General features: G+C 47.2%; 1 protein-coding gene and 1 non-coding gene across 2 annotated transcripts; one reads left to right on the top strand and one right to left on the bottom strand.

The window, feature by feature from the left end:
• Nucleotides 1-41,251: 41,251 nt before the first annotated feature.
• LOC121159475 lies at nt 41,252-69,739 on the top strand. The gene is made up of 12 exons (XM_040984637.1): nt 41,252-41,464; nt 48,388-48,496; nt 50,049-50,317; nt 52,628-52,739; nt 53,731-53,999; nt 57,029-57,137; nt 57,965-58,248; nt 60,235-60,346; nt 61,340-61,608; nt 65,007-65,115; nt 68,251-68,501; nt 69,341-69,739. Exons 1-12 carry the CDS (start codon nt 41,252-41,254, stop codon nt 69,416-69,418), a joined length of 2,184 nt encoding a protein of 727 aa, XP_040840571.1. The 3' UTR covers nt 69,419-69,739.
• On the bottom strand, nt 43,336-43,453 carry LOC121159476. Its single transcript, XR_005884382.1, has one exon. It is a non-coding gene; the product is annotated as a U5 spliceosomal RNA (small nuclear RNA).
• Nucleotides 69,740-71,584: the final 1,845 nt, after the last annotated feature.

Here is a 71,584-nt window from a genome sequence, read left to right as displayed (position 1 = left end):
AAGCACTACGTGGTGTCTACAAGTTTTGTTTGTTGCCTTGTTTCTGTTCATCAAACACAGAATGTGACTTTACTCTGGCAATACTCTCAGTCTCTGGTTTGTCTAAGAAGTTGTGTCTGTGGTTTTTTACCTGCACCTTGTCGACTGGAACTGAGCTGAAACCTCATCAGTTCTTTGGGAACACACAAGGTTACGAGGCCTCAGGTGGGTTTTATTTGCTAGAACTGTGTAGGTCTTAGAAATACAGGTGATGAAAATGGGTATTTATAAGGTAAATATAGGATGTAGAATATTTTGGTTCTAGGCCAGCTCTTCACACACCTGTTGTGTAAGTCGAAGTGCTGCTGCAGCAAGCTCTCTGATAGGGCCGTTATGTGCACCGTCTCTGAGCAGAGGAGGGTAGGGTCAGTCTGCCCTTCTCCATGCCTCTTGCATGACAGCTGCATCTCAACTACTGCACCAACTCTACAGGCTCTCATTCAGTCAGACTCTGATCCTCCACCCATACCCGTTACGCTGTGCCCAAAGTACCCTTCCTGACCACTCCAAGCTAGGGATAACTCTGACACTAGAGAAACACTGTGGGCCATCTAACTAAAGGCACTTAATGGCCCAGCATGTTAGCCTAACTGCTGGGGTCCTCGCCTTGCAAATGTGGGGACCCATATGGCCACAAGCTCAAACCCCAGCGGCCCAGCTTCCCATCCAGCTCCCTGCTTGTAGCCTGGGAAGGCAGTCAAAGATGGCCCAAAGCTTTGGGGCCATATACCCGCATGGAAGACCTGGAAGAGGCCCCTGACTCCTTGCCTAGGATCAGCTCAGCTCAGCTGTTGTGGCCACTTTTGGAGGGAATCAGCAGATGAAGAACTTCCTCTCTGTCTCTCCTCCTTTGTGTATATCTGACTTTCCTTAATAAATAAAATGTTTTTAAAAATAAAATAAATAACACAGGAAAAGGTTCTGAAAATTTATGTTTTTCTAAAGGCAGATTCACAGAGAGAAAAAGATACAGGGAGAAATATCTTCCATCACTCTCTAAGAGGCTGCAGGGCTGGAGCTGAGCCAATCTAAAGCCTGGAACCAGGGGCTTCTGCAGGTCTCCCATGTTGGTGCAGGGTCCAAAGCTTTGCGCCATCCTCCACTGTTCTCTCAGGCCACAGAGCTGGATGGGAAGTGGAGCAGCCAGGGCAAGAACCAGTGCCCATATGAGATCCCAGTTCCTGCAAGGCAAGGATTTTGCCACTGGGATATTGTGCCTGGCTCAGAAAAGCCACTTTCTAACACAACTGATTCTCTTCCAGGTGTACAACAGCTGAGAATGACACATGCCCTACTGAAATTACCACTCTGCTTGTAGTGTCATAGTTCCCCCTCCCAGCCTATAACGCAAGTTATGAGTTTTCTATTCCAGGCTCTCATCCCAGCAAACCTATACACAACACCAGACTTCAGTCACAGTTCATTGTCTCCTGTGGGCTATGAACTTTTGTGCTTTGTCTGCACCATCTCAAAAGGCACCCATCTGCAAAATTCCACCTACTCCACAGCACCCCTCCAGAACAACTGAGCAAAAGAATAAAGAGGCCTTGGAGATCCTGCTCTTCTGAATGCTGCCTTTCAAATAAAAGTGAGTCTTTAAGTTAAAGGTTATATTCTGAGAACTATAAAAGATGAGCAACAATAAATAAATAATAATATTGGATCGTGACAAAATATAATAGAAGGTATCTGACTGTGGTTGATCTTTCTAAAAATCTCTTACTGTGCTGTATATACTAATGGGTGCATAGCATATACAGATCACATACACAAAGAGATGATTTTCTGTGTTGCAATGATGCGGAAAACCATCTAAGATTTCATCCACTGTCCCCAATTAAAGCTTATGAACGGTGCATTTCTGGAATTTTCCATTTACGGGTTTTAAAACTTGATTCAATGTGAGGAGCCAAAGCTGCTGTCGACAGCACAGGACTGCACTCTAGACAGCCAAACTCAACCACTCAACAGCAGTCACTGAGTGCTGGTCAAGATCTGCTGCTGAGGGCAGTGGAGTCAGCTATCCCATGGTGAGCTCCATCCCAAAATACAGGTTAGAGGTGTAAAACCAGCCATGGTTTTATGGTGGGTGTCTGCAGGTGGCCAGCAGCCACAACATTTATAGCACCCACAAAGTTGACAGTCCATAGGAGGGTGACTGAGATCTGTAGCAGCCCCAGAGTCTGGACCTTGTGATTGAGCTTATGACTTCAGTACAACAAAAATGAGCATTTAGGCATTGCCTGCAGGCCTGAACACACATGCCTGAGTGCTTGGGCACAGTGTCTTGAGCGGCAGGATCTGTCTTGTGCTGTTCTGTGATGGAGTGCAGCAGTTGATGGCTAGAACTGTTCCATAAGCTGATTGACAGCGTGGAACCAGTTTCCGCACTCTACCCTTCCTACCTTCTGTCCCGCTGTTCAAGTTAATTGAAGACACAAATTCAGCTTTGCAGGCACCCTGCCTCTCCTGCCTTCCACACCTTTCAGGACAAGTTACAGTGCAGAAAACACTCCGGAGGCTCCCTGCACCTTGCCCTTCCTGTCTCCTACTATACTGGGTTAGTTTAATCAACTACAGGAACACGCTGGGCTCTGGTAACTCCCTGCCTCCTGCACAAGGAAACTTTGCACCACGTGGCTTTCAACGTGGTTGGAGGATGAGAACTTAAAAACCCCTGAATTTGAGAAACAACAAAAACAACAAAATCAAACCCTGACTTTGGCGGCTTGGGTGAAGAGGTTCCTGGAGTGGTGGCTTGAGGTTCTTATTAGAGGAGACTTCTGAATTTTCTTCAAAAAGCATTACAGTGACACAGAAAGAGGGCCAGGAGGAGCCAAGAACAGAAACTACTTCTGGATGCTATATGAGTGGCACTGGTCCCAACATGTGGGCCCTCCTCTGCTGTTTTCCCAAGTGCATTAGCAAGAAGCTAGATTGGAATCAGAATGGCCAGATTTGAAACCAATATGGGATGCCAACAACTGAAGTGGCAGTTTAGCTCCCTGTGCCACTACTCTGACCTTGATATTGATTTGAATGACAGTTACACACACACACTCAGAGATGGACATATAGAACGAGAGAAACATGTTCTGTCTGTTGGTTCATTCTACGAATGGTCACATCTGCTGTGGCTGGGGTGGGCTGAAACCATGGCCCAGGATATTCATCTGGATCTCCCAGTGTCTGTATAGTGTTCCACTGATGCTGGGAGTGCCTTAACTCACTATGCCACAGCAACAATCCCAATTCCTTTGAGTTTTATTTATTTGTTTGTTCGGTAAAGATTTACATATTTTCATTGGAAAGGCAAATTTACAGAGAAAAGAGGCAGAAAGATCCTCTTCTGTTGATTTGCTCCCTAAATGGCTACAAGGGCCTGAGCAGAGCCATTGTGAAGTCAGGATATTCTTCCAGATCGCCCACATGGGTACAGGGCCCCAAAGCCTTGGGCCATTTTATACTGCTTTCCCCTGCCACTGTTAGAGTCCAGTTTTGTCAATTTCCCATGATCGACAAAGAGCATTACAGGTAATGCAAAAGCAAGCAAAGTTTATTGTGCCAGTGTGCTGGTGTCAGACTGATCTTGGGGAATGCAGGCCAGACAAAGGAGGGGTCGGACCCTGAACAAGCAAAATGCTAGAGATTATGTAGGCCCCTTCAGTCGTTACATGCATCATAGCCTGCACAAATTCAAACACAGCAAACAGACACGTCATCTTTAGGGCTTCCAGGTGCAAACAGTCCACTTCGTTCCCAGACACATTATCTTTAAGGCTCCTGGTCTAGACAGCTCATTCCATTACCACACACATTACCTTTATGGCTCATCCTATTCCTGGGACCAGATGATTGTGCCGCTGTCCTCCTGCACCTGGGTGCATTCTATAGATAAGGCTTGTGACACTGTTCACAGGGTCACAGAGGAACAACATTTATCACTAAAGTGGAGTTTTCGCATGGTCTAGAGACATCCCGACCTAGCAAAGCAGCAGCTTCTTGGCACGAGAGGACCTAACGTTGCCTAACACTAACATTCTAACATTCTAACATACTAACATTATGCTAGCACTCTAACACCACAAGCTGGGAGCTGGATGGAAAGTAGAGCAGTAGGGACATAAACAGGGGCCCATATAAGGCAAGCTGATGATTAGCCAGTAGAACCATCCTGTCAACCTCCATATTGCATCATTTCACTAGCTAGACAATATCCTTACTAAACAGAGCAATGTTTTTTTTTTTTTATTTTGTTAATTTTTGTTTACTTGAAAGGCAGAAAAAGAGAGAGAAAAGTGAGTTTGAAGAGAGATAGAGTGAGGCAAAGAGAAAGAAAGTGCTTCCTTCCGCTGAATCATCCCCTCAAATTTCTGCAACGGTTGTGGCTTAGGTCAGGCCAAACCCAGAGCCCTGGAACTCCATCCAGGTCTCCCAGGTGGGTGGCAGCAACCCAGGAACTTGAGCTTCACATGCTGCTTCGTAGTGTCTGTGCTGACAGAGCACTGTAATATGTGCACAGTGGAGTTGGGACTCAAATGAAGGTCTAGTATGTGGGATAGTCATATCCTTAGCAACATCTTTATTGCACCTGCTTTTGCACTTTTGCTTTCTTTGAAATGCATGGTTATCTAAATTTCAAAAGGAAACAAAGTAGTTTCAGGCTTGGATATAAAGCTAGCCCAAAGCAGCTGAGCTGCAGACGAGCTGTAGACATCAAACTTCGGACACCATGTTGCTTCCAGATGGAGCTGGTAAGGCCCCCAGAATTTCCCAGAACTGAATCTGCAGTGGGAGTGGGCAGACCTCTCCTGGGCTTGGAAAGACTTTGCTCTGAACTTTACTTTTTGAAAAAATATTTTAACAAAAGTTTATTTATTTGAAAGAGTTAGAGAAAGATCTCCCATAACTCAATTCACCTCCCATATAGCCCCCACGGCCAATGCTGGAGAGGCTTAAGGTGGACTCTTGCCATTACTTAAGTTCAAGCACTGACAAGGGTTTACACAATGGGGACGGGGTGATAGTTCAGCAGCAGGGCATGACCAGCCCCTATCCCATAAGAGGGTTGCGCAGTTTCTCTAGATGGTAGATGGTTCTTCAGGTACCCACAGTCCCTTAATCACAGAGCCCTGGCTGTGGGATTAGACGTTTTGGGATAAAAACCATCTCCTCGGGTGCTCTAGGTGAAGACCCAGATCTGCTGCTGAAAATACTTTGACCCTGGTTGAAGACACTGAACTTTATTCTGCTTCCAGTCTGGTCCTCACTTAGTTCCAAGTTTGGATCCCTACTCTCTCTTGCAATGACCACCAGGGTCGCTTGCTAGGTAGAACACAAAGATTAGTTACTCCTCACTAAGGTATTGAGGATTTCTCTGCACATCCCTCCTAAAATTGTTCTGCACCTCAACTGTTGACATAAGCCTTATTAGAGTTATAAGCCAGCTTAGACTATCCGAAAATCTGCCAAGTTCAACAAAATTATGCTTCAACACTATAAACCACTAATTACTAAAACGAAAATAGACACGAGGACAGCTGAATAGTACCATATAACCACTTTAAGGTGTATAGCAGCCGGTTCTGTGTACCAACAAAAATTGAAGTGTCAATGAAGTAGTCACAGGATGTGGTTAAGAACTTGCATGTTATAACACATTGGTTACTCAATACCATGTCAAATAATTCCATAATGTTGTAAATTGTTTTTGATGTTATGTTGTGGTCTTTAATTGATTTGAATGATATTCTGCCAGCCCTGCCTTCAGACCAGAGATGGTCTCCTCAAGAAACCATTGAATTTATCTGGACAATAAGATGCTGGTCTCTGTGCTTGGTATATGCTTGCAATGAAAGAATCTTGACTGGGTTTGAACTATAATACTGCAACAAGGTGGAGGAATCCACCATTGGGGGAAGGGTACAGGGAGGGGCTGGGGGAATCCCAGAGCCTATGAAACGGCATCACATAATTCAATGTAATTAATATAAAATAAATAAATTTTAAAAATTCTGCTCCCAGGCTCTTCCAGGCCACCTGACATGCCCTGGCAGGGCCTGGTGTGGGAGTGGGCAGTTGCCTAAGGGTTGGGCATGCACAGTGCCACAAGACCCCACTGCCAAGATCAGGTCCCATTGTTGCTGCTAGTTCCTGTCTCCCAGGCCATGCTGTCCAAGGGACAGGTATCCTGATTGGGAGTTGAGAGTGGCAGGGTCTGAGGAGTAGGTGCACGACATAGCAATGGTTAGGCATGGTGTGTGGATGATGAGGGGCTTAGGGGTTTGCTCAGGGCAACAGGATGGACCGCCCCCTCCTTCCTGCTCAGTACTGCTCCCAGCCTTTCTGAAGGTGCTTGTCCTCTCCACCTTGGTGTTCATGCCCTTGGATGTACACACAACTCAACTTTCCCTGCCAACCTGCATCTTCCATATGTCTACACACACTCACATTCTCCCAGATCAGCAATCTCTCTTCCACATCCCATGGTCATTTCTTCCAGGCTGCTCAGCTCCACTTGCCACTATAGGAAGCTCACACAGTGACTGCAGGACTAGGTTACTCACAGAGGCACAGAAACTCTCTCTTTGCTGGTACTCATGAGGAGAACACTGCCAGGGTCCCCAGGATCAGCTGCTGCTACCCACCCAGGGTCTGTGCTGTGGCCCCATCTGCACTATGCTGATTTTTCCGTTGCAGTTTTCAGAGAAACCACAGCCTGGAGACATCATTGAGATCTTTTCCATTGGCTATAAGGATTGGGCCATCTACATGGGAGGTGGTGATGTGATCCACCTGACTCCTTGCCCAGGTAAGGTCAGCTGAAGGTGTGATTTTCCAAACATTTTTTAAGGGGTTGGCATTGTGCATAGCAAGAATAGGTGGTGTCTGCATTGCCAATATCCCATATGGGTACCAGTTCATATCTTGGCTCTTACACTTGCAATTCAGCTCCCTGCTAATGAACTGGGAAAAGCAGCAGAGGATGGTGCAAGTTGCCAGGTCCCTGCCACCAAACCTAGAGACTTTGATGAAATCTCTGGCTCCAGGTTTCAGCATGACCAAACTGTAACAGTTAAGGCCATTTAGGGAGTGAGACAGTGGATGGAACATCTGTCATTCTCTCTGCCTCTCTCCCTCTTCGTTTCTTTCTCTCTTTCTCTCTCTCTCTCTCTCTCTCTCTCTGTAACTTTGACTTTCAAATAAGAAATAATTTTTTAAAAATGTGTTCTGTTAAGGATGAGAATTGATTTCTGAGAAAGAAAATGAATGAAACTTGGCAAATTAGATGCAGATGCCTTGTGTCCTTGACTGTAGGGTTTTTTTTTAAGATTTATTTGTTTTTATTGGAATGGCACATATACAGAGATAAGGAAAGACCGAGAGAAAGATTTTCTGTCCATTGGTTCACTGCCCAAGAGGCCACAACAGCTGGAGCTGAACTGATTGTAAACTAGACATTAGAAGCTTCTTCCTGCTCTCCCCACGGGGACAAGGTCCCACAGCCTTAGGCCATTCTCTGCTACTCTCCCAGACCCCAAGCAGGGAGCAGGATAGGAAGTAGAACAACTGGGACACAAACTGACATGTATATGGGACCCTGGCAGATGTGAGGTGAGGATTGAACTACTAGACTATCATGTTAGGCCCTGTGATGGCATTTAACCAGCATGTTTGCCCACATTGGCAAAAAAAAAAAAATCACTGTCATCAATGTCACAACAACCCATTGGCATGTTCTCCTCTTCCCTTTTTTAGAACTTTATCTGAAGAGAGAGAGAGAGAGAGAAAGAAAGAAAGAACAAACAAACTTCAATCTGCTGGTATATTCCTCAATTGTCTGAAGCCCGGAATCTGTAACACCTTCTGGTTCCTTCTGGGTTGTCCATCTGGGTAGTTGGGGCCCAGGCAGCTGGATCATCTTGCACTGCTTTCTCGGGTGCATTTTCAGGGAGCTGGATCCTAAGTGGAGTAGCTAGATAGAAACCAGTGCTCTAATATGGGATGCCAGCATCAAAACCGTGCCTTAACCCATTCCACTACAATACCAGTCCTGGGATGACGTGTGTACACACTTAGAATGTACACACTTAACATCATCATACGATGTAGACATTGAAGTGTGCATGTACAACATGCCACATATTCACACATCATTAAGCATAAAAACCATCCGAGATTCCTCATCCGCCCTGTGAAAGCTCAGTCATAGGAACTTCTGTCTTTGTTCCTCATGCCTTCTATCTGCCTTCCTCCCTGTGTGTTGACTTCTCTTTGTGATTTCCAGGTGAGCTTCCCAGAAGTGGCCTTCTTAACTTCTTCACCAATTCGGAAGGCAAGGCCAAGGTAACCAAGGAGACCTTGAAGGAGGCAGCAAAGGGCAGTTGCTACTGGGTACACAACCACCTCGACCATAAATTCAGATCCCAGCCAGTCAGTGACATCGTCACTTCTGCAGAAAGGTTAACTAACAGGAGTGTGAATTACAAAGTCTGTGTTGAAAACCGTAAGAAATTTGTCAACGGGGCCCGGCGCGGTGGCGCAAGTGGTTAAAGGTCCTCACCTTGCCGCCCGGGATCCCATATGGGCGCCGGTTCTAATCCTGGCAGCCCCGCTTCCCTTCCAGCTCCCTGCCTGTGGCCTGGGAAAGCAGCAGAGGACGGCCCAAAGCTTTGGGAACCTGCACCCGCGTGGGAGACCCGGAAGAGGCTCCTGGCTTCGGATCGGCATAGTATCGGCCCGTTGCGCTCACTTGGGGAGTGAATCATCGGACGGAAGATCTTCCTCTCTGTCTCTCCTCTCTGTATATCTGCCTTTCCAATGAAAAAATAATAAAAATAAATCTTTAAAAAAAAAAAAAAAGAAATTTGTCAACGATCTACGATACGGCCAGATACCTCGCCCATTGGTAAGGTCACCCTATGGATGTCAACTTCGACTCCCCAAAAAAGTTTTCTTTGAAACTTACTTGGCCTTTTTTATCCTAAGATGACATGCTAACACCACAGTATTCATGCTGAAGCACTAATAGTATTCACGCAGCAATATTGCAGTACCACACATTTTAAAAACTCATAGAGTCTCGTGTCCTGACAATGCAATGGATTTGGCCTTGTACCAGGCTGCCCAAGGTGATCTGGGCTCATGGAGCTTATGACACTTGTTCTGTTTGTCAAAATAACAGGAGGAGTTTAGCCAATGTGTCACTTCCTTGGAGAGTACACTGCAGTTTGGGAAAATGTTGGAAAGAATCATCTGCATAGGAAAGGGCATGGAAGCCTGATGCAGATGCTCTCCTAGTACACACAAACTGCCTGTTGCCCCACACCGACTAGTGGGGAAACCTTCCTGAAGTCACTTGAGCCATGTGAGACTCAGTTTCTTTATACAAAAGTACATAGCAGGTAACACTGTGTTGTGAATCACATGGTTCTAATGAGACAGAAAAATGTGTGAATCGTAGGAATCCCTGTCTGCAGGTGAGCTCTGTTTTGAAGCACTTGTTCCTCCCTTAGCCTTGGGGGTGGTCAAGGCCAGCATTTGCTATATCTGTTCTACAGAGGCTCTGAGAGGATGTGTGACTCCATGACTCCTCATTGGGTCTCCCATTTTTATGCACCTGTCCCTGGTATGCACATGGCACCTCCTCTCTCATTTACAGCATCCTCACAATCACAGATTGCTTGTCAGACTCCCCTAGGATAGCCACAAGCTTCTCTCTTCTGTTCTCAGCTAACTGGTTGTCACTCCTCCCCAGGAGCTGAACTGACTAATGTTCTTCTGGAGTCCCTAGTGTGGGCTCCCTCTGCTGGGATTCTGGCCACCTGCAGAGACCTGCTGTGGTTTCTTCCAAGACACCACCCTATACCTACATGAGGCATTTGATTCTACTTTTCTAGCTGGCTCCTGACGGAGAACCAGTTTGTCTCCAATCTCCTTACAGTTTGTGATGGTTGATGAGAAGTATGTGTGTGTGTAACGTGTTTGTTAGCTGACCAATAGCCACTTACCTACATTCTCTCTCACACACACCACTATTATTTACCTCCTTCTGAGCTAAAAGAGACCTGGAGGTTGGGGTCCTTTCCACAGATCCAGGTGATGCCTTATGGGTGATCCTAGCTTCTCAGGGGTGCTCCTTCAATTTTGCCATGATCGGTTTGGGCAGAAATGTCAGTGGTTCTAGCCAACGAAGGATGTGAGCAAGTCAGCCTGAGGATTGTGGGGAAGATTTTAGTCTCCAGGGATGAGGAATACCTGGTACTCCTCCTTTTGTCTTTTGGCAGGTGAGATGACTCACTTGCAGTGTGGCCACACAGACTGTTGCCACACTGTACTCGTGATGTACAGGTGATGATGGGAACACCCCATGTCCCTGGTGGCCTTGGGGAGCTGTTGAATCTAGTCTGAGTTTTCCTGCTCAGGAGACAATGAATGTCTGGGTTGTGAACATTATTCTTAGTGATTGGATGAAGAGTGAACAGTGACCCCAATCATCTAGTTGAGCAATGACTGATGAGTGCTGGGTTGGCAATGACATACATGGAAGGCAGGATCCCATAAACAGAAAAGAGGGCCCCAGAAAGTAGGCTCCATTGCCTGGGGACAAAGTAGAGTGTGGGGTGTGGCACTCCCAGTCCCATGGAAGGGATACTGAATGTGGAGGAAATCAGTGACTGTTGTTGGATTAGTGTGTGAAGCAGGCAGGGAGAACTGTGTTGCAGCTAAGGGATTAGGGTAAATCCTCTAAATGCCCAACATCAGTGAATGGGAAATGCCATTTCCTATTGCCCTCAGTGAAGTGAGTCCCCTGTGGCTGCAGCTGCTGTCTCCCTTGTTGGGGCCTGTGTGTTTGCCACAGTACCTGGCATTGGTCCTACTGCCCTTGGTGCAGTCTTAAGAAGTCTTCTGCTGCTGCTGTTTGCAATAAACGAGTCTTCGAAGTTTGGGCACTCCAAAGACTGGACTGTGTAACAGAGGTTACCCCATGAGCAGCGTGGCTTAGACCACCCAAGATGAACAGAAAATATGACAGCGCCTGAGGGACCAAATAGAAGCAAGAGAAAATTGCAATGGAAAGGACACTTGTTGCTTGCAGATGCTTTCTGCTGGGTCGCTTGGAGAAATATTAGGATTAGGCAGAAGGCCAAGAGGCTTGTGTGGGAGGGGCAGTGGGTAAGGGCCTTCATTGAGCATCTACAGGGAGAAATGCATGGGGCAGGAGAAGCATGTTTGGGATAGTTATTTAGCAATGTTATTTGGCAATGACTATAGGTTCTAGGCCACACAGGTCCTGTCATTGGTTCTCTGGTTCCTGACCCTGGTGTGGCCAGGGAGATCCCTATTCTAGAATGAGACTCCAGGGATGCAAGTGGTTGTAGTATTGTCTGTGAATTATTTCCTTTGCACTAGAGAACTGTGCTTATGGGTGAGTGGTTTTCCTCCTCTAGCAGTCTAATAGCCCTGCGATGGGCAGTCTGTCTTGGACTAAAGAGTGAGCACAGAAAGTATATTCACAGTGCACAGCGATAGGACATGGCTGGCACCCAGGCTAAGGAGTGGGTTCAGTAGCCAATATTTCAATGCTGCCTAGCCTGGGCCTGCTTCTGCAACATGGAGGATATTCCTTGCGCAGTAGCATGTGCTGATGTCACCTAAAGGACTGCTTTGCCTTGAATATCTGTGTACAGGTACAGTCACACACCTCCAGATTCACACACACAGAGGTCATGAAACCAATGCACACCATGGCCAAATCCTGTTCCTGATGCCTCTGCTAGGCGTTCTCTGGTGAATCTACCAGAGGAACAGTTCAGAGTCTTCCCTTCTTGCGTTCTCACCTGGCACTGCCAGGGGGTGAGTGGGCAGTTCTGCAGCCAGTTGTTGCTACCGATGCCAAATCACTGCTATTTTCTGCAAGCCTTTCTAGAGTCTCTCTGGTTCTTGTGTTGCAGTCAAGCAATGACCCGCAGCCTGGAGACCTCATTGAGATTTCCCGCAAAGTGTACATGCACTGGGCCGTCTATGTAGGAGAGGGTTACGTGGTCCATCTAGTCGGTCCAGGTAAGCCTGAGTTGCTATCCCATCAGCTTGATGTTGAGAACTGTGAACCAAAAGCACCATTCGTTACTGGACTTATTGGTTTCCATTCCTCTCTGTGTGATGATATCCAAAGCTTTTATTAATTATACAAAGGCAAGTGTACTTCATCTGTTGATAATCATGTTATGTCCAGAACTTTGCCAGATTATGGGAAGTAAGAAAGTGAGAAGACACTTCTCATTTTCCCTCAGATCACAAAGGTTCTACAGGATAGTATACAAGTTGCCAGGTTTCTGGAGTCAATACAAAACTTTGTGCCACAACTTTTGATTCTTGGGTATTTTACTTAATTTCTCTGGCTCAAAATTGGTCTGGAAAATGGAGAAGATGCTTTTTTTTAACCAAGAAGAGATCACATAAACCAGAATGAGACTTCTTCCTAGGAAATGTTCAAAAAGTTTAAAAGTTTTGAGTCAGACACGTGCTCAAAGATGCACAAAAGTAAATGTTTTTATAATGTACTTGTCTTAGTCCAGAAGATCAGATAACAATGATGTCTAGAAACAAGTTAAGCAAGTCAGTATGGTACCTGTATAGAGTGGAGTAGCAGAGGAACCATTCTCTTCTATAAAACATTGCACATTTGCTGCTACAGGAACATGTGAGTAACATGCTGTTAAAAACTGTTCCTAAGCGTGTGTGTGTGTGTGTGTGTGTGTGTGTGAAGTAATGCTGTGAATTAAATTGAACATGTAAAAAGAGTGGGAAAGAGGAGTAGGAAGGGCAAAGCAAATTCAGAGATCAAGAGCAGAGGAATTGTGTTCTTCTGCCCCCTCATTCTCCTGGTCCCTCCCTTACTACACTACAGCACCTGAACTTAGCTCTCTGTCACCCCAGGCATGTTGTCTTCTGCCTCTAGCAACGGCAATGACAATTCAATTAGACTTTTCAAAGGCAAAGTGCTGCGGGAACTCCTGGAGGATGTGGTGAACAAAGACAAGTACCAGATCAACAACTACTGGGACAACAAGTACCGCCCAAAGCCCATCCAGGAGATTGTCCAGCTGGCAGAGGCCAAAGTGGGAGAAGCTCGCTTCTACCAAGTGATATTGTCGAACTGTGAGCACTTTGCCTTTGAGATGAGATATGGAAGGAGACACAGCACGCAGGTCAGTCGGAGAGATGCAAGGTGGGGAAGATATCTGGGAAGGGCACCTGTCATGCTTGGCTTGCAGGACTGGCCATGGAAGCAGTGCACCTGATTGAGCTGCTCTGTGACTGGGCCCACTGGGACTAAGAGCCCTGGTTAGCTTCAGAGTATGAACACACTCGCATTGGTGCCACAATCAGTGCTGTGTGTCCACTGGAAAATCACTGTTTACTCCTCTTTGAAAAGCAAATTTTGAAAAAGATTTATAGATTTGAAAGCAGAGAAAGAGAGAGAGAGAAATATCCCATCCTCTGGTCTCTTCCCAGAAAGCCATAATGGCCAAGGGTTGTCCAGACTGAAGCAAGGAAACAGGATCTTCATCCAGGTCTCCTATGTGGGTACAGGAACCCACGTATTGAGGCCATGTTCTGCTGCTTTCCCAGGCACATTAACAGAGACTGCATCAGAAGTGGAAAAGCCGTTCTGATTTGGGTTACTGGCATTCAAGGTGGCAGCTTAACTTGCTGCACAACAACACCCACTCCCATCTTCTCTTTGATGAGCATCTCCCAAAGGGAAAATCTTTCCCAGGCTTCTCAGCATGGTGAGGGGAGCATGACCCCCAGGAATAGCTGGCTCAGACTGTGGCACCAATGCTGTGTTGAAGAGCTACCAAACCAGCTTTCTGAAGGCAACTTACTTTTGTAATACAGAAAGTAAAGTGAATACCTGTGTGCCATTAGCTTGGTGGTTTGCAGTGGGCAAAGTGGATGAGAAAGACTTGTGAAAATCGGGAAGTTGTACTCTAGTCAGTGGCACTCTGCCTGACCTCTGTTCCTCCCATCACCCTCAGAGAGGCACAGCTATCTTACCCCATTATACAGGAGAGGAAGTTGAGGCCACCAAGGGCTTAGAGATAGATCCCATTACTCTTATGTGGGCATGTGCCATACCCTGTCACCTGCCCCTGATGTACATTCAGAGTCAGCGGCCCCTCCTCATCAAGCTGGTGGTGCTCTCAGTTGCCTGAATCTATCCCAGGTACTGAGCTGCCCCTTTCAGAAGACCTGAGTCTGTAACCACTGAGTGTAAGGTTACTTCTCTGACTCCTCTCAGCCTTTCCCTCTTTGGTGCAAGTGGAGGGGTTCCACAGAGCGCCCAGAGGACCTTGCTGGCTCTGATAGAGTGTGGGGTTCTTGCCTCTGGCTCTGATGTGAATACTGCTCCTGAGATGTCCTGTGGGTTGCTGGGGAGAGTCTGGCCTGAGTTCAGGTTCCTTTATCCCTAGGAGATCCCACGGGTCCTCTGCACAGCAGTGAATTCCAGGGGACACAGTTAGATTCTCCCTGGTAGAATAGTTGCTGAATGCCAGGTGAGGGAAAACATCCGTGCCATGTATCCTCTTTGAAGTGCACCGTTATACCTTACAGGTTAAGCTTGCTGCTGCTGGGGCTTTATTGGGAGCGATACTCATCTGAGTACATTTCCCAAAGTTACAACCCCATCAAGAAGCTGTCAGAAACCCTCCAGTTGAAGGCTACCTTAAGAAGAGCACTTACCCTTAGCACCTGCATCTCTCTCATTGATGATGGGAAGGTCTGGTTGAGCTTCTTGAAGAATCAGATGGCTGAATGCAGTGATCTCTGAATGGAATATTCCTGCTGCTCAGTTGTAGGCCCATGAGTCATTGGGAAGGAGGCAACTGCAATGAATAGAATAATCAAGTCCTCCCTGAACCCTTCCACCAGCACTTATGTTCAATTGAAGAGAGATTAATTATCATGTATCATGTGGTGAAGATTGGTTTTGGTCGATCCTGTTGGGAGTTCTGTGCCCCTCCTGGGTATTGTTTTCCAATTCTTTCTCTAGATTAGGAACCTTTTCCCTTATTATCTCATTAAATACATTTGTAAACCCAGCTTCTCTTTCTGCACATTCTGTGACTCCCATAACTCTTATATTTGGCCTCTTAATGGTGTCTTTCAATTCCTGAATACTTTTTTTAGCTTGACCCAACTCTGCTTCCAGCTTTTTGTTTGTTTCCTGTGGTGACAGAAAATATCTTCTTATTCTGGCATTCTTTATTCTGCTTTTTTCATTCTATTTTGACTCTCCACTGTACTTTTAATTTGTTCTACTGTGTCCTTAATTTCGATATATCATCTTTCATTGGATTCATTTCCTGTGTGACATATGCCTTAAATTCTTTAAACTGTATTCTCATTGTTGATAAGAAGCTTTATAACAAGTATTTTGAATTTCCCCATTTTCTCGATGTCTTCCTCAGTAAACCCTGAGATTGGCAAAGGGTTTTGTTCCTTTGCAGGGGAGTCTTCAGTAATATTTTTTGTGCCTTTGTCTCTTCTTTTGGTCTTGGTCATTGTACTTCTGGTCATCAGACTCTTCTACTTGGGGGAGGTTTCTAAGTTCTGTCACCCACAGGTTACAGTTCAATTTTAGTTAATGTGGTTGGTACAAGGCTCTTTGTTTGCAGTCAGTTGCACCACTCACTCCAGCAAGTTTCAGATCTGGGTTCTTATGTTTCCGTCATGGTTTGTGTAGCCCCAGTTTCTAGTTTAATACTCTCTACCTACTCTGATCCCTCGCTATTTTTGCACCATCGTCAGTACAACGTTTCTCCCAGTTCTGACTCGCACAGTTCCCAAGATGATAACACATGTGCGGCTCACTCTTGTCCCTGCAGTGTCAAAGCCTTTGCCACACTGTACAAAATGGCACCTGATAGGAAACTCTTGGAGTTCTTGATCTGCTGACCGTTAGATTTGGTGACTACCCAGACATATTTTTGGTGGAACCTGACAGATGCCACGTTGTTCTAATTCACTGAGCCTGAAATGAATCCACTCCCAGCTTAGTACATGCTCAGGCTTGCCCCATAGCCATTGCTTCCATACACAAGATGGCACCCAATTCAGCCCTCCTGGGGATTTGGGCTGTGCAATCCACCATGTTCCTCCACTGCCTGTTTGGAATCTGCTGCTCTATCTCTGCTCCTGGTCAAATCAAACAAGCCAGCAGGACAGGCAGTTCTTTGTCTGGGATCCCCCTCCTGAGCTCCCAGTGAACGTCCCTTCCCACCTTGTTCCTGGTGGAGTTCCAGCCACAAGCGGTTAGGTCACCACTTGCTAAATGTCACTGGCATATCGGGTCACTGCAGCACAACACCATTGTCTATGATGCTTTCCTGCATTCATTAGTCAGTCTCCAGGTACTCGTTTGCCGTCGGTCTGTCCTTTCCTGTTTTCTGGAATGTGCCCTCTCTGCTTCACATGACTAATGTTTCTTTTGTTGTGGATGTGAGCAAGATCACACCAGACATGTCTAAGGTTTATTAAGGAGTCTATTTTAAAAAGTTGGTGACAACAGAGCACACTAGAAATAGCAAATCACAAGTCCATATTGGCAATCCAATCAACCATAATACAATCAATCATGACCCTAAGATGAACCCCAAGAGGGCATTACCCTGAAGTCAATCGGTTAAGCTGAAGACTTATGTCCCAGCATCTCCAACAATAAAAGTTATCCCAAGAGACATGCCGTGAATAACCTGGAAACACTTACAAAGCTGCAGATATCCACCTTTCCCTGGCTTCTCTGTACACATTCCACTATTGCTAGGCCTCACCTCTGGTGGAAATCATGACAGCACACAAACCAAAAATACAAAGCCTTGCTATCTTCATTGCCCACTCAAGCAGTAAACTGAGGGTCAAGAATACAGACACAGGAGCTATGCTCAGAGGATACCTGTCCTTGGACAGCCAAGAGTCAAGGTGCCAGAGCAATGAGGGAGCAACCAACCAAGACAGCAAGCCCCTCCTTATCATGAGCCTTTATCCAGGCTAGTGGGTGGAGTAGTTACACAACAATGCCATACTGCACCCTCTCAGATGACAGGTGAAAGTCACAGGTGGGCAGCAGAGAACACCTATGTCAGCAGGGGGCAGTGCTTAGGCCACAGTTTCAGGAACTTTTTTTGAGAATACATAATTAGAGAGGGGAACACAACCACATTCCATTTGTCCACTGTCAAGGCGTGATGGCTATCACTGGCTACATTCCATAACACTCTGTCTGTTTAAATGTGTTTTCAAACTATTTTGCCATCTTGCTTCTCCCTGTATGAGAATTTTTTAAGATTTGTTTTTCTTAGGAAGGTAGATACACACAGAGAGAAGGAGAGATGGAAGAAAGATCTTCCATCTGCTGGTACACTCTCCAAGTGATTGGAAGAAAGCTTTGATGTGGAGCCAGGAGCCAGGAGTTTCTTCTGGGTTTCCCACACAAGTGCAGGGTCCCAAAAGTTTGGGCTGTTTTTGACTGCTTTCCCAGGACACAAGCAGGGAGCTGGATGGGGGAAATGGAGTAGCCAGTACATGAACCAGTGCACATATGAAATCCAGACACATGCAAGACAAAAAATTTATCACTAGACTACTGTGCCAGGCTCTGTGTGAGAATTTTGAAACATGTTTAATCCCCAGGACTGCTTCTGGTAGGGAGTGTAGAGTACATGATATCTGCTCTATGAACCTACATGACAAAAACAGTCTGGAGAAACCTTCTGTTTGAGAAATGTTTAAGACAATTGACAGGACCAGAATCATGATGCAGTGAGTTAAGCCACGGCCTGCAACTCTGGTATTTCAGTTGTTCTACTTGCAATCCTGCCCTTTGTTAATGTTCCTGGGAAAGCGGCAGATGATGACCCAAGTGCTTGGGCACCTACTAGCCACTTGGGAAACCTGATTGGTTCTAACCTGGTCTGACCTGGCCCAGTCCTATTGTGAGAGCCATTGTGAGGAGTGAATCAGCAGATAGAAGATCTCTTTTTCTTTTCCTCTTTTTTTTTTTTTTAAGATTGATTTTTATTGGAAAGTCAGATACACAGAAGAGGAAAGTCAGAGAGGACAGAGTTCTGCCACAACAGCCAGAACTGAGCTGATCTGAAGCCAGGAGCCAGGAGACTCCTCCAGGTCTCCCATGTGGGTGCCAAATCCCAAGGCTTTGGGCTGTCCTCAACTACTTTCCCAGGCCAAAGCAAGAATGTTGGATGGGAAGTGGGGCCTCTGGGATTAGAACCAGTGCCCATATGGAATCCTGCTAGACTACCGAGTGAGCCCAAAAGATCTCTTTCTGCCTTTCTCTTCTTGTCATTTTGCCTTGCAAATAAATAAAATAAAATCCCTCCCCCCATTTTTTTTACCCAACGAAACAAAGGTTAAAACTTCCAGCAGGGTTACTTGTTTCCATCCTATCAGATAGTACTCACAGGTCAAACTGGATTTGAGTTGTAGAGATGGGAAGCTGACAGGGTGCCTGAAGCCCACGGTCTCTCTCTCTGCTCTGCCAGGTCTTGTAGAGCCCCTCGAGCTCAAAGCCCCCTCATGTTCTCCAAGAATAAGGTGTCTCCCAGTTTGGGGTTCCCTGGCTGAACTGTCTGTCGCTCAAAATAGCAAATGTTTTGAAAACACCTTGGTAAGATGCAGAAGGCTCACATAACCATCTCCCAGGTAGATGGCCCCATGCGGGAGCCAGTGTAGATGATCTCCATCGGGACTTCAGGCTGGTCTCCTGGCAGGATGGCAACAGCAGAAGCAGGAAGGCACAGGTGGGGCCACAGCACAGCACAGACACTGGCTGGGGAGCTGCACCTCAGCCCAGTGGCCCTGCCTGTGCTCATCTCCTATCGGGGTCCCTCGTCCCGCAAGCAAAACCCCGATACAGTAAAGACTCTTAAAAAAGTGTATTGGTCAAGACTTCAAGCGTAGTGGCAAAGAAAAGAAAGAAAAAAGTTGCAGCAGTTGTAAGATTTATTACAGTGAAGCGATTACAGCATAACCTTGAAGCGTGCCCGGGGGAATCTCTTTTTAACTATTTTTTACCCACAACTTTTTTACATTGCACAAACCAATCCATACACAGCTCCTCACATCATGCGATAAACACACCAATCATGACTTAGGTCACATAGCTTCCCTGCGTGCTCGGCCCAATCCTCAGTAACTTCCCAAAACTTGTTTACCACCTTTATGCCAAAAAGCAATGGTCAACAAGCGCCATCTTTGAGGCGCAGCTCCACTCTCCACAATCTCCTGATGAGAACCAGGGAGGAGAGAGCCTCTGCTCCCGTGAGACCCCCAGGCCTGTGGTCATTCTGGGTATGCGTCCCTCCCTGCCTGTGTCCCAGGATCCAGCAAAGAGCCTGGCATAAGGGATGGGGCAAAGGTGGGAGATCAGGTAGAGGGCCAGGCTTCTAGCCCAGCTTGGCCTTAGGCAGCCACGTTCTCTCTATCAATGAACCATGAGGAAACTTGTGAAGCATGGACAGGACACCACCAAGTACAGCTGGTGGCCTATAACACATGAGCTAGGGCCCTGCCTGGGAAGGAGATAATTGTCTGGTTAGGAGAGTCCTGGTTTGCTTAGGCAGCACTAAATATCTTGCCAGGATTAGATAATGTCCACAGGACCCATGCCCAGAGTCTGTAACTGCCTTCCCAGAATTGGCTCATTTCCTGTCAAAGCCAGAGCTCAAACCTGAGTCCATCTGTTAGTGGTCAGTGGTTGCACCTGCCCGGAGCCCCTGCAGCTTTGTCCATGTGAGCTGATGGCAGGGGGAGGTAGAGAGTATTGAATGCTGAAGTGTTATTTCTTTATTAGAAGATTTTATTTGAAAGGCAGAGAAAGAGAGACACATACACAGAGAATATCATCTACCTGATGCCCAAATATCTGCAATGGCTGAGACTGAGACAGACTGCAGCCAGAAGTCAGGAGCTTCAAAAGCGTCTCCCACATGGGTAGGAGGGACCCAACACTTGGACCCTCTTCTGCTGCCTTTCCCAGGCCATTAGCAGAGAACTGAGTCAAAAGTGGAACAGCTGGGACAAGAAGCAGTGCTCCTGTTGGATGCTGGTGTCACAGGGGGAAATTGCATCCCACCTCACCATGATGCCAACCCCCATGGCATTTCCCAAGTTAAGACAAATCCCACCAAGAAAGGAGGACAGACAACAGCCAGTTGAAGGCTGAGAAGAGGTAGAATCCCAGCCAGCAGAAGATGCAGACATCATGGGGATACTTCACACTTTCTAGAGTCCATGGTGTCTCCCAAAGGCCACACGCTGGCTCCTCCCCAGCTGTGCCGTGTGAGCAGGGCCCCTTGCTGAGGCAAGTGATGCCTCTGGAGCTCCTCCCTCTGCTCCTCATCTGGAGGGCCTGGACCCTTTACTATGCACCCTCCCAGAGGAGGCCAGTTCTACACAACTGGCCATATACCTCAACAAAGAACAAAAAGCTTGTAGGTGACAATGGTCGCTAACAAGGAGAATTGCCCATTGGCCCAAGGCAGAGCTGTAGGGAAAGTCCCAGGGAATTTCCCTAGCCAGGGAGGTGGCTGGATCTTGCCCAGAGTTTCACTTTGGTTCTTTTTCATGCTGTTTACAAAGCACATAAATGGTTAACATTCTTAAAGGGAGGCAAGTGCTTAGGAACTGGCCATTTTCTGGAGGTGAGCAGGTGGGGGCCTGCTGGCACCACTGGGATCACGGGGTGGGTGTTGGGGTCACCTTATGGCAGCCAGGAGGAGTTCTGTTCTCCTGTCCCTGCTTGAGAAGCCACCACAGGTGTCATCTAACCAGAACCCTGGGCAGCTGTCCCCATGCCAGAGGGGTAGGGAGGGCCAGTGCTCCCCAGGACACTGTCTTGGAACTGTCCCCAGACAGAGAGGACAAGAAGCATAGATGCTTTAACCCTTACTCTGCCCAGTGTCCCCTAGAGTGTATCAGGACATATTTGGCTACAAGAAACAGAACTAAGTAGAAGGGGATTTCACAGCTGGATGTAAATTGTCTCATAGGTAAGCAGGTGAACTCAGTGTAGGGATGCAAGGGCAGAGGTCATTAGCCTTCACCTGTCTGGAAGGATGCCTGAAACCTGGAAGCAAGCTATAGATGACCAAATAGAGGTAATGGTGTTGGGGTTGACCCTGACCCATCAGAAGGCTGCAGTGACATGATCTGACTTCAGGTTCATAGAATCCCTGGGCTGAGAGAAGCTTGCGCAGTCCAGGTTGGGAGGGACAAGGACAGGTGCCAGAGTTCCTGACAGCAGGAAGAGAAGAAGTGACTGGATTCTCTGTATACTTTAAAGAGAGTGTATTGGTTAGCTCAGGGGACCACACAAATATCATGGACAGCACAGGTGTATGTTTTTATGATTCTGGAGGCCGGAAGACCAAGGTCAAGGTGACTATGGGTTGGTGTGGAAGAGCAAGGATTCAGCTTTGAAGAGTTGAGTGTGATGTCTGTGGGGCGCCCTCTTGTGGGTGGTGAGTGTGCTGTGCAGCAGGGAGATGGGGTCTGGATGTCAGGAGTGAGGTCTGGGCACCAGAGAATTAGGAGACACTATTAGCTTGCATGAGTCCAACAAGAGCATCATAAAATCAGAAACCCTGCCAGGTGTGATTCAACCCCACGCCCTAGCGAATACAGCAGCCATGGCACCTTAGTGTTCATAACACTGCCTCAGTTCCCATTGAAGAAATGCAGCAGTCACTGGGCTTTAGTGCTTGCGGCACTGTCCCCAGTTCCCAGGGATGGGGAACAGCCACCCAGTATCAGCCTAAGGTCCCTGACGAGAAGCATGTTCTGAGGGTTTTGCTTAAGTGGTTTTGATAGTTCTGAAATGATGTCAATCTCACTGATCCATGGATGAAGAAATCCTTCCAAGGTCCACTGGGTGACACAGTTGATCCTAAAGTCTCCATTTGTCCAAATATTTGGTGTCATTCCTGGGTTGGGAGAGTTGCCCAATTTGTTCTGCCTTCCTTCCTCTGCTATGGCACCAGATTCCTCTGTAGGCTCCAGAGGGTTGCCATATCCTCCTGTGCATCTGGGTCTGCCATCCACTGCTCCATCTTTCCCACTTAGGAGGCCTGGTTCTGACACAGGCACTCCATGGTCAGACCACCATCCTTGATGTGAGCCGTCATGTCCTAGCACACCCAGACCTGGGCCATCCCTCAGAACCCTGCAAGCCCAAACACCAAGCCCTGACCAGGGTGACACAATGTGTCCACGGACTTTGCCCAGCACCATTGATATCCCAGGATGCCCAACCCTTGGAACTGCATGATCTCTCTGCCCTTGGGACTAATGGACCTGGTACCCATAGCACAGATAGGCCTAAGGACCAGGCCAGGTGACCCTGGCCCCAGTGGATCTTCTGTCCCAGGGCTCATGGACCTGGCACTCGCCATGCAGATGGGCCTAAGGACATGGGTCAGGTGAACTGGACCCTGTCAGAACTCCTCCCCCTGGTCGCACAGACCCAGCAACCCCCAGCTACCTTTAAGGAAAAATAAATGGAATAGGCCAGGTGACTATGCTGGCACACTTGGATGGTTAACACAGTTTTGGCATTAGCCAGGCCCAGGAAACCTTCCAACTGGTAGCTACTTTTCTCCCAGTGGTGTAACACTGCCTAGGTACAATGCAAAGTATGCCATTGCCCACAGTTGGGGACACATATATATTCATCATGAGTTAGTCTCAGAGGCAAGAAGTCTGGAGTGGAAGTCTCAGGCTGGGAGGCCTGCTGGCCTGTCCGCCCTGTGAACATGCATCCTGCTTGGGGTGGCATCACTGGAAACCCTGTCTGTCAGGTGGCACATGGGGTTTCTGGGACCATGCTTATGCGTGTCCATCCTGACCATCAAGACACAGTCACGCAGTGATGGTGGGTCCTGGCCTGGGAGAAGAGGAGGTGGAAGAGGTTAGGGAATAGGAAGATGATGCGTGAAATGGGTAACGTCTCAAAAAGCAAGCTCAGAGAGCATTTCTCAAGGTGAGTTCTGCCCAACTTGTGCTTGCTGGGGTCTCTGCTCCGTGCCACCAGTGGAAGACAACACTAAGACCAGCAAAGGCAGGTGCACCAAAAACATTCTACTGGGATGGGCATTGGCCTCAGAGTGCCTGGGTTCAATTCCCAGCTCTGCTCCTATTCCCAGCTTCCTGACAATGCAGACCCTCGGAGGCACTAATGAGGGCCCCAGTGACTGGATCCCTGCCTCCCATGTGGAGACCTGGATGGAATTTCCAACTCTCAGCTTCAGCATCACCTCATTCCTGGCTTTTTGATTCAGTCCAAAATAGTTCAGTTCCAATCTTGGTTTCATAAGGATGGCCTGAGTGGTCAGTGGTATACAGGTCCACTTGGTTAAGGCCCCTTTGTCTGTCCCATGAATGAGGGAAGCACCAGTGGGCATTCTCCATGGACAGCATGGGAAGAGCCAGGCTCAGTGCTGACCTTGAACCCTGAGTGTTAAAACAGCCTGCGAAGGCAGTGTGTGGAGCCTCCATGCAGAAGCTCAGGAAACTGAAGCCGGTCAGTGTTTTGCCGGTTGTTACATAGCAGAGCTTCTGCACTCCTGCTCCACTGTAAAATCAGCCTGTCCCGTTTCATAATCACTAATTGACACTTTTCAGTTGTTCCTTCACTGTCTTTGAGGGTTGTGGGTTGCATAGAAATGGCACGGAAGCATTTGCTGGGAAAATATCTTTGTGTAACTCGCTTAGAAAGATTCAGCTCAGGAACTGAGTTGGGATCAAATTCCGAATCTCTGGATGGGTCAGACAGGGTTAGCACAACTCATTCCTCCCGTTTTGCCCACATATTGAGCGAGCAGTGTAATCAGTGTGTTTCTGCACACAGATAAGTATAATAATCCAACTGCCTTGTTGAGAGGACTGAGAGAAGGGTAAGGCTGAGTCAGGCTGGCCATCTGTTATAGTTTTCCCTCTTATCTTGGGATGGAAGGACAGGTCAAAGTTTCCTGGGGGGGGAGAAAGCTGAAACTATGGGAAATCCCACATCCTATATACACTGAGTGTTTCCCTGTGCATATATGCCTGAGATAAAGGTTATATTCTTGCAGCTGGTGCTGTGGCATAGTAGACTAAGCCTCTGCCTGTGGTGCCAACATCCCACATACATGCTGTTCAAGTTGTGGCTGCTCCACTTTTTTTTTTTATTTAACTTTTTCTATTGTTATTAACATTGTATTATGTGATACAGTTTTATAGGCACTGGGGATTCCCCCCACCCCTACCACATCCCTCCCCCCATAGTGGATTCCTCCACCTTGCTGGGAAAGCAGCAGAGGTTGGCTCAAGTCCTTGGGTCCCTTCACTCATGAGGTAGGCCCTGAGGAAGTTCCTAAGATAGGCTCAGCTGTGGTTCTTATGGTCATTGGGGAGTGAACCAGTGGTTGAAAGATCCTCTTTGTCTCTCCTTCTGTCTTGAATGCTGCCTTTTGAATAAAAATAAATCTTTAAGTAAAAGGTTTTATTGTGAGAACTATAAAAGATGAGCAACAATAAATGATAATATTGGCCCATGACAAAATATAATAGATCCAAAATATAATACAAGGTATCTGACTGTGGTTGATCTTTCTTAAAATGTCTTACTGTGCTGTATATACTAATGGGTGGGTAGAATGCATAGAGTGGGTGCACAGAGAGATGATTTTCTGTGTTGCAATGGTGTGAAAGAGCATTTAAGATTTCATCCACTGCCCCAGTTAAAGCTTATGAACAGTGTGTCTCTGGAATTTTCCATTTATGAGTTTTAGAACTTGATTTACTCTGCGGAGTGTAATGGGGCATCGCTATTGATGACTTGCACCTGCTTGTCAGGTTAACTGACATAGTAAGGAGTTTCCACTCCCTGCCCTTCTTACCCCTTCTCACACCATTCAAGTTAATTGAAACTGGAAAAACACATCCTGCCTCTCCTGCCCTCCACACCTTTCAGAACAACTGACAGAGTGAAAATTGCTCCAGGGGCTCTGCGCACCTGTCACCTCCCACCTCCTATTGTACTAGATTAGGTGAAGTATAGGAAAACTTTGGGCTCTGGTAACTCACTGCCTGCCTCTTGCACATGGAAGCTTTGCTTGTACTGCGTAGTTCTCATCTGATTGGAGGATGAGAGCTTAAAAACCCCTAACATTGGCAGCTTGGCAAGTGGCTCCTGGAGTGTAGCAGGAGCTGCTGTCACCAAGCTTGGGCAATAAAGACTCCTCCTAACATCCTACACTTGGGTCTGGTGTGAGCTCTCTCTCACTCTGGAACATTGTGGAGCCCCAAGTAAGATGAGGTCCCTGGTCAGAGGCAGTGATCACTCCATGCTCCAAAACCTGGCTTGGTGGTCTTGGAAGGCCACTGTGAAGCGTTAGTATGGCCCAAGCAGCCGATCCTGGATTCCTGGCTGAGGGGATTTACACTGACCTTTTGGAAGAGTCATCTGTATGGTCAGTTATATGTGAGTTTACCCATAAGTGGGTTTCTCACCATTTTTTTTTCTGTTTCTGAGTATGCAGCACAACTTCAGGAGTCAGTGTCCATACAAGATGTTGTTATGGCCTATCAGTTTTGGATCCCCAGGTTTAGGTTCCCATCAGGTTTTGGTCTTCAGGTTTCTGGGTTCCTGTCAGGTCTGGGTTTCTGTTGGGGTATTGGGCTTTGTCTGTCAGGTTTGAGTTCCTATCAAGGTTCTGGATTTTGTCTATCAAGTTTTTGTTCTTTTCAAGGGTCTAGGTTGTGTCTGTCAGGTTCGGATTGTGTCTGTTGGGGTTGGGTTTCTGTCAGGGTACTGGATTCTCTCTGTTGGGTTTGGATTGTGACAGTGTGGCAGTTGCTTGTCTGTCATTTCTGTCTTCTATTCGTCTTAAAACTACCTGGTTCAACAGTTCTTCTGCCGAGATAACCACTGTTAATCAGAGTTCTAGTCTAACAGTCCCCTGGGTGCATGCTGTTTTGCAGTCGGGAAGAGCTGAATTTTAAAACAGTAAAGGCTGTTTTTCTGATATATGTATTTTCACACTTTGTAAGTGTGAAAATCTGATCTGTAACCTGACTAAATGGGTAGATATTATTTTGTGGTGATGAGCAATCCTGTTTTGATTGGATACTTTTCAGGTCCCTTGGCATATTTGATAGCTTGATTCCTCTGGCTTTGGGAATTCCAGATGGGACCCTGGGGATGTCTCAAAGTGAGAGAAATGTTAAAAAAAAAACTGTATCCTTCTTCCAATAAATGTAATAGCTATTTTGGCCATTTGGATTACTTGCAATGTATTGCCAATATGTTTTGTAAAATCCTTCAGGTGCTTGACTGAATAAAAATAGTTTTGCCAATTAATGAGTTTAAAATACTTAAAGTCTTTTGTTATTTGCAGTTTGCATTTTCCAAAGCATTTACATTCAGATTTGTGGGAAAAATGACCACACACTTTCTGTATTCTGTTCAGGTAATGCTTTCCTATATGTTTCAGTACTTTGGGAAACTTTTTTTTGTGAATAAAGTGTTCACCTTCCCCTCATCTGGTTCCCCCTTATGTACCACAGGGGAAGCTACAGTCCAGTCAGAGAGACCCTCAACGCCCCCCCATTGGACTGACCCCCTGGCCCTGGTTCCTGTGCCTGTCAGCATGTACAGTGGATAGGTCCAGTATGCCCCACATTCTATTGAGTTCTCATATACATCATTGGGCACTGAAACCTAACTTAACCCAACTGGCTCCACCCTCTACCACACACTCATTTCAGTAGGTGCCACTGTCTCCAACCAGACCTGCCACCAGTCCTGGTTTTCATGCTCACCAGTGGGAGTTGCAGCCTATCAGAGAGGAGCCCACACCCCCTCCACTGGACCCACGCCCTGCCCTGGATCTCACACTCTCCAGGTGGTTTTGTGGTACAACTTGACAGGACTTGCCCCCAGTCCTAGCACTTGCCAGCTGAAGCTATGACAAAGCCCAACTTGCCTGCCCTTATTCTGTCTGGCTCATGCCTGTACCAGTGAATACAATTGTCTACCCCAGTCTGACCTTCCCCCTAAACTAGTCCACATGGGGCCCGGCACCGTGGCGCAGTGGTTAAGGTCCTCACCTTGCACGCCTGGGATCCCATATGGGTGCCGGTTCTATCCCGGCAGCTCCGCTTCCCATCCCGCTCCCTGCCTGTGGCCCGGGAAAGCAGTGGAGGACGGCCCAAGGCTTTGGGACCCTGCACCCGCGTGGGAGACCCGGAAGAGGCTCCTGGCTTTGGATCCACATAGCATCAGCCGTTGCGCTCACTTGGGATGTGAATCATCGGACGGAAGATCTTCCTCTCTGTCTCTCCTCTCTGTATATCTGCCTTTCCAATAAAAAAAATAATAATAATAAATAAATCTTTAAAAAAAAAACTAGTCCACATGTAGGCCAACAGGTATTGTAACGCTGCCTATCCTGGTCTGCCCCCAGTTCCAGCTCTCATGTTCACTCAGGCTCAACTCCCATCTTTGCATGTGGTGGTGGGTGCTGCAGCCCAGCCTGATGTGGCCTGAATCACCTCAGCATTTGCCAGCAGATGCTAAAGCTTGGCCTGGCCCTGTCTGCCCCCATCCCAGCTCATGCTGGTTGGAGCTGCTGCCCAATCTGGCACAGTCAGCCCCTAGTCCCAGTCCTAATGTAAACTGGCTAGTGATGCAGCCAGACCCAGCCCATCCTGCACCCCATCCTGGTTCTCAGATCTGCCAGTGGGTGTTATGAACTGGCGCAGAATGTCCACCCCCATACCTGAGCTACAGTATGCTGGCAGGTAATATAACCTGGTCTGCTCTGGGCTGCACCTTGTTTTGATTCTTGTGGTCACCTGCAGGGACTGTGCCCCAACAAAGGAGTTCTCCAAGTTCCTCTATTGGGTCTCTTCTTAGTGGCAGATCTCGCACACACTGGTGGATTCTTGGTCCAGGCTGACTTACTCCACCTCCTATCCTGGCAGGAACAATAGCCTTGCCCAATTGGTCCATACCCAACCCAGTGCTTACTGTTGGGTGTTACAGTCCAGCTACAGCTAGTCTATGCCCTGATGCAGATCTCATGTGGGCCAATGTGGCCCAGTAGTACTGGAAACCCAACCTGTCCTACACCCACTCAGGTTCCCACAAGCACCAGTGGATGCTGGAATCTAGCCCAGTCTGGCATGCCCCAGAGCCTGTCCATGCCCATGTCAAGGGATACTGAAACCTTGTCCAGCTCACACCACCACTCCCATTCTGGCTCTCAAGCTCACCAACGGACACCATGACCTAGCTGGGGTGTCCAGAAGGTCCCCAAACAAGCCTGCTCCCAGCCACAGATTTTGCACGTGCCAGTTGTTGCTCTGACCTAGCTCTGCACAGCTCATCCCCCATCTTAACCTTTGCTGTCCTACTCCCATCCATGACTCACGCAAGCCAACAGCTGTGATAGCCTAGCCAGATATGCCCTGCTTTCCCGTCTGGCTCCTGTACTTGCCAGTGAGCTAAGGTTGGCTTGGCCCTGCCTGGCCCACTGCCTTCCAAAAACACCGCACATATGTCTGTACAATTGAACCTATCATAGTCAGTCTGACCAACACCCAGTCTAAGTAGCATGCTCATAAGCAGAATTGATGACCCATCAGGGGAGCTGCCCTAGTTCCCCAGACCCATAGCTCATCCATGCCAGTGGGCTCTAGGCCCTTATGGGTGATAAGCTACCCGCTCCATCCTGCATATGTATGAGTGGCCTGGCCCACTCCACATCATATTTTTGGGTGTTTCTGTGGGTGCTGCAGCCTGGACCAACCCAGCCTGTACCCAACTCCAATACCCATGAGTGTGGTTCCATGATCATGCCTAGCTCAACCTTTTACCACCCCCAGTTCCAAGCAAACCAGTTGAAATTGCAGATCAAAAGGGTGGATCCACACATCCCTCACAGAATTTCTCCCCAGACCCAGTTATCTTTTGTGTTGGTTAGTGCCACTGGCTCAGCCTGGCATTACCCATCCCTTGTTTTAACTCTTATTGGTGAGTACTATAATGTAACCCTGCCAGGTAGCCCCTCAGCCCTAGCCTTATTGTGCCCCAGTGAGTGGTATTCCACACTAGCCATTACTAACTACCCCAGCTCTGCTGTCTCTCTAGGGCTGCTGTGTCGGTCTGACCATATAAGGTCCATACATTCCACCCCCAAGATACCACCACCAGGTGGTTCAGGTGCCAAAGGCCCATGGACCTGGCCTGAGCACTGTTGCCTGGGAGCTCCGAGCCAGGGGTAGATGGCCCCCTTCAGCTCCGGGCAGCTGGCAGGCTGATTGGCACAGGCCTCCCTCCAGATCCAAACCCCACCCCTGGGGTGAACTGACTAACCTGGCCCTGAGTACATGGTGAGCCAATGGGCCCAGGTCTCCCTACAGACCTGAGCCATGTCCAAAGGCAATCCAACCCATCTGGCTCCAACCCAGGGCTGGCCAAGGGGCCCCAGCTGCTAGGCCTGAGCTCTTGCCACCTGGCAACCTATTTTTTTTTTAAAACAACTAAATGTATTTTTCTTTTCTTTTTTTTTTCAATAAAAACTCTGCCCAAATGCTCTTTCTCCCCAACTTCTCCTCCCTTCCCAACCCTTACCACCTTGGCTTATTCATCCTTCCATTTGGCTGTTCCTGATCATCACAAGGAGAAAACTCATATAAGTTACATGAGTTATTCTAGTGAATTAGCAATGTAAAGGTACAGGAATTTTGTGGGAAGCTGAAATTTATGGTTGACCAGGCAGAACTTTGGGAAACACTTGCTGAAAGTGGTTGGGGGCTATTTTGTGGGACTGAATCCTTAACCTATGGGATCTGAACCAGTATCTGGAGTTGACTTTGATCAAATGAGATTGATGAATCTCACCTGTTGATGTTGAAGAACTGGAGAACTGCTTGGTATGGGAAAATGGCCTGTGTTGAGGCTGAAGTAGATGGAGGTGTCAGGTTTTAGTTATTGAAAGAAAAACTGTACCAGTGAAAAATTTGATAATTTAGTTGAGTAGAAAAGCAGGCTCATGGATTAAATTGTACTCAGGATCGAAGGCAGATCAGAATCCCACTCCATACAGGAAGCCAGAAATATTTACAATTAGAAGACTCAAGTGATACATAGAGTAACCTGGTGGGTTTCCGTTTGGGATTTACCCTATTTGGTCATATTTTGGCCATTTTCAGCCTATAACAACCTTAAACTCAGTTGGTCTTATTGACCCAGGTTTAGTCACTTATTCCAAGAATAAGTGTTCAGATTATGTTCTGTCTATATATGTGCCAAGATGCTTATGTTCATATAATTGTCTACACAGGGAGGGTATTTAGGCAACATTTAAATTATTTTAGAAATTCCTTTTGTCCAGCCTCTTGAGCGTTGACATCACTTTCTGTCACTTACCAGTGGACCTGTTTGGTCTCATTATGGAATTCACAGTGTACAATGTCAAATTAGTTGGGTGGGTATGCTTTCTTCACTGTAATGAGACCACTTGATATATAAAGAGTGACTGCATAGGAGTGTACATGACTCTTGAGAAAATACAAGTTATCAGGGAGAGCACTACAACAATGTAGGGTGGAAAGGTTTGACACCAGTGGTCACCATCATTAAAAGTCATAGCCAACACAATTAAAAAATTTTTTATAATCTTTACACAGTTGAATAGAGTGATAAAGGTCAAGGGCTACAAAGAAGATGGCTGATATCACCGTTTCCAAAATTCTTTTTTCTTTTTTTCCTTCCTGTACCTGGGTAAAGAGGAAAGATAAGGAGAGAAGCCACACCCAGCCTCCCAAATGCCTCTACAACCTGGGTCCAGCCACCCAAAACCACTACAGGGTTCCTGATGTGAAGCATGCTCTGAGGGTCCTGCTGAAGAGGTTTTGATAGTTCAATAGTTCCGAATTACTACCAATCTTGCCACTTCAGGCACTAGGATCTACTAGTTGACATAGTTCACCTTGGAGTTTCTGTTTGCCCAGATATTCACTGCCAATGCTTGGCAGGGATAGTTGATCAATTTGCTCTGTCTTCCATCTTCTTTTGTGGTAACAGGAGTTTTCTGCAGACTCCAATGTACTGTCATGTCTTTCAGGTGCACCTGGATATGCTGTCCACTGCTCCATCTAAGCCACTGAGGAGGTCCAATTCTGACACATGCACTCCATTGTCAGACCACGGGCCCTGCAATTCTCTTCATGCATGGGGTTCTGAGTCCATCAATTCAGTTGAGGGGATTCCCAAAGAAACTTCATCTGAATTGATCCCAGATATGATTCTTTTGTGTGCTTGCCAATACATGGTTGGACAAAGTCCATCGCCCCAGTCAACCACATGCTGGTGGTTGCAGTTGCTGGTTCAGTTCTGCCTCCAGCCCTGTCTTCTACACAAACCAATGGGTGTTGCAGCACAGCCTGATTCTGCCTACCACAAACTCGGTCTTCACTTACACCAGTGGGAACAAGCACCTAGTTGGAATGACCCACAATAATTCACCAGGCCCTCCCCCTGCCCTGGTCCCCGTGCTTACCAGTACGTACAGCACACTGGTCCAGTCTGTCCCACATCCCATTCAGCTTTCATACATGCCAATGGGCTTTGAAGCCTAATTCAACCCAACCAGCTCCATTATCCAGCCCAAACACATCTGGTGGGTGTCACTCTCCATCTAGCTATGCCTGTCCCATTCCTGGTTCTCATGGTCACCAGTTAGAGTGGCAACCCCAGAGGGAGGTGCCCACTATTTCCCTGCTGGGCCCACTCCCACATCCTTCCCTCTCCAGGTGGTTCTGCAATTTACCTTGACAGAATTTTCTCCCCACCCCCATGCCAGCATCTGCCAGGTAATGCTGCACCTAAGCATAGCCAACCCACACCCACTCTGGCTTACACATGCTCCAGTAGAAACACTCAACCCAGTTTGGCTTTTCCCTGATCCAGCTCACATGAGGCCAACAGGTGTTTGTATCCCTGCGCAGCTTTGTGTGCCCCTGTCCCAACTCTCACGCCCACCAGTGAGTGTGGTAGTCCAGCAGCAGAGCCCTTTACAGCCCACCTACCAGGCTCACCCCTCCCCTGCTGGGTCTCACGTGTGCTGGTTGGGTGCTGTGGCCCAGTCTGCAATGGCCTGCCTCACCACAGCATTAGCCAATGGGTTCTGTAGTCTGGCCCGGGATGACCCACCCCCCATTCCAGCCAGCCCCTAGGACTGGCCCTCATGTGAACTGGCTTGTGTTGTGACCTGACCTGGCTTGAACCACTCTCCATTCTGGTGCTCAGATTTACCAGTGGGTGAAATGAACTGGCCCAGCCTGGTTCACTCTTAATCTGAGCCAAATGTATGCCAGTGGATATTATTCCATGGCCTGGTCTGGGCTACTCCCTATCATGGTTCTTGCACTCACCTGCAGGGACTGTGTCCCAACAGAGTTCCCCAAGCTCCTTCATCAGAACCTCTCCCAATGCCACATCTTGTGCACACTTGTGGGTCCATGGGCCAGTTCTACTTAGTCCACCTCCTGTCCTAGCAGCAACAGTGGCTTTTCCTAACTGGTCCTCACCCATTCCAGTTTTTACTGTGGGGTATTATAGCCCAGCCAATGTCTGGTCTACACCCAGACACAGCTTACACATGGTTCAGTAGTGGCAGAGACCTAGCCTAGCCCGACCTATACCTACCCTGTTTCTTAAGAGCACCAGTAGGTCCTAGAGTCTAGCCTAGTCTGGTGTACCCCAGACCCAGTCCACATTTGTGACAAGGGACACTACAGCCATGTCAAGACCAGATAACAGCCCTCACTCACCATAGGAACCCGACTCAGCAAGGGCTTCCCGGAACTAACTGCCCCAACCAGGCCTATTCCCAGCTAGAGGTCTTGTGTGTAGCAGTAGTTGCCCTGACCCAGCTTGGCATAACATAGTCCTCCCCCCCTTCTCCTGTCTTGGCCTTTGCCTTTGGAAGCTGTAGCCTGGCCTGACCCAGCCCACCCCTAGTCCCAACTCTTACTTGCAGGTACTGCAACCTGGCCCTGCTCAGTGTGCTCCCTTCTGGCTCATGTAAAGCAGTAGGTGTGATACCCTATCCCAGCATGACCTGTACTCCAGCCTTGTTTCTGAACTTGCCAGTGAGCTAAGGTTTTCTCAGCCATGCCAGTCCGTCCCCTTCCAAAACGAACCCACACAAAGTAGTTGGAGCTAGCTTGCCCAGCTTGCCTGACCCCCAGGCCTGGACCACATGCTCACCAGTGGGAGCTGTGACCTATTAGGGGAATTTCCCACATTCCCCCACTTGGCTCACTCCCAGATCCAGATCTCACACATACAAGTGGGTACTAGGCCCTTGCCTAACATAGTTTGCCCCTCCATCTTGGCCTCTGTACGGGCTGGTGAATATTGTGGTCCAGTCCTCCCACACTGTTTTAGGATGGACATGTGGGTGCTGCAACCTGGACCTGCCCAAGTTGGCAGGTTCCATGGTCACACCTAGCTCAGCCCATCACCACCCCAACTCTTGAGCTAACCAGTAGAAATTGTATTTCCACAGGGTTGGCTCATATATGCCCCTCATAATCTACCCCTGGACCTGGTTCTCCCATATGCTGGTTAGTGTCATGGCCCTGCTTAATGTGACCCATTCCCTGTTCCAATATTCAGTCAGGTACGGGGATCTAGCCCTGCTAGACAGCCTCCCCCACCAGCCCTAGCTTTTCTGTGGACTGGCATGTGGTGGTCAGAAGTGTTCCATGCTAACAAACCCAACTCAGGACTCCCATGTGGGCTGGTGCATCAGTCTGACCCATCCAGATCTTCCAGTCTCTCCCCTCCAAACCACCAGATCTCAGACCCCTCATTTACCTGCAAGGACAGTGGCCCTGTCATTGGGTGTCCCTCAGGATTCATTCCTCATCTACACATATGATAGCCCTATCCATGGTTGTCCCTAGGCAGTAATTCAACACCCTCAAAACCCCAGAGCTCATTGCCAGGAAGCCAGCAGGGACAAAGCCTGGCACCAGTGGTGCTCTGGTTGCCCACAGCTCAGGATTTGCCCACTGCCTGGCACTGGTGGATGGGAATTAGGATTTTCAAAGGAAAATCTGACCCAGCGCAGATTCCCCTAGCTACAGCCATGTGACTGGAAAATCCAGGCCCCCGCATCTCTGAGTAGACTTATCTGGGCTCTGCCTTATATCCTTCTTAATCAGAACAATGCTTTTTAAAAGTTTGCTTATTTTTGTTACTTTGAAAGATATAAAAAGAAAGAGAAAGTGGGGTGGAAAAAGCAAACAAGACAGAAAGCCCTTCCATTCACTGATTCACTCCAAAAACCACTCCCAATTTGTGCAAGTGTTGTGGTTTGCACAGGCCAAACCTAGGGGCCTGGAACTCCATCAGTTCTCCCAGGTTGGTGGCAGCAACTCAGGAACTTGACCTATCACCTGCTGCTTCCCAGTGTCTGTGCTTGTAGAGCACTGTAGTATGTGCACAAGTGGAATTGGGACTCTAATCAAGGTCCTACAATGTGGGATAGTCGTGTCCCTGGCAACATCTTTATTGCACCTGCTTTCACACTTTTCCTTTGTTTGAAATTATTGACTATATAGAACGTTAGAGGGAATCTGAAAGTGAAATTTCAGGCTTGGATATAAATTTATCCCAGTAGGAGCTGAGCTGCAGACAGCTCGCGGACATTGAGCTGCAGACACCATCTTGCTTCCAGATGGAGCTGGTAAGTCCCCCAGAATTTCCCAGAACAGACTCTGCAGTGGGGGTGGGCAGACCCTTCCTGGGCTTGGGAAGACAATGCTCTGGATTTTACTTTTTAAGAAAATATTTTAATGAAAATTTATTTTTTTGAAATAGTTACACATACAGAGATAGAGAGAGATCTCCCATGCACTGTTTACTTCCCACACAGACTCAAGAGCCAGAGCTGGAGTGTCTCAAGGTGGACTCCTGCCATCACTGAAGGTCAAACAATGGCAGGGGCTCATACAGTGGGGGTGGGGTGCTAGCAAAGAGGAAAGGCATGTCCACCTGCATCCCATCCAGTGTATTACCCTGCTTCCCAGACTCCAGCTGGTTCTTCAGTTTCCCACAGTCACCTGCTGACAGAGTTCAGACAGTGGGCTTAGATGTTTCAGCACGAACCTTCTCACCTTGTAGTACTATGGATAGAGACCCATAACTGCTGCTGACAGGCCTTTGCCCTGGTTGCAGACACTAACTTTACTCTGTTGCCAGGTTCTTCCAGGTCCCCTGCCATGCCCTGGCTAGCTGGGCTGCCCTGGGGAGAAGTAGTTAAGGGCTGGCTCCCTCTGCTGAAGATTCTGCCTGGTCTCCTCCTGCCTTTGCACCATCCCAGGACACAGGAGGCATGCTGTCCTTTGAGCACAGGCACAAAGAATGACACAACAGAAAACTACCACAGGAGCTGCAGCACCCTGGGATAGGGCATGGGGGGGAAAGTAAGTGCTGATCAGGGAGCAGCAGAGGCAGGCAGAGCCCAGCTCCATCCTCCCAGCTGAGTGATGTGGGTGAGTCACCCCATCTACTTTCTAATCCTGCATTTTCACACCCATGCACTGGGACAAGAATGTTCTCCCTGAGGCTGTAGTGAGGCTGTGATTATCCCAGGATGATGACCAGCAGAGTCTGGCTACTGGAGTGGACAGCTCCCTCAGAGCTAGGGCTTGACAGTTCCACAAGTCCCCACTGCCATACTGTGCAAGGGACAGGTCTCCCATGTCTACCTTCTCTCTCTCTCCCATGTTCCCCACACAGTCCTCTGTTGTGGTTCCCTCTTTTGGTGAGTCAGCAGGTGAATTGTCTTCTGTTAAGGATAACAAACAATAAGAACAAAAACAATGCTGCTTCTTGCAGCCAGATATACTCTGAAGGGACCTTGAATTCTGGAGTCCCACTGACTAAGCCCACCCTATCACTCCCCGCAAGCCTGCATCTTTGGCTTCTTGCCCATACTGTTTTGGGAGGTTATAAGGAGGTGTCCCACATAGCACTGGCCTCCTCTTTCCTATGAACCCTGCCCTCTACTGGCTTGCTTCCAGGAAACAACCAATTATTACATGCTGGCTTCCCTTTAAGAATGTTCCCCATTTATGGGCTTTGTAAACTATATAGTAAGGTTACCAAAGGTAAAATTCTGGGCCTTGGGATAAGCAGGAGCCTGCCACCGCCCTGGCTGTGGGAATTCCCTGGGACTTTCCCTGCATCTCTGCCATGGGTAGATGACCAGCTCTCCTGGAGAACTGCCCTTGTCACTTAGCAATTCTTTGCTCCTTGCTCTGGAGCTGGACTCCTCTCAGAAGGGTTAGTGTGGGTTTCAGGCTCACCAGGTTTGGATGGGGGCTATAGCGCCTCACCTGCCTCAGTAAGGGCCCTTGCTTACCAGACACAGCTGGGGAAGGAGCCAGAGTGTGGCCTTTGGGAGACATCCTGGGCCCTGGAAAATATGAGGTATCCCCATGATGTCTACCACTGCTGCTGACTGGGATTCCACCTCTTATCAGCCTTCAACTGGCTGTTGTCTGTCCTCCTTTCATGGTCATTTATCCTGACTTGGGAAATGCTATAGGGGTTGGCACCATGGTGAGGTAGGTGTGAACACCTCCTGTGACACCAGCATCCAACAGAAGCACTGCTTCCTGTCCCAGCTGTTCCACTTCTGACCCAGCTCACTGCTAATGGCCTGGGAAAGGCAGCAGAAGACGGCCCAAGAGTTTGGGTCCCTCCTACCCATGTGGGAGACTCCAATGAAGCTCGTGAATTCTGGCTTCAGTCTGGCTCAGCCATAGTCATTGAAGACATTTGGGCATCAGGTAGAAGATATTTTCTTCCTTTCAAATAAATCTTCAAATAAGGAAACACCAATTTTTCGTGGGTCTTTTGTCACGATTCTGGGCGAGTCAACGGTGCTCTTCTAGAGCAGAGCATCAGAGACAAACTGGTGAGGAACGTCCATTTATTTGAAAGAAGTTACAAGCTTATATAGAATAGGAAAAAGGGGTAGTCAGAAGGGCAGTCCCTATAGTACTTTAACCCAACAATAATGTTGTGACTACCTAGTAGGTGTGTCTATCTCCCTGTACCCTCCAATCAAGTTAAAGGTCATGAAGCACAACAAGCATAGGAAGCTATATCCCAGGGCAAACTTGTTACATGGCTGAAAAACAGAATGAATGTTAACAGTTTACTTCCTAGAGTTGTTTACCGAGGAAGTCCTAGCATAGCTCGTTTCAAGAGACTTAGAAGAGAGAATGGAGAGCAGTTCATTGCTCTTGCTGTATGTCTTGTGAACAGGCTAGGTTGGGATCTCAGTTAGCCAAGTCTCCTATCTGGGGTTCCCCAAGGGTCACAGTGTGCCTACTGCCACAACGTGGGCTAAGCAGGTAGAGACTGAAGGGCAATCTCCCACAGCATTTCAGTGTTTAGCTCTCTCCACCTCCCCTTGCCATCAGCTCAGAGGGGCAGAGCTTGCAGGAGCTCTGTGCAGCTGCAACTGCTGAAAGGGAACAGATGGACTTTGGCACTGCTGGGAAATGAGCCGATTCTGGGAAGGTGGCTGCAGACTCATGAGCGGGCCTTGTGAGCATCACCTGATCCGAGTGATTTATTGATGCTCAAGCAATAAACCCTGAGATTCTAATATTTATTGCTGCCCAAGAAAGCAAGACTCTGCTGCTGACCAATCATCTCCTTCCCAGGTGGGGCCTGAGCTTATATGTCCTGGGTCACAAGTTGTGCTTGCCAGTGTCCTTTCCATGCTTCACAAGTTCCCTCATGGTTCCCCGATAAAGAGGATGTGACTGCCTGGGGCTGAGCAGGGAAAAAGACCTGTCTCCACTGACCCTCTTCCTGGTTTCCCACATTTGTCCCATCAATGATGCCAGGCCTGGCTGGATACTGGGGACACAGGCAGGGAAGGATGTATATCTCCCAGCCAAGAGGGGTACAGCAGGTACAGGGGACTGCAGCCCAGTGTGGCTTGTGCAAGGAGAGGTACAGGTGGGTGCACCTGAACCCTAGAGGAACAGTTGAGCAACCTGGGCAGGGAGGGTGGCCCCAAGAGCCAGGTGTCTGATGGTGAGGGAGAGAGGAAGGGTGGATGTGAGGAGGCGGCTGGAGCAGAGACCCAAAAGGATGTGCAAATCAGCAAAGGGGGGTGGCAATAGGGAGGTGAGGAAGTGGTGTTCATGGGCCTGTGGGTGACAGAACCCAGGGAGAGTAATAAAGAGAGAGGAAGGGCCAGTCAGCAGGTCAGGGTCAGCTGTCTAGACGAGTTGGAGGCCAGGAACTGATGGGGAAATGAATCAGAATGTGCTCCAGGAGTAGCATGGACTGGTTCTACTGTCCGATTTTGGCATCCGAGACAGGCAGAGGTAAGCTGAGTTAGGCTCCGGATAGTCTAGGATGAGGACAAAGAGGTGTGCAGTCCCCTGAACACAGGCACAAAGAGTGACACAACAGAAAACTACCACAGGAGCTGCAGCACCCTGGGATAGGGCATGAGGGGGAAAGTAAGTGCTGATCAGGGAGAAAGGGGAGGCAGGCAGAGCCCAGCTCCATCCTCCCAGCTGAGTGATGTGGGTGAGTCACCCCATCTACTTTCTAATCCTGCATTTTCACACCCATGCACTGGGACAAGAATGTTCTCCCTGAGGCTGTAGTGAGGCTGTGATTATCCCAGGATGATGACCAGCAGAGTCTGGCTACTGGAGTGGACAGCTCCCTCAGAGCTTGGGCTTGACAGTCACACATGTCTGCACTGCAAGATCAGGTCCCATCATGTCACCAGTTTCTGTCTCCTGGCTCATCCTATGTGAGAGACAGGAGTCCTGACTGGGAGGTGAGGTGGCAGGGTCTGATGAAGGTAATGCCATGGACAGGCATGGGCATGAGGTTGATGAGGGGCTGAGGGATATTCAAAGGCCAAGGAGTGGACCAACCCCTCTTTCCTTCACAGTACTGCACCCAGTCTTGGTGAAGTTGCTCATCCTTTCAATCTTGGTGTTCCTGCCTTCAGGCATGTTCCAGAGTGAGAAAGAGCTCACACCAGACCCAAGTGTAGGATGTTAGGAGGAGTCTTTATTGCCCAAGCTTGGTGACAGCAGCTCCTGCTACACTCCAGGAGCCACTTGCCAAGCTGCCAATGTTAGGGGTTTTTAAGCTCTCATCCTCCAATCAGATGAGAACTACGCAGTACAAGCAAAGCTTCCATGTGCAAGAGGCAGGCAGCGAGTTACCAGAGCCCAAAGTTTTCCTATACTTCACCTGATCTAGTACAATAGGAGGTGGGAGGTGACAGGTGCGCAGAGCCCCTGGAGCAATTTTCACTTTGTCAGTTGTTCTGAAAGGTGTGGAGGGCAGGAGGGGTGGGATGTGCTTTTCCACCTTCAATTCATTTGAATGATGCAAGAAGAGGTAGGAAGAGTGGGGTGTGACCCTATTAACACGACAAGTTGTATAAGCAGCAATGGTTGCATCCCATCACAAGATGCACACACAGAGCAACTATTCCAGCCCATCTGCACCCTCCACATGTGCACATACACTCACTTATCCCAGATCAGCTCCTCTCTCCCAACACACATAGTCATTTCTTCATGGTGGCGCTGTTCCATTTGCCTCTTTGGGGAACCTCACAGACTGATTCAGTGCTAGGGTTCTCACAGTGGAGGCAGAAACACTCTCTGATCTTATCAGGAGATGAACACTTCCAGGACCCACTGGCAGAGTTGGAGCTCCTCAGCCAGTGTCTGTGCTGTTGCCCCATCTACTTCATCCTGATTTTTCTGTTGTAGTTTTCAGTGGAACCACAGCCAGGAGACATCATTGAGATTTTTCACTCTAACTATAAGGATTGGGCCATCTACGTGGGAAATGATTATGTGATCCACCTGACTCCTTGCTCAGGTAATGTCAGCTGAAGATATGATTTTCCACATATTGTTATGGGGTTGCTGTTGTGTAAAAGATAAAGTTGCTGTCTGCAATGCAGTATCCCACATGGGTGTTGGGTTATGTCTTGAGAGTTGCACATTCTATCCAGCTTCTTCTCAATGGCCTGGGAAAAGTAGCAGAAGATGCCACAAGTTTGGATCCCTGTCATCCAGCCTAGAGACTGACTAACCTTTGGCTCCTGGTTTCAGCTTGATCCAGGTCTGGCTATTGCAGCCATCTGGGAAGTGAGCCAGTAGATGGAAAGTCTCTTTCTCTCTCTGTGGCTATTCCTTTCTCTGTAAATATGACTGTGAAATAAACAAATGAATTAAACATTAATTAATTAATCAATCATTAATTAAAACATTAAAAAATGTTTTCAGATAATGAAGACAGGCCATTTCAATGAGAAGATGAATGGACATATCATTAATAAAAAAAAATAAATACTGTAGAAAGCCTGACAAGTGTGATGCAGATGCCTACGTGTCCTGGGCTGTGGGCTTTCCCCCAGCATGTGTATTGTAACTGGACAAAGAAATCATTGAAACAAATGTCAGAGCTCTGCTTTTCCTTTTTTAAAAGTTTATCTGAAAGGAGAGAGAGAGAGAGAGAAAGAAAGAAAAAGAGCATTCTTCTTTCTGTTGGTTTATTCCTCAAATGTCTCATGCCAAGAACCTGTAACTCCGTCTGGGTTGTCCATGTGGGCATCAGGGACCCAGGCACCTGGGTCATCTCCCACTGCTTTCTTGGGTGCACTAGCAGGGAGCTGAATCCTAAGTGGAGTAACTGGAACAAAAACTGGTTCTCTGATATTGGATGTCAGCATCAAAGCAGCTTCTTATAGTGTTACACCACAATACCGGTCCTGGGATGATATGTGTACACATTTAGAATGCAAATCATGAGACTGTTGTATGATGCAGCCATTGAAGATTGAATGTATGACATGTTACATATTCACATCTCATTAAACACAAAGAACCATCTCGTGTCTTCCTTGTGAAAGATCAGTCACAGGAAAGTTTTGTCTTTGTTTCTCCTGCCTTCTGTCTGCTTTCCTACCTGTGTGTTGTTTCCTGTCTGTGATTCACAGGTGAGCATCGTAGTAGTGGCATTTCTAGCTTCTTCACCAATCAGCAGGCCAAGGCCATGGCAACCAAGGAGCCCTTAAAGGATGCAGCAGAAGGCAGTGCCTACAGAGTCAACAACCACCTGGATCATAAATTCAGACCTCAACCTGTGAGTGACATCATTGCTTCTGCTGAGATTCTAGCTCGAAACAGGTTGAATTATGAAGTAACTAGTAAAATCCATGAGAAATTTGTCGACGATCTACGATATGGCGAGAGTCCTCGTGCATTGGTAAGGCCCCCTTAGGATTGTCCTCTTCCATCCCCAAAACAGTTTTTATTCAAACTTTCTTGGTGTTTCTCATCCTAAGACTGCACACTAAAACCCCACTATTCATGCTGCAACACTAATAGTATTCATAGAGCAATACTGCAGTACCTGGCATTTTAGAAGCTCTTAGTTCTTCAAGTCCCAATATTGCAATGGACTTGCTGATTTGGTAGGTGTTATATATAAAAAGGAAAGGGGGCATTGTTCTCCATGGCTTCTTCAAGCTGAGTTTAAGCACAATGTTCTCTTGGTGGTTGCCACCTGGCGGGAGGAATGTGGGATGTGGTGATGCTCCTAGACCTGCAAAAGAAACTGGTTAATGGTTTGATAACAACAACAAAAAAAAAATTACATTTGAGTGGATGACACAGGGATGGAGGGAGGGGTTAGTTATCAAAAGTCCTTTTGAAAAGATGGCCTGAGTTCTCTTTTTCTCTTAGCTAGGCATTCTTGTACTTTGACCAGTGATTCGTCACTATCCCTGAATGTTCAACTAGTTTCATCAGGAACCAGAGATCCTCACTGCCTATCATCCCATCTGACTCCTCACATTTCCAGAGGAATATACTGCAATGGCTGTTAGGGACAAGGGGCGATGACTGCTCTAGTTTATTCATGCTGAAAAGGGGCATTGAGGAACAGCAGCAGTAGAGGTCAATTTAGAGGTTCCTGATAGGAGGTAGATGTCATCAGGTATCCAAAGTACTGCCTGGCACTTAAAGGCTTCTCTTTGTTGAAGTCAAGATAGCAAAATATTACATAGCTATAATCTTTCCTAACCTAGCAGGTTGTGAGTTCAGTTAGAACCCCAGTTGGAATATTTGAGCTTTAGAGCTCAGTTGTAAAAGTGTTGTCAGGTTTCAACATTTGTCAGAGTAAACATTACTTTACTTTAAAACTATGAACTAGATTTATATCAATTTAAGTTAACTCCTTTAAGTCTCAAATTTTGACAGATACTCAATGAATGCAGTGGAACACATAAAACGTTTTCTCAGCTGCAAAAAATTGCTAACCCAGATAAATCAGAAGTCACAGTAACAATACAAGGATTAGCATGTAGCATCAGAATATAAACTGATTACAGAACAGTTAAATGCAAGCTGACTTCTTCGCTAACCTTGTCAGTTATACCATTTGATTCTTGAAAATGCTACAGTGTTTTGCATCTAGCTAGGAAACAGGTAAGTCTTAGATTTCCTAAAACAATTATACTTTACCAATCACTGCAAGCCCTAAGACTTTCAGAAAGACATATAGCCTAGAACATAAAGCACAACATTGAAAACATTCTGTTACAAAACCTACTAGTCACATAGTAGATGGCAAAAGATTTAAACTAGTTTTCATTTACAATAACCCAATAATTTATATTATTATAACAAGATTTTACAGAACTTTATACACTTTAAGGCAAAGGCAAGCTATCTACTAATTTATAGTCTAATAAGGCTTGTACTAGCAATTGAAGAACACAAGAATCATAAATAGATGAGCTGAGAAATCCCAAATAACTTCGCAAATGAGGAAGACATGAAGTCTGCTTCAGAGCAGTGAGGGTATCCTACCCTAGTGAAGTCTAGTAAAAACTGAAAATGGAGATGGCAAACATGCCCTGTTGGGAGCTTAGCCAGTGGTGCAGGCTGAGCAGTTACAGGCCAGCTAACTTTCAGGCTACCTATAGCCACTGTATTCTAAGTTCTTCCTACTTATAAGACTTTTCAGATCCACAAGACACTACTTGGAAAAGTGTATGAATATTAACAATATATAGTTCTAATACAATACAGAAGATACAGGTCCTGCATGGGAAGTCAGTACACAGTGACACTAGTAAATTCAACAAATTAGCACTCATATGTGACATCAGTGATCACCTGAGGCTCTTCTCCATGGAAATCTTTAGTAAAAGGCAAAAGATTTATACAATCTGAAGAGAAACTGGAGCATGCACCTGAGGATCTTGACGCACAATGCTTAGGCTATGGAAGCCTCTTGAATCCACAACAAGCCCATGAATCATTAGACAAGGACACAAACAAAGTGTAAGCTCTCTTCTCCATTAAGAGAAGAGCACAACCATCTTTGGCTGCTTCTTTGCACTGGGGCATGAATCACAGTGGTCCCTAACAGAGGGACACACTTCACAGCAGTGTCCTGGCCTTCCACACTTGACATGCTTTTTCTCTTGCTGGCTTTCCTGTCAGCCTAGAATGCCTTTTGGGCTGATTCCTAGGCCACTGAGTGCTACTCAAGATTGTCAGTCTGTGAATCTGCTAAAAGAACCAATTCCAGTGTTGGGGCACTTTTACATTCCCTGACATCTGAATTATCTTTGAACACACACACACACACACACACACACACACACACACACACACATATGCATACATTTAGTCAGGCTAATTCAAACAGTAACAGATCAAATAAATTTTTATCACATATAAAATGACCACACAATTATTTCAAAGTAAATACATATTAGAAAACACCCTTGAAAATGCAGGGAATTTAACAATGACAACAGAGAACCCAAGGGGTTACATAGCTGGAAGGCAAAAAGTATATTTCCTTTGTCATCAAAAGGGAAATATAACCTTAAACACAGGAATTGACATAGAAAATCATCTCATAACTTTTAAAGAATTTGTTGTTTTACTGTAAGCCAAAAATCTCACATACTTCTTTGTAAACAAGAACAAATAATTTACAATCTGGATCAATTTCATGATTAGGAAACATGAACATAACCATCAATATACATTCTTTGTAATTATATAAATATTCATTTACTTTAATAACATATATGATGCAACAAATTTAGCATAATTTTATAACATTGAGAGATTATAATCCAAACTATTTTAAATGGCAATTATATTCTCTGAATTATGTCTCAATCTTTGAGAGTTCCAGGAATCCTGATGCAAGTCCCAAAGTCAGGAGACTTGGTTTAGAACTTTGAAGAATTTAGAGGTCAAAGTGAGTTAAACAAAAAGTACATTTAACATTTAACTGAATATGTTAACAAATACTGTATGTTAGACCTGATCAGTGCCAGAACAAAATAGAAAGTGAAGACCAAACAAAAGCAGCAAAAAACATAAAATACTAAAAGCTCATCACTTTAGTCAATTCTAACATGGCAGAAAAAGCTTAATTCAGCAAAGGAAAAAATCTCCCAGGCTAGAAGACGTTAATCATATCAAATCTTTCCCCAGCAAGGGTGGGGGAGTCTGGTCTGGCCAAGTCATCATACATAAGTCAAACCTCTCTGAATTATTTATCAGGGGAGGACGGGGGTAATCTTAGTCTGTCCCAGTTCGTTTGTCAGTCACACATGCACCCAATTCAAAACAAGAACAACAATAACTATGTCCAAACGAACTTATACACAATCACCAGACACTGCAGAACAGGGAGACAATAATCATACAATCCTCTCAAACTTTTCATGATTTCCCATCCATTTTACAGGATGCTTTAGCCTGGAACTATTTTTGCAAAATTAGCCTATAGGTTTCTCTCACGCTTTGCAGTAATTTCACAGTGGATTAGGACAACTCTATAACAGATTATTTTTATATATAACTGTTAAATCAAGTTACAAAACAAGTTTGTAATTTTTTGTTCTTTTTTGTTCTTCTTTTTTTTTTCTTGCTTATCTATTATCCTGCCACTCTCAGCTAACAAAAACGGGTAAGAGGGAAAGCAAGAGAAAGTTCAGCATTAGAGGGTGGCTGGGCAGACAAACTGAGAAAGCAAGTTAGGCAAGAGGGTTAAAATGGAGAAAAAGAAGGCTTAAACATAGGAAATCTCTGTCTCCCACCCAATGAGGAGAAGAAACAGAGACCATCAGACACAGAGGTAGTGTGGGAGCTGAGACCACAGGTGGAGAAGGATAAAATGGGGTTTGCTAGTGGAGTGGAAATAAATAGCAAAAAGAGGCCAGAATTGAGAAGCATGTAGCACCAGAGACCCGAAAATTGGCTGGCCTTTACTACATCATGGCTAGAAAACGATGGAAAACACAGACAAAGAGCCAAGATAAAAAAGAAAAAAGGCAGGGATACAACATCCCCTCATTTTTCTGAGTATCTGCAGCTGTTGATTAGATCACAGAGTATATCTGATCCAGAGGGCCATTAAATGGCTGGCTAAGGAAGGCTGAGGCAATTCATTTTATAAAAGCATACTAGAGTTATACGTATTAAGTAACGATCCAATTCAAGGATTTCTAAATTTGCTACACAGCCCATAGGGGCTAGTGGGAGGAACCAGCAATGAAAAATAGCTCCCAAGAATAAGACTCAGAAATGATTGCAACTACAGAACCCAGTTGTCTGTGCAAACCACCCAGTATGGTCCAGAATGACAGTACGCTAATGAGAGTCAAAAATGCATGAGACCTAATAATCTCTGTTAGCAGATGAGCTCTGTTTGAAGCAGTGGTTCCTCCATTAGCCCTGGGGATGGTTAAAGTCAGCATTTGCACTATCTGTGCTACAGAGGCTCTGAGTGGGTGCCTGACTCCACCAAGGCTCCTCAGCAGGGCTCCCATTATTGTGCACCTGCCCCTGGAATGCACCAACCTCTTCCTCCCTCATTGCTAGCCTCTCCTTGGATGACCCCATGCTTCTGTGCCTTGCCCTAAGTTGGCTGGCTGTCACTCCTCCCCAGGAGCTAAACTAGCTGGTGGGCTTCCTCAGTCTGAGCTGTGGGTCCCCTCTGCTGGGATCCTGACCACCTGCAGAGACCTCTGTGGTCTCTCCCAAGACACCACTCCCTATCCTTAGGCGGTACTCCACTTTGACTCCACTTTCCTGACAGGATTCTGATGGAGAACTGGCCTAGTTTCTTGATGGCCTTATAATGACCCTGGTTGTGGTTGTGGATAAGAAGCAGGTATATGTCTAAGGTGTTTGTTGACCGACCAATAGCTACTTAACCTACACATTCACACACACCATTGTCAGGTACCTCCTTCTGAGTGAACAGAGCCCTGGGTGATGGGTGGTGTCCATGGACAGCAGGGATTCTCCCCACAGACCCAGGTGATGCCCTGTGGGTGGTGTGAGCCTCTCAGGGTTACTCCTTCCCCTTTGCCTTGATTGGTTTGTGGCAGAAATGTCAGTGGTTCTGGCCAAGGAAGGATGCAAGCAAGCCAGCCTGAACATTATGGGGAAGATTTTATTCCCAAGTAGTGGAGAGCACCTGCTGCTCATCCTTTCATCCCCTGCTGAGTGACATGTGGCCCTTGCAGTTCCTCTGCCAGTGGACTGCGCAGCCCACACTGTACTCATGGGAACCATGTGATGGGAAGAGCCCGTGTCCCTGCTGGCCTGGACAAGCTGCTGAACCCAGGCTGAGTCTTCCTACTCAGGAGACAACAAATGTTTGGATTGTGGATACTATCCTTGGTGGTTGGTTGAGAAGTGAAGGATGACACCAGGCATCCAGTAGGGGGATGGGTGATGAGTGCTGGGTTTGCAGGTGCCATGCTTGGATGCCAGGACCCAAAGCAGGGGAAACAGAGAAGAGGGCACAGAAAGCAGCCTCCAGGAGTCTGGGGTGTGGCACCCCCAGTCTCAGGGAAGGGAGACTAAATGTGGAGGATAGCTGCACCTGTTGTGGGAAGAGCATGTGAAGAACTGAGTACACAGAACTGGGTGCATCTGAGGGATTGGGGGTAAGTCTTCCAAACTGCCAGCACTGGTGAATGGGAAACCTGGTCTCCCTTGTAAGACTGGCGGATTATTGCACTCTATGAAGCAAGTCTTCCTCGGCTGTCAGCTGCTGCCCTCCTCCCCCTTGTTTAGGGCTGTGTGTTTGTCATATACCTGGCATTGGACCCACTGTCAGTGGTGTGGCCTTAAGAAGTCTTCTGCTTCTGCTGTATGCAATGAATGAGTACCCAGAGCTTGGGGCGAGACTATGAAGCAGAGGCTGCCCCAGGAGCAGCTTGTCTTAAAATATTCAGGATGAAAGATAATGTGATCTGATCAGAAGGGCCAAACAGGAACAAGAGAAAATTGCCATGGAAAGGATGCTTTGTTACTCAGAGATGCTTCCTGGCTGGTCACATGGAGAGTTTTATGGTTGAGCAGAAGGTAGAGGAATGACTTGGGGGGGGGCAGTGGGCAAGGCCCTTCAAGAGCATCTATAGGGAAGGATGCATGGGACAGGGTACACGTGGGGAATTGATATACTTAGGCAATGCCCACAGGTTCAGGGCCACAATGGACCTGACCCTGGCATAGACAGTTAGCTACCTGTTCTGGGATGAGACACTGGGGAAGCAGGTGGTTGTGGTGCCTGTGGACTGGTTCCTTTGCACTAGAGAACTGTGCTTATGAGTGACTGCTTTTCCTCCTCCAGGAGCCTGATAACCCTGGGAAGAGTAGTGTGTCCCAACCAAAAGTGTGGGCACAGGAAATAAAAATCATGGTGCATAGCCATACGGCAGAGCTGACACCCAGGCTAAGGAATGGGTTCAATAGCGAGTATTTCGATTTTGCGTAGGTGTGCGTCTGTCTGCAACATGGAGGTTATCCCTTGTGTAGTGGGGCTGGTGATGGTGCCTGCAGGGCCTCTTTACCTTGTAGATGTGTTTGCAGTTCAATCACACGCACAACCCCAGATACACACCCACATACACAGAGGTCACAAACCCAAAGTGCATCTGGGCAAATCCTGTTCCTGGTTCCCCTGTCAGGGTTCCTCCGGTGAGTCCACCAGTCATGGAGTCTCCATTCCCACGTTGCTTGCTAAACACTGCTGGGCATTGTGTGGGCAGCTGTGCAGCTATGCTGCCACTCCCACTGTCAGCTATTTGCTGGCACTTGCAAGAAACCTGACTGGGCTCTGTGGTTCTTGTGTTACAGTCAAGTGAAAGACCACAGCCTGGAGACCTCATTGAGATTTCCCGCCTGACCTATTCGCACTGGGCTGTCTATGTTGGAGATGGTTACGTGGTCCATCTGCCTGGTCCAGGTAAGCATGAGTTGCCAACTTGCCAGTATGGTGTTGTGAACTGTGAACAAAAGCAGCATTTTTCACTGGAGTTGTTGGCTTCTGTTCCTCTCTGTGTGATGATACCCAAAGCTTTTATTCTGTAAACAATGGCAAGTGCACTTCACCTGTTGACAATTCTGTTGTGTCCAGAACTATGCTGGGTGACTAAAGTAAGAAAGTGACAAGAAAGTTTTCCTTTGCCATTGGGACACAAATGTTCTACAGCATAGTGTACAAATTTCTAGGTTTCAGGAGTTGATTCAGAAGTTTGTGGCACGACTTCTGACTCCTCGATATTTTACATAACTTTTCTGACTCCAAATTTGTTCTGGAAGACAGAGAAGCAGATTTTTTTCTTTTAACCAAGATAGAATTCTATAAAAGCAGAATGAGACTCCCTTCCTCCTGGCAAATATTCAAAATTTTTAAATCTTTGATTCAGACATTTGCTCAAAGATTCACAAGAGATAAATGTTTTTATGATGTACTCATCTACAGCCCAGTAGTAGCTTACCCAACAAAGATGCCTATCAATAAATTAAGCAATTCAGTAAGAGTACCTGCATAGAGTGGAATATCATGGAAGCCCCAATCTCTCCTGCAAAATTTTGCATATTTCTTGCTAGAGGAACATGTGGATAACATGCTGTTAAGAATTCAGTTGCTAAATGTGTTGTGTGTGACATAATTAGGCCTGTACTTATTTGAACACTTAAATGATTGAAGAGTAGGGCCCGGAGTTGTCACGTAGTGGGAAAACCCTTGCCTTTTTGCACCTGATCTCATATGGGCTCTGGTTTGTGTCCTGGTGTCCTCGCTTCCTATCCAGTTCTCTCCTTGTGGCCTGAGAAACTGATCAAATCTGCCCCAATGCCTTGGGACACTGCACCCATGGTGGAACCCTAGATGAGGCTACTGTCCTACTCTCTTCCGATTGGTTCAGCTTTGGCTTTTGGGGCTACGTAAAGGGTGATTCAGCATAGGAAGATGTTTCTTTGTCTCTCCTCAGTGTGTAAATTTTGTTTTCTTTTTTTCAAGACTTTTATCTTTTTTTATTATTTTATTTTGATGATCTTTACATAGTTGATTAGGGTGATTATAGTCAAGGGCTACACTAAAGTGGGTAAGACCTTATTTCCACAGTCTCTTTCCCTTTCTGAATTTACCGGAAGGGGGGAGATAAAGGTTGAAGCCACACCTAGCTGCCCAACCATCACAGGGTCTCTGACATTTGGCATGCTCCAAGAGGTACTGATCAAGTGGTTTCGATAGTGGTTAATAGTTCTGAAATGCTGCCATTCCAAGCACAATGAAATCTCTCCAGAATCCATTGGCTGACATAGTACATCTTAGAGTCTCCACTGGCACATATTAAATATGATTTTCCAATAAAAATAAATAAAACTTTAAACGTAAAGAGTGAAATAGAAGCGTGTAATGGCAAGGCAAAATCAGAGAGTAGAGTTGCTGTATTCGTCCTGCTTCGCTTCCTTCTTGCATCACTTGAAGATGTGTCTGTCTGTGATCCCAGATCTGTTCGCGTCTATCTCTGGCAGCAAGGACAACTCAAATAAACTTTTGAAAAGCCTAGTGAAGCGCGAACTCCTGGAGCATGTCGTCAAGAATGACAAGTACTGGGTCAACAACAACTTAGACAACAAGTACCGCCCCAGGCCAATCGAAGAGATTGTCCGGCTTTCAGAGTCCAAAGTTGGAGTAACTCGCTTCTATCTCTACCTGGTTTCAAACTGCGAAGAGTTTGCTACTGAGATGAGATATGGAAAGGGACGCAGCCAGAAGGTCAGACCCAGAGGTGCGGGATGGGATAGTAGGGGATGGAGGGAAGGTCTCTAGCAGTTGTGCTCAAAGAGAGGAGGGGCAGGGCCCGGCGCGGTGGCGCAAGTGGTTAAGGTTCTCGTCTTGCACGCCCGGGATCCCATATGGGCCCTGGTTCTAATCCTGGTCAGCCCCACTGCCCTTCCAGCTCCCTGCCTGTGGCGCAGTAAGGCAGTCGAGGTCGGCCCAAAGCTTTGGGACCCTGCACCCACTAGGGATCCGTATAGCATTGGCCATTGTGCTCACTTGGGGAGTGAATCATCAGATGGAAGATCGTCCTCTCTGTATATCGCCTTTCCAATAAAAATAATAAAATAAATTTTTAAACAAAAAGAGAGGTGGGGCAGATATGAGCTAACAACGCCTTTTATCTTGGATAACAGGATTGGCATGGAAGCAGTGTCCCTTGTTGAATGATAGTTAGCTTCAACTTAGCCATGTATGGGCCTGCTGAGACAAAATGGTTAGTTTCAGAGTAGGAGCACACTTCTTCTAGTGCCACAGTCAGTGCTATTTGTCCATTGGATACAGTTTTCTCTTCTTTGATTAAAATGTTTTCATTAAAAACTTTTTCTCTATTTGAAAGAGAGAGACACAAAGAGAGAGAGAAAGACATAGACAGAGACAGAAAGAGAGAGCCATCTTCCCTATAGAAGTCCTTCCCAGTTGACAATAGTGGCCAGGAGTTGTCCAGGAGGTAACATGGAGCCAGGAGCCTCATTTAGATGTCCCTACATGGACACTGGAACTCATGTGCTTTTGCCATCTTCTGCTGATTTCCCAAATTAATTAACAGGGAGTTGGTTCAGAAGAAGAAAGCCATTCTACTGCAGGGTGATGGCACTTCAGGTGGCAGCTTAACTCACTGCAAAACAACACTGGCTCCCATCTCCTCTTTGATGAGCATTTTTTTTTAAGATTTCTTTATTTTTTGGAAAGTCGGATATACAGAGAGGAGGAGAAACAGAGAGGAAGATCTTCCGTCCCATGATTCATTCCCCAAGTGAGTGCAATGGCCGATGCTATGCCGATCCAAAGCCAGGATCCAGGAACTTCTTCCAGGTCTCCCACACGGGTGCAGGGCCCCAAGGCTTTGGGCCGTCCTCAACTGCTTTCCCAGGCCACAAGCAGGGAGCGGGATGGGAAGTGAAGCTGCCAGGATTAGAACCAGCACCCATATGGGATCCCGGCACGTTCAAGGCAAGGACTTTAGCTACTAGGCCATGCTGCCGGGCCCTTGGTGGGCATTTTTAGGAGAAATCCTTCCCAATGCTCCTCATCATCATGGGAGACGGGCTCCCTGTCTGACCCCCAGTAACAGCTGGCTCAGATTGTGGCTCCAGCACTGGCTGGAAGAGCTACACAACCACCTAACTGAGGGAGACTTGCTTCTGTCATCCAGAAAGCAGAGCGAGTTTTGTGTGCCATCCTCTTGGTGAGTTGTAGTGGGGTGAATTGGGTGAGAAAGAATTGTGAAAATTGGGAGGTGGTGCTAGAATCAGCCATTCTGCCTGACCTCTGTTCCTCCCCTCAGCCTTGGAGAGGCACAGATATCTTACTCCATTCTATGGGAGAGGAAGCTGAGGCCACCACCAAGGGCTTAGAGCATAAAACCCATTTCTCTGAAGTGGTTGTGTCCCACCGGCCCCTACAGTGCACTCAAAGTGACTGTCCCCTCTTCATCCATCCTGGGGTACTCACAGCTACCTGGATCCATCCAACATACAGACCTACCTGCAACCACTGTCGACTCCCTTCCCCCGCTCCTCTCAGCCTTTCTCTGCTTGGTGCAAGTGGAGGGGTTCCACAGAGCACCCCAAGGACTTTACTGCCACTGACAGTGTGGGGTCCTTGCCTCTGGGCTTTGCTGTGAGCACAGCTCCTGAGATGTCCTGTGGGTTGTCAGGGAGACTTGTCCTCATGTCAGATTCCTTTCTTCCTGGGGGATCGTGGAGTCCTCTGCAGAAGAGAGGCTTCCAGGGTACACATTCAGTTTGTTCCTGGTGGAAGGGTTGCTGGGTGGTGGGAGAGGAAGAACACCAGTGCCTTGTGCCTTGTGTGAAGTGCATTGTTGTATTTTTCAGAGTGAGATCACTGAGCTTGTAGTGGGATTGGCAGTCATCTGAGTATGTTTGCCCATGGTGGGGCAGAAGCTCTGTCCTCCGTGGTTCTCATTAAGATGAGCACTGCCAGAGCACCTGGGCTGAGCTGCTGTTCCCCAGCCAGTGTCTGTGCTGTGGCTCCATCTACTTCATCCTGATTTTGCTGTTGCAGTTGTCAGAGAAGCCAGAACGTGGAGACATCATTGAGATTTTTCACCCTAGCTATGTGGATTGGGCCATCTACGTGGGAAATGATGAGGTGATTCACCTGACTCCTTGCTCAGGTAAGGTCAGCTTAAGATGTGATTTTCCACGTATCGATAGGGGGTTGGTGCTGTGCACAGCAAGTAAGGCTGCTGTCTGCAACACCAGTACGCCATATGTGTGCTGGTTCATGTCTTGGCTGTTGCACAACCAATCCTGATCCCTGCTAATGGCCTGGGAAAAGTGGCAGATGGCTCAGTTTTGGTCCCTGTCACCCATCCGAGAGACTTTGATGAAACCTCTGGCTTTTGCATTTGGCTTGACCCAGGACTGGCTGTTGCAGCCATCTGGGAAGGGAACCAATGGCTGGAAGTTCTCTCTCTCTGTATCTCTCTCTCTCTTCTCTGTATCTCTCTCTGCCCTTACTCTCTTTGTAAATCTGATTTTGAAATAAATAAATAAATCCTAAAAAATATTTTCAGTTAAGGAGGACATGTCATTTAAGTGATAGGAAAAGATGTGTGGATGCATTGTTAATGATAGAAAGTGAATACTAGAGGAAGCCTGACAAGTTAGATGCACACACCCATTCTGCAGATGCAGAGCATTCTTCTTTCTGTTGGTTTATTCCTCAAATGTCTCATGCCAAGAACCTGTAACTCCGTCTGGGTTGTCCATGTGGGCATCAGGGACCCAGGCACCTGGGTCATCTCCCACTGCTTTCTCGGGTGCACTAGCAGGGAGCTGAATCCTAAGTGGAGTAACTGGAACAAAAACTGGTTCTCTGATATTGGATGTCAGCATCAAAGCAGCTTCTTATAGTGTTACACCACACTACCGGTCCTGGGATGACATGTGTACACATTTAGAATGCAAATCATGAGACTGTTGTATGATGCAGCCATTGAAGATTGAATGTATGACATGTTACATATTCACATCTCATTAAACACAAAGGACCATCTCGTGTCTTCCTTGTGAAAGATCAGTCACAGGAAAGTTTTGTCTTTGTTTCTCCTGCCTTCTGTCTGCCTTCCTACCTGTCTGTTGTTTCCTGTCTGTGATTCACAGGTGAGCCTCCCAGTGGTGGCATTACTAACTTCTTCACCAATCAGCGAGTCAAGGCCATGGCAACCAAGGAGCCCTTAAAGTACATGGTTGAAGGCAGTGCCTACAGAGTCAACAACCACCTGGATCATAAACACAGACCGAAGCCCGTGAGTGACATCATTGCTTCTGCAGAGAAGCTATGTCGAAACAGGGAGAATTATGAAGTACTTAATAAAAAATTTGATAAATTTGTCGACGATCTACGATATGGCGAGAATCCTCGTGCATTGGTAAGGCCCCCTTAGGATTGTCCTCTTCCATCCCCAAAACAGTTTTTATTCAAACTTTCTTGGTGTTTCTCATCCTAAGACTGCACACTAAAACCCCACTATTCATGCTGCAACACTAATAGTATTCATAGAGCAATACTGCAGTACCTGGCATTTTAGAAGCTCTTAGTTCTTCAAGTCCCAATATTGCAGTAGACTTGTTTCTTTTTATTTTTTAGGTGCCTATGGCAAGCAGGGTTCATGTGCTTGAAGACATTATTTCAGTTTGTGAAAATAAGAGGAGGAGGGCAGTAAGCTGTGGTGCTTATTTGGAGAACATCTTGCAAGTTTGGGAATTTATTTCAAAGAATAATGTGCATGGCTTTTGGCAGGGAAATATGATGCAGATGCTGTTCTACCAAAGAAATAATATTATCCTGACACTGCCACTGATCAGTGGGAAAACATTCTTGAAGTAACTAGAGACACTTGAGACTCCATTCCGAACTGTAAAAATAAAGCAAGTGAGCCAGTATGGACTCAATACTGGGCCTTATTGAGGGAAAATATGTGAATCCTAGTATTCCTGTTAGCAGATGAGCTCTGTTTGAAGCAGTGGTTCCTCCATTAGCCCTGGGGATGGTTAAAGTCAGCTTTTGCACTATCTGTGCTACAGAGGCTCTGAGAGGGTGCCTAACTCCACCAAGGCTCCTCAGCAGGGCTCCCATTATTGTGCACCTGCCCCTGGAATGCACCAACCTCTTCCTCCCTCATTGCTAGCCTCTCCTTGGATGACCCCATGCTTCTGTGCCTTGCCCTAAGTTGGCTGGCTGTCACTCCTCCCCAGGAGCTAAACTAGCTGGTGGGCTTCCTCAGTCTGAGCTGTGGGTCCCCTCTGCTGGGATCCTGACCACCTGCAGAGACCTCTGTGGTCTCTCCCAAGACACCACTCCCTATCCTTAGGCGGTACTCCACTTTGACTCCACTTTCCTGACAGGATTCTGATGGAGAACTGGCCTAGTTTCTTGATGGCCTTATAATGACCCTGGTTGTGGTTGTGGATAAGAAGCAGGTATATGTCTAAGGTGTTTGTTGACCCACCAATAGCTACTTAACCTACACATTCACACACACCATTGTCAGGTACCTCCTTCTGAGTGAATAGAGCCCTGGGTGATGGGTGGTGTCCATGGACAGCAGGGATTCTCCCCACAGACCCAGGTGATGCCCTGTGGGTGGTGTGAGCCTCTCAGGGTTACTCCTTCCCCTTTGCCTTGATTGGTTTGTGGCAGAAATGTCAGTGGTTCTGGCCAAGGAAGGATGCAAGCAAGCCAGCCTGAACATTATGGGGAAGATTTTATTCCCAACTGGTGGAGAGCACCTGCTGCTCATCCTTTCATCCCCTGCTGAGTGACATGTGGCCCTTGCAGTTCCTCTGCCAGTGGACTGCGCAGCCCACACTGTACTCATGGGAACCATGTGATGGGAAGAGCCCGTGTCCCTGCTGGCCTGGACAAGCTGCTGAACCCAGGCTGAGTCTTCCTGCTCAGGAGACAACAAATGTTTGGATTGTGGATACTATCCTTGGTGGTTGGTTGAGAAGTGAAGGATGACACCAGGCATCCAGTAGGGGGATGGGTGATGAGTGCTGGGTTTGCAGGTGCCATGCTTGGATGCCAGGACCCAAAGCAGAGGAAACAGAGAAGAGGGCACAGAAAGCAGCCTCCAGGAGTCTGGGGTGTGGCACCCCCAGTCTCAGGGAAGGGAGACTAAATGTGGAGGATAGCTGCACCTGTTGTGGGAAGAGCATGTGAAGAACTAAGTACACAGAACTGGGTGCATCTGAGGGATTGGGGGTAAGTCTTCCAAACTGCCAGCACTGGTGAATGGGAAACCTGGTCTCCCTTGTAAGACTGGCGGGTTATTGCACTCTATGAAGCAAGTCTTCCTCGGCTGTCAGCTGCTGCCCTCCTCCCCCTTGTTTAGGGCTGTGTGTTTGTCATACACCTGGCATTGGACCCACTGTCAGTGGTATGGCCTTAAGAAGTCTTCTGCTTCTGCTGTATGCAATGAATGAGTACCCAGAGCTTGGGGCGAGACTATGAAGCAGAGGCTGCCCCAGGAGCAGCTTGTCTTAAAATATTCAGGATGAAAGATAATGTGATCTGATCAGAAGGGCCAAACAGGAACAAGAGAAAATTGCCATGGAAAGGATGCTTTGTTACTCAGAGATGCTTCCTGGCTGGTCACATGGAGAGTTTTATGGTTGAGCAGAAGGTAGAGGAATGACTTGGGAGGGGCAGTGGGCAAGGCCCTTCAAGAGCATCTATAGGGAAGAATGCGTGGGACAGGGTACACGTGGGGGTTTGATTTACTTAGGCAATGTCCACAGGTTCAGGGCCACAATGGACCTGACCCTGGCATAGACAGTTAGCTACCTGTTCTGGGATGAGACACTGGGGAAGCAGGTGGTTGTGGTGCCTGTGGACTGGTTCCTTTGCACTAGAGAACTGTGCTTATGAGTGACTGCTTTTCCTCCTCCAGGAGCCTGATAACCCTGGGAAGAGTAGTGTGTCCCAGCCAAAAGTGTGGGCACAGGAAATAAAAATCATGGTGCATAGCCATACGGCAGAGCTGACACCCAGGCTAAGGAATGGGTTCAATAGCGAGTATTTCGATTTTGCGTAGGTGTGCGTCTGTCTGCAACATGGAGGTTATCCCTTGTGTAGTGGGGCTGGTGATGGTGCCTGCAGGGCCTCTTTGCCTTGTAGATGTGTTTGCAGTTCAATCACACGCACAACCCCAGATACACACCCACATACACAGAGGTCACAAACCCAAAGTGCATCTGGGCAAATCCTGTTCCTGGTTCCCCTGTCAGGGTTCCTCCGGTGAGTCCACCAGTCATGGAGTCTCCCTTCCCACGTTGCTTGCTAAACACTGCTGGGCATTGTGTGGGCAGCTGTGCAGCTATGCTGCCACTCCCACTGTCAGCTATTTGCTGGCACTTGCAAGAAACCTGACTGGGCTCTGTGGTTCTTGTGTTACAGTCAAGTGAAAGACCACAGCCTGGAGACCTCATTGAGATTTCCCGCCTGACCTATTCGCACTGGGCTGTCTATGTTGGAGATGGTTACGTGGTCCATCTGCCTGGTCCAGGTAAGCATGAGTTGCCAACTTGCCAGTATGGTGTTGTGAACTGTGAACAAAAGCAGCATTTTTCACTGGAGTTGTTGGCTTCTGTTCCTCTCTGTGTGATGATACCCAAAGCTTTTATTCTGTAAACAATGGCAAGTGCACTTCACCTGTTGACAATTCTGTTGTGTCCAGAACTATGCTGGGTGACTAAAGTAAGAAAGTGACAAGAAAGTTTTCCTTTGCCATTGGGACACAAATGTTCTACAGCATAGTGTACAAATTTCTAGGTTTCAGGAGTTGATTCAGAAGTTTGTGGCACGACTTCTGACTCCTCGATATTTTACATAACTTTTCTGACTCCAAATTTGTTCTGGAAGACAGAGAAGCAGATTTTTTTCTTTTAACCAAGATAGAATTCTATAAAAGCAGAATGAGACTCCCTTCCTCCTGGCAAATATTCAAAATTTTTAAATCTTTGATTCAGACATTTGCTCAAAGATTCACAAGAGATAAATGTTTTTATGATGTACTCATCTACAGCCCAGTAGTAGCTTACCCAACAAAGATGCCTATCAATAAATTAAGCAATTCAGTAAGAGTACCTGCATAGAGTGGAATATCATGGAAGCCCCAATCTCTCCTGCAAAATTTTGCATATTTCTTGCTAGAGGAACATGTGGATAACATGCTGTTAAGAATTCAGTTGCTAAATGTGTTGTGTGTGACATAATTTTGATTGTGTTAACCTGAACACATAAAAGTATGAAGAGGTGAGTAGGAAGTCCAATGCAAGTTTAGCGATGAAGAGCTGAGTTGCTGTGTCCTTCCTTCTTCTCTTTTTGCTTTAGCACCTGAACGTGTGTCTTCTTCTGAGCCAAGATCCAGCAGCAGTGCCAATTCCTTCAGAGAATCCAATGGCATAGTGAAGCGTGAGACCCTAGAGGTTTTGGTCAAAGGAGACAAGTACTGGGTCAACAACTACTTGGACAACAAATACCAACCATATCCCATAGAATTAATTGTGCAGTTGGCAGTCGCTAAAGTTGGAGAAACTCGCTACTACCACCAGCAGTTGTTTAACAGCGAGCACTTTGTAACGGAACTGAGATATGGCTTGTGCAACAGTCAGCAGGTCAGTTTCTGGGTTGAGGGATGAGTGAAGCATCTCGGAATTCTCTTCATAGACTTAGTGTGGGGGCAGCTGTTAGCACATACCAGTATGCTTAGACACAAAAATGGGACATGGAAGCAATGTGCCTCCTTGGAATGTTAACTCTACAGCTACTCCATAGCAAGGCTGTTCAGAAACAGGACCTGTTTAGCTTCCTGGTTGAACATACTTGCTTTGGTGCCATAAACAGGGCTGCTTGTCAACCTGGTTGTCCAAGGGGGACACATTGTTTTCTCTTCTTTGAAAAAAGAAAAACCACATTTTATCAAAGACTTATCTATTTAAAACACAAACAAAAAGAAAGACCAAAGTGGGGGAAAGATCGAACTTTCATCATCTGCACTATCACCAGGAGTTGTCCAGGAGGTAACATGGAGCCAGGAGCCTCATTTAGATGTCCCTACATGGACACTGGAACTCATGTGCTTTTGCCATCTTCTGCTGATTTCCCAAATTAATTAACAGGGAGTTGGTTCAGAAGAAGAAAGCCATTCTACTGCAGGGTGATGGCACTTCAGGTGGCAGCTTAACTCACTGCAAAACAACACTGGCTCCCATCTCCTCTTTGATGAGCATTTTTTTTTTTAAGATTTCTTTATTTTTTGGAAAGTCAGATATACAGAGAGGAGGAGAGACAGAGAGGAAGATCTTCCGTCCCATGATTCATTCCCCAAGTGAGTGCAATGGCCGATGCTATGCCGATCCAAAGCCAGGATCCAGGAACTTCTTCCAGGTCTCCCACACGGGTGCAGGGCCCCAAGGCTTTGGGCCGTCCTCAACTGCTTTCCCAGGCCACAAGCAGGGAGCGGGATGGGAAGTGAAGCTGCCAGGATTAGAACCAGCACCCATAAGGGATCCCGGCACGTTCAAGGCAAGGACTTTAGCTACTAGGCCATGCTGCCGGGCCCTTGGTGGGCATTTTTAGGAGAAATCCTTCCCAATGCGCCTCATCATCATGGGAGACGGGCTCCCTGTCTGACCCCCAGTAACAGCTGGCTCAGATTGTGGCTCCAGCACTGGCTGGAAGAGCTGCACAACCACCTAACTGAGGGAGACTTGCTTCTGTCATCCAGAAAGCAGAGCGAGTTTTGTGTGCCATCCTCTTGGTGAGTTGTAGTGGGGTGAATTGGGTGAGAAAGAATTGTGAAAATTGGGAGGTGGTGCTAGAATCAGAGCCATTCTGTCTGACCTCTGTTCCTCCCCTCAGCCTTGGAGAGGCACAGATATCTTACTCCATTCTATGGGAGAGGAAGCTGAGGCCACCACCAAGGGCTTAGAGCATAAAACCCATTTCTCTGAAGTGGTTGTGTCCCACCAGCCCCTACAGTGCACTCAAAGTGACTGTCCCCTCTTCATCCATCCTGGGGTACTCACAGCTACCTGGATCCATCCAACATACAGACCTACCTGCAACCACTGTCGACTCCCTTCCCCCGCTCCTCTCAGCCTTTCTCTGCTTGGTGCAAGTGGAGGGGTTCCACAGAGCACCCCAAGGACTTTACTGCCACTGACAGTGTGGGGTCCTTGCCTCTGGGCTTCGCTGTGAGCACAGCTCCTGAGATGTCCTGTGGGTTGTCAGGGAGACTTGTCCTCATGTCAGATTCCTTTCTTCCTGGGGGATCGTGGAGTCCTCTGCAGAAGAGAGGCTTCCAGGGAACACATTCAGTTTGTTCCTGGTGGAAGGGTTGCTGGGTGGTGGGAGAGGAAGAACACCAGTGCCTTGTGCCTTGTGTGAAGTGCATTGTTGTATTTTTCAGAGTGAGATCACTGAGCTTGTAGTGGGATTGGCAGTCATCTGAGTATGTTTGCCCATGGTGGGGCAGAAGCTCTGTCCTCCGTGGTTCTCATTAAGATGAGCACTGCCAGAGCACCTGGGCTGAGCTGCTGTTCCCCAGCCAGTGTCTGTGCTGTGGCCCCATCTACTTCATCCTGATTTTGCTGTTGCAGTTGTCAGAGAAGCCAGAACGTGGAGACATCATTGAGATTTTTCACCCTAGCTATGTGGATTGGGCCATCTACGTGGGAAATGATGAGGTGATTCACCTGACTCCTTGCTCAGGTAAGGTCAGCTTAAGATGTGATTTTCCACGTATCGATAGGGGGTTGGTGCTGTGCACAGCAAGTAAGGCTGCTTTCTGCAACACCAGTACGCCATATGTGTGCTGGTTCATGTCTTGGCTGTTGCACAACCAATCCCGATCCCTGCTAATGGCCTGGGAAAAGTGGCAGATGGCTCAGTTTTGGTCCCTGTCACCCATCCGAGAGACTTTGATGAAACCTCTGGCTTTTGCATTCGGCTTGACCCAGGTCTGGCTGTTGCAGCCATCTGGGAAGGGAACCAATGGCTGGAAGTTCTCTCTCTCTCTGTATCTCTCTCTCTCTTCTCTGTATCTCTCTCTGCCCTTACTCTCTTTGTAAATCTGATTTTGAAATAAATAAATAAATCCTAAAAAATATTTTCAGTTAAGGAGGACATGTCATTTAAGTGATAGGAAAAGATGTGTGGATGCATTGTTAATGATAGAAAGTGAATACTAGAGGAAGCCTGACAAGTTAGATGCACACACCCATTCTGCAGATGCAGAGCATTCTTCTTTCTGTTGGTTTATTCCTCAAATGTCTCATGCCAAGAACCTGTAACTCCGTCTGGGTTGTCCATGTGGGCATCAGGGACCCAGGCACCTGGGTCATCTCCCACTGCTTTCTCGGGTGCACTAGCAGGGAGCTGAATCCTAAGTGGAGTAACTGGGACAAAAACTGGTTCTCTGATATTGGATGTCAGCATCAAAGCAGCTTCTTATAGTGTTACACCACACTACCGGTCCTGGGATGACATGTGTACACATTTAGAATGCAAATCATGAGACTGTTGTATGATGCAGCCATTGAAGACTGAATGTATGACATGTTACATATTCACATCTCATTAAACACAAAGAACCATCTCGTGTCTTCCTTGTGAAAGATCAGTCACAGGAAAGTTTTGTCTCTTTTTCTCCTGCCTTCTGTCTGCCTTCCTACCTGTGTGTTGTTTTCTGTCTGTGTTTTCCAGTTGAGTTTTCCTTCACCGGCGTTTTAAACCTCTTAACCTATGCATGGGGCAAGGCCAAGGCAACCAAGGAGCCCTTGAAGCATGAAGCAGAGGGCCCTCTCTACCGGGTCAACAACCACCTGGATCATAAATACAGAACCCAGTCTGTTAATGAAATCATTGCATCTGCAAAGAGGCTGGCTTGTGACAAAGAAGATTATGAATTCTGCAGCAAAACCAGTGAGAAATTTGTCAACGATCTACGATATGGCAAGCACCCTCGCCTATTGGTAACATTCCCCTGGGGATGTCTTCTTCCAGCAGCCAAAAACGTTGTTTTTTTTTTTTTTTCAAATTTTGGTGTTTATTCTCTTCCTTAGAATACATACAAACACGACCGTACAGGTACTATAGCACTACTAGTATTCACACAGCAATAATTCAGTACCAGGCTTTTAAAAGCTTTTAGCTCTTCAAGTCCTGACATTGGAATGGACTTCACGTTTTACCAGGTGCCCATTATGATCAGGTCAAATGGATTTTAGGACACTTGTTCATTTTGTGAAAATAGGAGGAGAAGTGCAGTAACTTTGGAACATCCTAGGATAGCACCTTGCAAGTTTGAGGCAATTACCCAAAGGGTCATCCACATGGGAGTGAGCAGGGGTGCCTGATGCAGATGCTCTCCTAATCCATATGTACTGTCTCTTCTTCCCTGACACTGAGTAGCAGGGAAACCTTCTTGAAGTCACTTGATTTATCTGAAACTTGGTTTCCTTATCCCCAAAAAATGGCACAAGAGTTCAGGTCTGATCTGTATCACAGGTATTTTTTTTCAAGATTTATTTGTTTATTACGAATAGTAAATTTTAATTATGGAAGGATATACACAGAAAAAGATATTTCATAAGCTGGTTCACTCCCCAAGTGGCCTCAATGACCAGAGCTGAGCTGAGTTGAACGAAGGAGGCAGGAGCTTCTTCCAGTTTTCCCACTTGGGTAAACAGTCCCAGCTTTCGGCTGTGCTCAATGCTTTCTAAGAAAAGAAACAGCATGCTAGAAGAGAAGTGGAGCAGAAGATATATGACCTGGTGCCATGTGGGACTCCAACACGTGTAGAGTGAGAAATTTACTAAGCAATCTACTAGACTGGGACTCACAGCGTTATGATAAGACAGAAAAATGTGTGAATCCTAGTATTCCTGTTAGCAGGTGAACTCTGTTTGAAGCAGTGGTTCCTCCATTAGCCCTGGGGATGGTTAAAGTCAGCATTTGCACTATCTGTGCTACAGAGGCTCTGAGAGGGTGCCTAACTCCACCAAGGCTCCTCAGCAGGGCTCCCATTATTGTGCACCTGCCCCTGGAATGCACCAACCTCGTCCTCCCTCATTGCTAGTCTCTCCTTGGATGACCCCATGCTTCTGTGCCTTGCCCTAAGCTGGCTGGTTGTCACTCCTCCCCAGGAGCTAAACTAGCTGGTGGGCTTCCTCAGTCTGAGCTGTGGGTCCCCTCTGCTGGGATCCTGACCACCTGCAGAGACCTCTGTGGTCTCTCCCAAGACACCACTCCCTATCCTTAGGCGGTACTCCACTTTGACTCCACTTTCCTGACAGGATTCTGATGGAGAACTGGCCTAGTTTCTTGATGGCCTTATAATGACCCTGGTTGTGGTTGTGGATAAGAAGCAGGTATATGTCTAAGGTGTTTGTTGACCCACCAATAGCTACTTAACCTACACATTCACACACACCATTGTCAGGTACCTCCTTCTGAGTGAATAGAGCCCTGGGTGATGGGTGGTGTCCATGGACAGCAGGGATTCTCCCCACAGACCCAGGTGATGCCCTGTGGGTGGTGTGAGCCTCTCAGGGTTACTCCTTCCCCTTTGCCTTGATTGGTTTGTGGCAGAAATGTCAGTGGTTCTGGCCAAGGAAGGATGCAAGCAAGCCAGCCTGAACATTATGGGGAAGATTTTATTCCCAAGTGATGGAGAGCACCTGCTGCTCATCCTTTCATCCCCTGCTGAGTGACATGTGGCCCTTGCAGTTCCTCTGCCAGTGGACTACGCAGCCCACACTGTACTCATGGGAACCATGTGATGGGAAGAGCCCGTGTCCCTGCTGGCCTGGACAAGCTGCTGAACCCAGGCTGAGTCTTCCTGCTCAGGAGACAACAAATGTTTGGATTGTGGATACTATCCTTGGTGGTTGGTTGAGAAGTGAAGGATGACACCAGGCATCCAGTAGGGGGATGGATGGGTGATGAGTGCTGGGTTTGCAGGTGCCATGCTTGGATGCCAGGACCCAAAGCAGAGGAAACAGAGAAGAGGGCACAGAAAGCAGCCTCCATTGCCTGGGGACCAACTGGAGTCTGGGGTGTGGCACCCCCAGTCTCAGGGAAGGGAGACTAAATGTGGAGGATAGCTGCACCTGTTGTGGGAAGAGCATGTGAAGAACTGAGTACACAGAACTGGGTGCATCTGAGGGATTGGGGGTAAGTCTTCCAAACTGCCAGCACTGGTGAATGGGAAACCTGGTCTCCCTTGTAAGACTGGCGGATTATTGCACTCCATGAAGCAAGTCTTCCTCGGCTGTCAGCTGCTGCCCTCCTCCCCCTTGTTTAGGGCTGTGTGTTTGTCATACACCTGGCATTGGACCCACTGTCAGTGGTGTGGCCTTAAGAAGTCTTCTGCTTCTGCTGTATGCAATGAATGAGTACCCAGAGCTTGGGGCGAGACTATGAAGCAGAGGCTGCCCCAGGAGCAGCTTGTCTTAAAATATTCAGGATGAAAGATAATGTGATCTGATCAGAAGGGCCAAACAGGAACAAGAGAAAATTGCCATGGAAAGGATGCTTTGTTACTCAGAGATGCTTCCTGGCTGGTCACATGGAGAGTTTTATGGTTGAGCAGAAGGTAGAGGAATGACTTGGGAGGGGCAGTGGGCAAGGCCCTTCAAGAGCATCTATAGGGAAGAATGCGTGGGACAGGGTACACGTGTGGGATTGATTTACTTAGGCAATGTCCACAGGTTCAGGGCCACAATGGACCTGACCCTGGCATAGACAGTTAGCTACCTGTTCTGGGATGAGACACTGGGGAAGCAGGTGGTTGTGGTGCCTGTGGACTGGTTCCTTTGCACTAGAGAACTGTGCTTATGAGTGACTGCTTTTCCTCCTCCAGGAGCCTGATAACCCTGGGAAGAGTAGTGTGTCCCAGCCAAAAGTGTGGGCACAGGAAATAAAAATCATGGTGCATAGCCATACGGCAGAGCTGACACCCAGGCTAAGGAATGGGTTCAATAGCGAGTATTTCGATTTTGCATAGGTGTGCGTCTGTCTGGAACATGGAGGTTATCCCTTGTGTAGTGGGGCTGGTGATGATGCCTGCAGGGCCTCTTTGCCTTGTGTATTTATACAGGTACAATTACACCTACACACCTGCATATGCATATACAGAATCACAGCATGGCTATACCTTGTTCCTGGTACCCCTGCAAGCTTTTATTAAGGGATTCTCTCTGTCAAGGAGAACTCCTTCCTGTTTTGGTTTTTTTTTTGTTTTGTTTTGTTTTGTTTTGTTTTTTTGTTGGTCATTGCTGTGTGGTGTGTTAGTTGCCATGTAGCCATGCATATCCTCATGGCACATTCCCGAAAGCCTCAGTTTGTCTCTGTGGTTCTTGTGTTGCAGTCAAGTGAAAACCCACAGCCTGGAGACCTCATTGAGATTTCCCGCCTGGACAATACACATTGGGTCGTCTATGTTGGAGATGGTTATGTAGTCCATCTGTCTGGTTCAGGTAAGCATGAGTTGCTAACCTGCCAGGAAGTCATTGTGAACTGTAACTAAAGCACCAGTTTTTTGGATTTATTGGCTTCTATTCCTCCCTGCATTATGATACGCAAAACTTTATTCTTTATGCAAAGGCAAGGTTAATTCACCTGTTGACAATTCTCTGTGTCCAGAGTTTTACTAGATGAGAAGAAGTAAGAAAGTGACAAATTTCTCCTTTTTCTTGGGACACAAATGGGTTTTGTTTTTTTTTTTTAGGATAGTGTACAAATTGCCTAGGTTTGTGGAGTTAATTCTAATGTTTGTACTTTTACTTCTTCTTTAACAAGCTTCCCTGTCTTCTTCTTATTATTTTATTTTAAATGATGTTAACATAGTTGATCAGAGTGGTGTGGAACAAGGATAAGGAAAAGTGTGTGTGATCATTGTTTTCAAATTTTCTATTTCTCTTTCCTGTTTCATGAGGGTGGGGCATATTTGGGGAAGTGATACCCAGGCTCCTAACCACCCAAGTACCCAGGGATGGGGAATAGACATCCGATATCCACCCATGGTCCCAATGTGGCACACACTCAGAGGGTTCTGCCCATGTTGTTTCATTGGTTCTGAAATGTCTCAATCTTGCTGGTTCCAGGATGAGCCAACCCTTTCAATGTCCTTTGGCTGACATGTCATCCTAGAGTCTCCATTCGCCAAATATTTTCTGTTGTCGTTTAGCTGTGGTAATAGTCCAATTTGTTCTGTCCTTTCTCTGGGATAGTGTAAATGTCCCTGAAGGGCTCAATGGGCTACCACATCCTCCGTGTAGATCTGGGCTAATGTCCACTGCACGTTCTTTTCCACTGAGCAACACAAGTTTCACAGGTGGGCCAAGGACCTGAGCCAGTTGACCCTGGCCCCACTGGCCCCACATGCCTGGGGTTCTCAGACCCAGCACCCATGGGCCCAAGGATCCAGTACACCCACCATACTCACAGATTAGGAACCAAGCCAAGCAACCTGGGCCCTCTCAGAACCTCCACCTCATGGGTTCATGGATACAGTACTCACCTTTCCTGACTGTCATGGCTCACCTTACTTTGGCATGCACCAGTGAGTGCTACAGGTTTGCTTGGTCCAGCTGGCCCCCAGTTTCAGCACATGCTGGTGGATGCTTCAGCTTAATCTGGCTCAGCCAGCCCCTAGTCCTGGCCCTGATGTGAACTGGGTTTTGTTGTGGCCCAACCATGCCCTCCTGCACCCTATCCTGGTACTCAAATCTGCCAATGGATGCTATAAGCTGGCTCAGCCTGACCTGCCCCCAAACCTGACCCACCTGACCTGTGCTGGTGGGTATTGAAACCTGGCCTAGTCTGGGCTGCTCCATACCTTGGTTCTTGTGCTCATTTTCAAGGACTGCATTCTGACAAAGGAGTTTACTAGTCTCCTCTATCAGGTCTTCTCCCAGTGGCAGATGTTGCACACACCAGTGGATCATTGACCTAGGTTGACTTTGTCTACCTCCTGTCCTGGTAGGAACAGTGGCCTTGCCCAACCAGCCCATACCCATTCCGGTTCTCACTGTTTGGTACTACAGCCCAGCCATACCTGGTCCACACCAGACACAGCTCTCACATGGTTCCACAGGAGCCAAAATATAGCCCAGTGTGTTCTACACCCATTCTGGCTTTCATGTGTACCAGTGGGTGCTGACGGTATAGCCTAGTCTTGTTTCCCAGACCCAGTCCACACCCATGCCGAGGGAGACTGCAGCCATGTCCAACCTAGACTACTGCCCCAATTCTGACTCTCACTCACTTTTGGGAACCCTGACCCAGCTGGGGCATTCTCTTAGCTTTCCAAACAGGCCTGTTCCCAGCCACTGCTCTTGCACATACAAAGAAAATTGTTGTTCCACAGGGGTAAGTCCCCATATGCCCCCACAAATTCTGCCTCCAGTCCTGATTCACTCACGTTCTGTTCAGTGTCATGGCCCAGCCATTTGTTACCCATTCCCTGTTCTAACTCTTACTGATAGGCACTGTGATCCAGCCCCACAAGGTAGGCCACCATTCCAGCCTCAGTGTGTGCCTGTGAGTGATATTCAGTGATGGTAGTTGCTACCTTCCCCAGCTCAGGCCTCCCAGGTGAGTTGGTTCTTTGGCCCAATCCTTAAAGGTCCTCCTGTTCCCTGCTCAGCACTCTTGCTTACCTGCTAGAAGAGTAGCAATGTCGATGAAGGCCCTTGGAAGTCAGTCAGCACCTGGACATGAACTCTCAGGTTCCTACACACCCTCACCCGTGTCAACTGCCAGACCCCTTATAGGCCCACACCCCCAAATGCTGGAGATCATTGTTGGGCAGCCAGAGGGCTTTGCTCAGGGCCGTTGGCACCCTGGTCACCTTACCCAAGGTGGCACCAGCTGCATTTAAGCAGCTAGGAGCATGAAAGTCCCAGGTCTGGAGACTAGCCTGCACTCCCTCTTGCCATTGCAAATCTGTACAGTTTGTGGGGTGGAAGCTCCATCTCATGTGCACAGCCCTGTCCAAGATGGTGCTTGCTAGCCTATGCTTTGACTTCTAACTCTTGTGTATTTTACTTAACTTTTCTGATTCAAAATTGATCTGGAAAATTTTAAAGAGCTTTTTTTTTTCTTTCTAAACCAAGTTAGTATTCTAGAAAGGCAGAATGAAACTTCCTTCTTCCTGGCAAATATTCAAAAAAGTTTTTTGAGTCAGATATGTGCTCAAAGATGCACAAGAGATAAATATTTCTGTAATGTACTAGTCTACTGTCCAGAAGAAGCCTACACAGCAAAGAGGCCTAGCAACAAATTAGCAAGTCAGTTAGGGTGCCTGCATAGAGTGGATTATCACAAGAGCCATTCTTTCCTATGAAACATTGTACCAGCTAGGGGAACATAAGGTCAACATACTATTGTGAATTCAGTTCTTAAATGTGCTATGCATTAAGTAATTGTGCCTATGTTAAATTAAACATGTAAAATGAGTGGAAGAGAAGAGCAGGAAGGGCAAGGCAAACTCAGACGTCAAGAGTGGAGCAATTATATTCTTTCTCCTGCCCCATACCCTTTCTTACCCATTGTGCATTACCTGAACATATTTCTTTTGTGATCTCAGATTTTTTTTTTGTCCATCCCAGGCAGCAGTGATGCCAAATCAGTTAGAGATTCCAAAGGTACTGTAAAGCATGAGCTCCTAGAGGACGTGGTCAAGAGAGACAAGTACTCAGTCAACAACTACTTGGACAACAAGTACCGCCCAAGGCCTGTCCAAGAGATCATCCAGCTGGCCAAGGCCAAAGTGGGAGAAACTCGCTACTACCACTTGCTGTTGTCAAACTGCGAGCATTTTGCCACTGAGCTGAGATATGGCAGGACACAAATCCAGCAGGTCAGACTCAGGGATTAGGGGTGGGAGAGGCCTTTGGGAATTGTGGTCATAGAGGGGAGGGGCAGCTATGAGCAAACACCTCTCAGACCATGGAAACAGTGTACTTCATTGTGACAATGACTATATTTGGGTGCTCTGTGGCTTATGGGACCAAGAGCACTGATTCAAGTGTGTGTGTCCTATCCCCTTGGTGCTTTGTAGAAGGGTGAAATGGGCAAGAGAGTTGTGAAAATCGGGTGCTGGTGCTGGAGTCAGAGGTACACTAGCTGACCTCTGCTCCTCCCATCAACCTAAGAGGGGCACATGTCTTTTATCCCATTGTTTGGGAGAGGAAGTTAAGATCACCAAGGGCTTAGATCCCATTTCTCTGAGGTGGGTGTATTCCATATGCTCCCACCGGCCCCTACAGTGCACTCAAAGTGACTGTCCCCTCTTCATCCATCCTGGGGTACTCACAGCTACCTGGATCCATCCAACATACAGACCTACCTGCAACCACTGTCGACTCCCTTCCCCCGCTCCTCTCAGCCTTTCTCTGCTTGGTGCAAGTGGAGGGGTTCCACAGAGCACCCCAAGGACTTTACTGCCACTGACAGTGTGGGGTCCTTGCCTCTGGGCTTCGCTGTGAGCACAGCTCCTGAGATGTCCTGTGGGTTGTCAGGGAGACTTGTCCTCATGTCAGATTCCTTTCTTCCTGGGGGATCGTGGAGTCCTCTGCAGAAGAGAGGCTTCCAGGGTACACATTCAGTTTGTTCCTGGTGGAAGGGTTGCTGGGTGGTGGGAGAGGAAGAACACCAGTGCCTTGTGCCTTGTGTGAAGTGCATTGTTGTACTTTTCAGAGTGAGATCGCTGACAGTAAGAAACAGGAGGGAGTGAAACGCATCGGAGCACGTTTGTTCAAAGTTACAACTGCATGAAGAAGCCATGAGTAATCCTCACCTCACAGAATATCACTTCCTCTCAGTACCTTTTTCTTCCCTCATCCTCCCACTGTTGATGGCAAGGTCTGGTTCAGTTTCTTAAAGAATAAAATGGCTAAATAAAGTGACCACTGCATGGATTTTTCCAACTACCTGATTATAGTCTCATGAGTTATATGGAATACCTGAAACAAATCAATTCCTCACTGATCACTAGCAACAGCACAACTCTGGAAATGTTCCTGATGTCTTGATTTAATTTTCTTTCCTTTACTATGGGAATAATAGCAGTGTCTTTATCATGTATTGCTGAGAATAAGTGAGACAGTATGTGTAACATGCTTCTGTACCACCCCTACCTGTCATAGATGATTAGTAAACTTGTTTGCTGCATGTCACTGCTTCCTTGCTGAGTTTTATTCCTGGGATGAGTAAGGGACCTCAGTTCCTGACTGAGCTCCAAATCTTCTGCAGAAGTTGCATGTCCATGTCAGGACATCCACCCTCTAGTGCCCCCTTTTGGTTTGTTCTCATTGGGATAACAGATGTTCATGTATGACAGAGTTTGTGTCTTAAGCAACTACTATTTGGTCAAGTCATATCAACTGAGTATTCCATTTCAGGGAATTCAGGTGTGTGAGTAATCTGCCTCACACATGTCTCCTGGCTGTCCTCCAGCATGGGTCAGCTGAGGTCTTGGAGAAGACAGAGGACCTAGAATCTTCCATGTTAGTTTTCTCCTCCTGTAGTCAGCCATGCTGCCACCTCTGCCATCAGTACTTTCCCCCTAGACAGCAGCCTCTACAGGAAAGCATCACCCAGCTCAGCCAGGGTCCAGGCACCAATGCCATGTGACCTCAGGGGAAGGGGAAAACCTTCTCTTACACTGTGCATCACACTTCCCAGCTGCTCTAGGATCAATCCATGCCTGGAGCATCCAACAAGGTGAAGATCAAGTCCTTACTTGGGAAATACTGGATCTTCCCATGAACATTTTTCCCCTTTCTTTGTGCCCAGGTCCAAGTACTGAGCACTCCATGCTCGTCTTCTTTATACCAATGACCAAATTTACAGTTTGGTCTTCTATAGTATGTTAGTATAATCTTCACTCTAGGAATTGTCAATGTGCAGTCAGATACTATGATGCTCCTTCTTAACCCGTATCAGCCTGGAGCTTCTCATGATGCAATCCACATTGAAGAACTCCCAAGAAGAAGATGTGGAAAGGTTGAGCAAATCTCGTGTAAACTTAAAAGAAGGGGGAATAAGAGGGATAAACTCAAGTGCCAGAAATGCAACTTAAAAATTGAAGTGGTTGGGCCCGGCGCGGTGGCGCAAGTGGTTAAGGTCCTCACCTTGCATGCCCAGGATCCCATATGGGTGCTGGTTCTAATCCCAGCAGCCCCACTTCCCATCCAGTTCCGTGCTTGTGACCCGGGAAAGCAGACGAGGACGGCCCAGAGCTTTGGGACCTGGAAGAGGCTCCTGGCTTCGGATCGGATAGGCATAGCATGGGCCGTTGCGCTCACCTGAGGAGTGAATCATCGGACGGAAGATCTTCCTCTCTGTCTCTCCTCTCTGTATATCCACCTTTCCAATAAAAATAAAAATAAATATTTTTTAAAAATTTGAAGTGGTTAGGGTGGAGGTGTGTGGGTATTAGTTCAGATGTAAGGGTTTGGAAATTGGGTTGAAACATTTATTGGGACTGACAAACATCGGTAGTGAGAATTGAGGTCTTTAGATAAAGTTGATTTCCTTAAGAATTAAGCTTTAAGGGCCCGGCGCGGTGGCGCAAGTGGTTAAAGGTCCTCGCCTTGCACGCCCGGGATCCCATATGGACGCCGGTTCTAATCCCGGCAGCCCCGCTTCCCTTCCAGCTCCCTGCCTGTGGCCTGGGAAAGCAGTCGAGGACGGCCCAAAGCTTTGGGAACCTGCACCCGCGTGGGAGACCCGGAAGAGGCTCCTGGCTTCGGATCGGCATAGTATCGGCCCGTTGCGCTCACTTGGGGAGTGAATCATCGGACGGAAGATCTTCCTCTCTGTCTCTCCTCTCTGTATATCCGCCTTTCCAATGAAAAAAAATAATAAAAATAAATCTTTAAAAAAAAAAAGAATTAAGCTTTAAGAGAAATGGAAAGTTGAAAAATTTATGAAGGACAT

Source organism: Ochotona curzoniae, unplaced genomic scaffold (assembly GCF_017591425.1).
Source record: "Ochotona curzoniae isolate NIBS_2020 unplaced genomic scaffold, NIBS_Ocur_1.0 contig_4254, whole genome shotgun sequence".
Taxonomy (NCBI): domain Eukaryota; kingdom Metazoa; phylum Chordata; class Mammalia; order Lagomorpha; family Ochotonidae; genus Ochotona; species Ochotona curzoniae.
Note: the sequence above shows the minus strand (reverse complement) of the source record. Positions and strands in the feature narration are given on the sequence as shown.

Coding starts and splice junctions, on each gene's coding strand:
- LOC121159475 (XM_040984637.1), top strand. CDS start 41,252: ATGGCAACCAAGGAGCCCTTAAAGGATGCAGCAGAAGGCAGTGCCTAC. Junction 60,347..61,339: donor TCACCTGACTCCTTGCTCAG/GTAAGGTCAGCT, acceptor TGTGTTTTCCAG/TTGAGTTTTCCTTCACCGGC. Junction 61,609..65,006: donor GCAAGCACCCTCGCCTATTG/GTAACATTCCCC, acceptor CTTGTGTTGCAG/TCAAGTGAAAACCCACAGCC.